The sequence below is a fragment of the Mesoplodon bidens genome (genome assembly GCF_964165515.1).
Source record: "Mesoplodon bidens genome assembly, contig: HAP1_SCAFFOLD_386, whole genome shotgun sequence".
NCBI lineage: Eukaryota > Metazoa > Chordata > Mammalia > Artiodactyla > Ziphiidae > Mesoplodon > Mesoplodon bidens.
This window is the reverse complement of record NW_027671521.1, coordinates 1-72,089: the sequence shown is the minus strand read 5'-3', so window position 1 is coordinate 72,089 and position 72,089 is coordinate 1. Positions and strand designations below refer to the sequence as shown.

Below are 72,089 nucleotides of genomic sequence, written 5' to 3'. Positions count from 1 at the left end.
AGAATATTTGGGGGACATTGAGGAGAAGAATTCACCCAAATCTATAGATGTCAAATGATTGGCTTGGCTTCTTAGCCTCAAGGGACTATTAAAAGTTTAATCTGGAGCTTCCTTATAAAAAGTTCCAGCAAAGCAGATTTAAAAGAGCCTATATGGGAGATTTCCCTCTAACCCTGGAGATATTCTGCAGAGATAGTGGTTGACCAGAGGTAAAGCCTGAAGTCCTTCATGAATTTCAATCAAAATTGAACTTTAAGAAGCCAGGACTCCTCACAGTAATATTCAGGAGAGAGGGTAGAGACAAAGATGGCAGAGTAGAAGGACGTGAGCTCACCTCCTCTCATGAAACCACCCAAATCACAAGGAACTGCTGAACAACCATCAACAAAAAAGACTTGAACATACAAAAAAGACACTCTACATCCAAAGACAAAGAAGAAAGTACAACTAGATAGTAGGAGGGATGCTTTCATGATATAGTCAAATCTCATACCTGCTGGGTGGGCGACCCAGAAAGTGGAAAATAATCATCATATCACAGAGGTTCTCCCACAGGAGTGAGAGCTCTGAGACCCACGTGAGCCTCCTCAGCCTGGGGACATGGCAATGAGAGGAGGAGATCCCAGAGCATTTGATCTTGAAGGCCAGTGGGACTTGAGGGCAGGAGCTCCACAGGATTGGGGGAAAGAGACTCCACTTTAGGAGGGTGCACACAAGGTTTCATGTGTACTGGGACCCAGGGCAAAGCAGTAACTCCATAAAAGCCTGGGTCAGACCTACCTGAGGGTCTTGGAGGGTCTCCTGGGAAGGAAGAAGTTGGCTGTGGCTCACTGTGGGGGCAAGGACACTGGTGGCAGAGAACCCAGGGAATATTTTTTGGTGTGAGCTCTCCTGGAGGTCACCATTTGGGCACTGAGACCTGGCCCCACCCAATAGCCTGCAGTCTCCATTCTGGGATGCCTCAGGGCAAACAACCAACAGGGTGGGAACACAGACCCTCCCATGAGCAGACAGGCTGCCTAAAGTTATTCTGATCCCACAGCCACCTCTAAACAACACTTGACACAACCCTGCCCACCATGGGGAGAAGACACAGCTCCACCCACCAGTGGGCAGGCACCAGTCCCTACCACCAGGAAGACTGCACAAGCTCCTGGACCAACCTCACCCATCAGGGGGCAGGCACCAGAAGTGAGAGGAGCCATGATCCTGCAGCCTGAGGAAAGGAGGCTACAAACACAGAAGGCAGAGAAATGTGTTCCAGATGAAGGAACATCATCAAACTCCAGAAGAACAACTAAGTGAAGTGGAGATAGACAATCTTCCTGAAAAAGAATTCAGAGTAATGATAGTAAAGATGATACAAGTAACTGGAAAAAGAATGGAGGCACAGACCAAGAACATAGATGAAATTTTTAACAAAGAGCTAGAAGTTTTAAAAAACAAAGAGAGATAAACAATAACTGAAATGAAAAATACTCTACAAGTAATCAATAGCAGAATAAATGAGGCAGAAGAATAAATAAGTGAGCTGGTAGACAGATTGGTGAGAATCACTGCTTTGGAACCGAATAAAGAAAAAACATGAAAACAAATGAGGACAGTCTAAGAGACCTCTGGGACAACATTAAATGTGCCAACATTCACATTATAGGGGTCCCAGAAGGAGAAGAGAGAGACAGAGGGGCTGAAAAAATATTTGAAGAGATAATAGCCAAAAACTTCCCTAACATGGAAAAGGAACAGTCACTCAAGTCCAGGAAGCACAGAGAGTCAACTACAGGACAAACCCAAAGAGGAACATGCCAACACACATGAATCAAATTGACAAAAATTAAAGACAAAGAAAACATTAAAAGCAACAAGAGAAAAACAACAAATAGCATACAAGGAAACCCCAGTAAGGTTATCAGCTGATTTTTTTCAGCAGAAACTCTGCAGGCCAGAAGGGAGTGGCCCAATATATTTACAGTGATGAAAGGCAAAAACCTATGACCAAAATTATTCTACCCAGCAAGGCTCTTATTCAGACCTGACAGAGAAATCAAAAGCTTTATAGACAAACAAAAGCTAAGAGAATTCAGCACCATCAAACCAGCTTTACAACAAATGCTAAAGGAACTTCTCTAGATGAAAAAGAAAATGCCACAACTAGAAAAAAAGACAATTATGAATGGGAAAGCTCACCATTAAAGGCAAACATACAGTAAAGGTAGGAAATCATCCACTCACAAATATGATATCAAAACAAGCAATGATGAGAAGAGGAGAGTACAAATGCAGGATATTGGAAATGCATTTGAAATTAAGAGGCCAGCAACTTAAAACAACTTTTCATATATATATATATACACTCTGCTATATCAAAACATCATGGGAAATGCAAACCAGAAATCGACAATAGATACACAAAGAAAAAGCAACCCAAATGCAACACTAAAGATGGTCATCAAACCACAAGGGAAGAGAACAAAAGAGGAAGGGAAGAAAAAAGAGCTACAAAAACAAACCCAAAACAATGAACAAAATGACAATAAGAACATACATATTGATAATTACATTAAAAGTAAATAGACTAAATGCTCCAACCAAAAGACATAGACTGGCTGAATAGATACAAAAGCAAGAACCATATATATGCTGCCTACTAGAAACTCACTTTAGATCTAGACACCCACACAGACTGAAAGTGAGAGGGTAAAAGAAAGGTATTCCATTCAAATGGAAATCAAAGGAAAGCCAGAGTAGCAATAGTCATATCAGACAAAATAGACTCTAAAATAAAGACTGTAACAAGGACCAAGAAGGACACTGCATAATGATCAAGGAATCAATCCAAGAAGAAGATACAACAATTGTAAATATATATTCACCCAACATAGGAACGCCTCAATATATAAGGCAAATGCTAATAGCCATAAAAGGAGAAATTGACAGTAACACAGTAGTATTGGGGGATGTTAACACCCCACTTTCATCAATGGACAGATCATCCAGACAGAAAATCAATATGAAAACACAGGCCTTGAATGACACATTAGGCCAGAAGGACTTAATTGATATTTAGAGAGCATTCCATCTGAAAGCAGCAGAATACACACTCTCCTCAAGTGCACACGAAACATTCTCCAGGATAGATCACACGCTGGGTCACAAAGTGAGCCTTGGTCAATTTAAGAAAATTGAAATCATATGAAACACCTATTCCAAACACAATGCTATGAGATTAGAAATCAACTACAAGAAAAAAACTGTAAAAAACACAAATACATGGAGGCTAAACAATATGCTATAAGCAACCAATGTATCACTGAAGAAATCAAAACAAAAATTAAAAAATACCTACAAATCAAAACAAAAACATGAAGATCCAAAACCTATGGGATGCAGCAGAAGCATTTCTAAGAGGGAAGTTTATAGTGATAAAATCTTACCTCAGAAAACAAGAAAAATCTCAAATAAACTACCTAACCTTATACGTAAAGCAACTAGACAAAGGAGAACAAACAAAACCCAAATTTAGTAGAAAGAGAAATCATACAGATCAGAGCAGAAATAAATGAGAGAAAAAACAGTACGAAAGATCAATGAAACTAGAAGCTGGTTCTTTGAAAAGATAAACAAAATTGATAAACCATTAGCCAGCATCATCAAGAAAAAAATGGGTGAGCTCAAAGCAATAAAATTGGAAATACAAAAGAGATTACAATGGACACCACAGATATACAAAAGCTCATAAGAGACTACTACAAGAAACTATATGCCTGTAAAATGCACAACCTAGAAGAAATGGACAATTTCTTAGAAAGGTACAACCTTCGAAGACTGAACCAGGAAGAAATAGAAAATATGAACAGACAAATCACAAGTCCTGAAATTGAAACTGTGATGAAGAAACTCCAACAGGGCATCCCTGGTGGCGCAGTTGTTAAGAAACCACCTGCCAAGGCAGGGGACACATGTTCGAACCCTGGTCCAGGAAGATCCCACATGTCACAGAGCAACTAAGCCCGTGGGGCACAACTACTAAGCCTGCTCTCTAGAGCCCACGAACCACAGCTGCTGAGCCTGCATGCCACAACTACTGAAGCTCACGTGCCTAGATCCCATGCTCTGCAACAAGAGAAGCCACCACAATGAGTAGCCCATGCACCACAATGAAGAGTAGCCCCCGCTTGCCACAACTAAAAAATGAAAGCCTACATACAGCAACAAACACCCAATGCAGCCAAAAATAAAATAAATAAATAAATTTATTTAAAAAAATTATTAAAATTTATTTTAAAAAAAAGAAACTCCCAACAAACAAAAGTCCAAGATCAGATGGCTTCACAGGTGAATTCTATCAAGCCTTTAGAGAACACTAAACACCTGTTCTTCTGAAACTATTCCATAAAATTTCAGAAGAAACATTCCCAAACTCATCCTATGAGGCCATAATCACCCTGATACCAAAACCAAACAAAGGTACTACAGAAAAAGAAAAAATAAGTCAATATCACTGATGAGCATAGACTCAAAACTCATTTACAAAATACTAGCAAAGTGCATCAAACAACACATTAAAAGGCTCAGACACCATGATCAAGTGGGATTTACCCGAAGGATGCAAGGATTTTTCAATCTCCACATATCAATCAGTGTGATACACCACATCAATGAATACAGTAAAGTCACAGAATACAAAATTAATACACAGAAATCTCTTTCATTCCTATACACTAAAAACAAAAGATCAGAAAGAGAAATTAGGGAAGGAGTCCCATTTACCATCACATCAAAAAGAATAAATACCTATGAATAAATCTACCTAAGGAGACAAAAGACCTGTACTCTGAAAACTCTAAGATGCTGATGAAAGAAATCGAAAGTGACACAAACAGATGGAGAGATATACAACGTGCTTGGATTGGAAGAATCAATACTGTCAAAATGAGTATACTACTTAAGGTAATCTACAGATTCAATGCAATCCCTATTAAATTACCAGTGGAATTTTTTTTTTTTTAGATTTTTTTCATGTGGACCATTTTTAAAGTCTTTATTGAATTTGTTACAATATTGCTTCTGTTTCATGTTTTTGTTTTTGTTTTTTTGTGTGTTTTTTTGGTTGCATGGCATGTGGGATCCCAACTCCCTGACCAGGGATCGAACCTGCATCCTCCTCATTGGAAGGTGAAGTCCCAACCACCGGACCGCCAGGGAAGCCCCCACCAATGGCATTTTTCACAGAACTAGAACAGAACATTTTAAAATGTGTATAGAAACACAAACCCCCAAATAGCCAAAGCATACTATGAAAGCAAAATGGAGCTGGAGGAATCAGGCTCACTGTCTTCAGACTATATTACAAAGCTACAGTAATCAGTATGGTACTTGCACAAAAACAGAAATATAGATCAACGGAACAGAATAGAAAGCCCAGAAATAAACCCACACAACTATGGTCAATTAATCTATGACAAAGGAGGCAGGAATATACAATGGAGAAAAGGCAGTCTCTTCCATAAGTGGTGCTGGGAAAACTGGACAGCTACATGTAAAAAAATGAAATTAGAACAATTTTCTAACATCACAGACAAAAATAAACTCAAAATGCATTAAAGACCTAAATGTAAGACTGGATATTATAAAACTCTTAGAGGAAAATCCAGGCAGAACACTCTTTCACAGCAGCAATATCTTTTTGGATCCACCTCCTAGAGGAAAGAAAACAAAAACTAAAATAAACCAATGGGACCTAATCAAACTTCAAAGCTTTTGCACAGCAAAGGAAACCATAAACAAAACAAAAAGACAACCTACAGAATGGGAGAAAATACTTGCAAATGATGAGACTGACAATGGAATAATCTCCAAAGTATACAAATAGCTCATGCAGCTCAATATCAAAAAAGCAAACAACCCAATCAAAAAAATGGACAGAAGATCTAAATAGACATTTCTCCAAAGAAGACATACTGATGGGCAAAAAGCACATGAAAATCTGCTCAACATCGCTAATTATTAGAGACATGCAAATCAAAACTACAATGAGGTATCACCTCACACCAGTCAGAGTAACCATCATCAAAAAGTCTACAAAGTGTAGACTACAAAAATGTTGGAGAGGGTGTGGAGAAAAGGAGTCCTCCTACACTGTTGGTGGGAATGTAAATTGGTGCAACCACTATGGAGAATATTATGGGATTCCTTAAAAAACTAAAAATAGAACTACCATATGATCCATCAATCCTACTCTTAGGCATGTATCTGGAGAAAATTGTACTTCCAAAAGATACATGCGCCCCAGTGTTCAGTGCAGCACTATTCACAATAACCAGGATATGAAAGCAATTTAAATGTCCATTGACAGATGGATGGATAAAGAAGATGTGGTACATATATACAATGGAATATTACTCAGCCATAAAAATGAGTGAAGTAATGCCATTTGCAGTAACATGAATTGACGTAGAGATTATCATACTAAGTGAAGTAACTCAGAGAAAGACAAATATCATATGATATCACTTATCTGTGGAATCTGAAAAAATGATACAAATGAACTTAATTACAAAAGAGAAACAAACTCACAGACTTAAAAAACAAACTTATGGTTACTAAAGGGAAAATGTATGGGGAGGGATAAATTAGGAGTTTGGATTCACATATACACACTACTATATATAAAATAGATAATCAACAAGACCCTACTGTATAGCAAAGGGAACTCTACTCAATATTCTGTAATAACCTATATGGCAAAAGAATCTGAAAATGAATGGATATATGTATATGTATAACTGAATCATTTTGCTGTACACCTGAAACTAATTCAACATTGTAAATCAACTATACTTCAATATAAAATAAAAATTAAATTAAAAAAAGAGATTAAAAAAAGAAGTGTCTTCCAATGCAAGGATCAGATCAAAGAACATGAATGGAATATTCCTACTGGGACGATTAGGAGGATAACACATCCTTGGTAGGTGCAGAGCCTGTTCACTTATCCTCTGACTTTCCTTGTTCCCTTTCTCCACTACATCCAATTAAGCAGATAAAAACTTTGAGAAAGCTGCCTCTTCCTTCACCAATGCCAAGAAGGACAAACTCAAAGAGCCATTTTCTGTCTGTCTTCCTCTGATATTGCTTCTTCATGTTTGAGCTATTGGGAGGAGAGACAGGCAATAAATTCTCTTAATAAAAGCACAAAATAAAAATAAAAAACAAGCCTATATGGTCAGTCATGACCCTTGCTATACTTATATAAATAAGACCAATTGTATTGAATCTAGACTTATTTTGCAAACAAATTTGTCTTAATTTGGCTATCTTTGATAGAAATGAGGGTGATTTTAGAGAGAAAAATTATCTTTCGATAGAAACCAAAATACGTATTGTGGATATTAGACTCTAGTGCTATTAATTTTCCTTGAAGTTTTGTTAATTACCTGAAAACTGGACTGTATCCTGAATTTTTCTAGTTTCCTCCACTACCTGACTACAACTCTCCAAACTAGTGTTTCTAAATTTTCTCTCACCCTTTTGACTTGGAACCATTGAAACTAAAACTGCCTTTTTTTCTGAAGTCCTGCATACTGAAGGTAGATATCTTAGTATAAACTTCAGAGAAATCTCCACAGCAGCTCATGTTTAGACAGTCTTCTTCGTTCCTGTTGCTATATGGACCACTCAGAAAGCTTACCTGAACATCTGATGGACATTCAAACTACAAAAGATGCTTTAACCCTGACATTTAGAGATCTTCTCAACTGTCTACCCTCAGAACTCAAAAACTGATATGAAATTTGCCTCAATTATTAACCATTGTTTTTTTGTCTCCATAGCAATGCCTCTTTTTAAATACCTGATTGCTTGTACAGTAAGCTTAACTTCTACTTGGAAATACTGCTTTGGAAGAGAAAATTAAGGTAAAATGATCATATGGATGGACTCTAATCCAATATGACTTGTATCTTTATAAGGAGGGAATATTAGAACACAGACATGCACAGACTGAGGGGCAACCATGTGAGCACACAGCGAGAAGGTAGCCATCAAAGGAGAGAGACCTCATAGAAACTAAACTTGATACTTTGATCTTGGACTTCTAGCCTCTAGAGCTATGAGAAAATATGTTTTTGTTGTTTAAGCCACCTAGTAGCCAGTGCGGTATTTTGTTATGGAAGCCCTAGCAAACAAATACAATCACTATTAGGAAAAAAAAAAATCATGTGCTTTGTTATTCCAGTAGAATGATTTTAACACTGATTACTTCTTACCTTGAGATTATAAAAGACAGTGATAAACATTACTGTAGAGTATATATGAGTTGTGCCCTATGAAACAAAGGAAGTTAACAAACACCTCTCAGCTGTAGATGATGCCATGTGTTCATCTGATCAGCAAGAGGACATGAGTGGAAGGGAGAACCTTTTCTGCTTCAGACAAGCAACTTCCTGGATTACCCTGAGTATGACAAAGAGGTTCATTGCTTGGGGACCAGGTCTCCAAGCAGTCACAACAGGCCTCAGGAACCCACAAGAAAATTGTGAAGGAAGAATATTACTAGCCAGGCCCATATGAATCTTTTCCTCCCATCACTGTTCTTTTGTGAAAAATTTTTCCAAATACACATTTTTGTCCCAAAATATCATGTTGGACACTCGCTACTAGGAGCAAATTTTTCTAGCATCTCTGTTGGATGAATTTTCACACTTGCAAAATCACTCAGAAAAGAGTTCATCCTCCCAACACCTCCCCTGCACCAGTGTCCCCCTAAACAGCATCTGACCACAATATGAAGGAACTTACCTCCCAGGTAAACAGGTGCTTGAATGTGATTTAATTATCTCTGCATCCTCTCCCTGGTCTCCCTGTGAAATCTAGTCACCTCTTTGCATTAAAGCATTTCTGTGAGAAGCCCTGTAAGGTGCTGGCTATTCTCAATTCTGTCCTGCTGGTTTCTCTGAAGTGCCCAGAAGCTGTCCTCTCCACACACAAACTGTTCTGACAAACTTCATTTGAATGATTTGGATTTTAATTCTCAATTTGCTTCTGCTCCTAAGCCTAAAGGCTTTTTTTTTTTTTTAACCAATTCAGAAAAAAGCATCATTAAAAAAAAGACAAGGTTGGGCTTCCCTGGTGGCGCAGTGGTTGAGAGTCTGCCTGCCGATGCAGGGGACACGGGTTCGTGCCCCAGTCCGGGAAGATCCCACATGCCGTGGAGCGGCTGGACCCGTGAGCCATGACCGCTGAGCTGGCGTGTCCGGAGCCTGTGCTCTGCAACGGGCGAGGCCACAACAGTGAGAGGCCTGTGTACCAAAAAAAAAAAAAAAAAAAAAAAAAAGACAAGGCTACTCGCAGATCTAACATACTAAGCTTTAACTTAGTATGTTCTTAGGACTGATGTTTTCCAAGGAACAAACTTTCTTGTTTCCTGTGCAATAATAAAGGTTTGTTATAAAAGTTAAGTACAAAAAGTGAGAAAAAATAAAAATAGTGGTATCTTCACAGTTGAGTTCTTAACATATTTTCTGATACATGTAAAAAGAGAAAAATTGGCAAAATGAGTACCAACATTTTTAAAAATAAGAATTAAGCCTAAATCCCTGGATTTACCAATTTTATAAAATAAGAAAGTAACATTTTATAAAATACAAGTTTATGAAATATGATTTTATAAAATTTGTTTAGCTAAGTAACAAATGATTTGCCCACAAAACAGATTTAGCTGGTGGAGTCCAGGGGGCACATTCTACAAAATAAATTTATTGACACTGTAAAGGGTTACTAGCATAAAATTGTGGTGGGAATAAAAAGGGCAGTGACCTTCGTCCTGAAGTTTAGGAGTGATCCCTGAATTGAGAGATATCTGAGTTGAAGTGGTCACTGGAAACAAATGGTAGAGACAAATCACAGAGAGCAGACTGTATCAATTCCAGCTTCTGGACTCAGAGAAGGAAGGAAGAGCTTCAGATTTCATTGCAGAGAATGAGGCTGAGAAACTTTAAAATCAGATGCTTTTTCCCAGATCCAGGGTGCCAGCTAATGCACAAAAATGCTTAAAGCCACATAGGTATGTCACCTTTATTTCCTAGAGAAGATGTTAGCATTTTCTAAATCCTCATCTACCGTGCCTGGCATGCATTATTTTATAGCTTTCTGGAAGTTTCATCAGCACCACTGGTATATCTGTAGTACGATGTGTCTGTGGAGAGTAGAGAATGCAGGTCCGGGCTGGGGGCAACGGACTTTTCTAGCTACCACAGTGAGTGGTGCCCCTGCAAACCTGAGTAAGGAAGACAACTTGCCTTTGGGTGGGTAGTGTTACAATCTGCATGTCTAGGGGCACAAATGTAAAGACTGACCCTGTTCTGGGAATGATTATGATTCTGACTGACCTCAAAGGGGTAATTATGAAACCCCTGGATCATCAGGATCTGGATGTTCCCTACTTTTTCCATGGTGTGATCATGACAGAAAGTGTGGCTGTAGATATCTGGGAACATTTCCAGAAATGTCCTCCTGTAGGAGTTAATTATAAAGTAAATGTGTATAAAACAGAAAATAATATTGAAACCTATCAAGGGGAGGAGATCTTAAGGGTTAATATTGTAGATGGACTACTTTGGAAACAATCTTTTTCCCTTGGAGTATTAAGAAGTCATCGCATAATTGCCATCTCTCCACATTTTGTTCTAGAGTGCCTGGTTTCTTGATATCAGTGTGAGACCTGTTTTAAATAAAAATCTATTTGTAAAAATCCAGATCTGTAATATGTTCTAAATATCATTGTAGTGTCTTTTAACTATAGATTAAAAATCACTTCATTTTCAACAAAATATTTTGATGTAAACATCAAATGTTTTGAAAACAAAGGGGATCTGTTTTTGTTGTTTTCTCTTTTATCTAATTTTTGTATCCATTTTGTCTGGGCATATTAAATGGTAAAAATATTTATAAGATTTGCACTAGGTGAATCTTCTTAAAAAGAAAATACGGAAGGCCACAGAGTCTGGGAATATTAATATCTTTTTAATAGATTGATCCCCCTTGATTTCTTATTCTGGAGTAAAGGTATAAGTTTTTCCATGAAAATTAGACACACAAATCATCTGACACAATGTATGACAGATGGAAAATGGTTGATGGGAATTTTGCTTTAATGCACATTGTTCATTGTAATTTTGCCCAGCTTAATGAACTGTGAATTAATAATGAGGAGCAACACATTCAACGTATTATAGTAATAAAGTGCTTTTATGGACATTTTTCATGTTTCCAGGCTTTCTTGGCCACCCTGAACAATTTTAACTCAAAGGATTAAAAAATAATCGCTTATTTAACTGTGTTAAAATAGTCAACTTTGAAAAGGATATTTTCCTGTATGAACTTTTTCCTAATTGATCCCATTTGGTTCTGATCAGTAAACTTACCTGAGTAAGCTGCACTATTGAAAAAAAAGTGATCTGATAGAGTCTTAGGTGACATACGGGACCAGAGTCCATTGCTTTCTGATTCAACGACATAAAGGAGTAAAGGGGAAAATTAATAATTATACATTGTTTAATTAGGAGAATAGAAAAACTAAATTTCTTGTAGAAATAAGCCCAAAGAGTCCTCGTGTCAGCCCTGCTCCTCTTAAAAGACCGTGACGCTGTAATACCAATGGATAATCTGGGAGACAACCAGCTGTCATTAAGATAGATTTTACCAAGGCAAGGGCAATAGGTTGCTTATTAGCAGTGAGAAATCAGTAGTCTTTTAGAAGTGTACCCTTTGGAAAGTGTGAGATATATAATAAATGAAAGCCTTTCATTATTCATTGTTATAAGCCAGATGTAGATTAAATGTACACTACCTTCAATTCAGATATTAAGATATCCTTCCCTCAGTAATTTTATGAGGTAACATGTAGAATGTCAAGCATAGGCTAAGTCATATATTTTATAATCTTTCAAAACTTTTTTAAGCAATGTGTTAACCCTATAATGAATATAAAATGGATCCTAACTGCATGTCTTAGAAAATGTGCATTTCATAGAATTATTTAAGAATGAATCCTTAATAGCCCATCTTTTTAAGTATGTTAGCTGAACGTTATGATTGTGTAATATCATTTTAGGGCATTACCACATTTTAAGAAATAAACTAATATTCAGAAGCATAATTTTGCCAGAATGTAAAATTTAAAAGCAGAAATTTGACTTGTGAAAAATCCTCACATGATTATTGGCCTGTTAAAAAATAAAGCAAACCTCACAAACCTAATGCAAGCTATTATGTGCAAAATAATGTGCTAGTTACACAGCCCTCTGGGAAGTGAATGTGAGTCCGGATGCTTCTTTCTTGGTTTATTTCATTCCTAGAGTACCTTTGTTGCAGTTTTTTCTTATGTTCCCAAAGGAAACGAGTAAGCCATCTCAAGTTTAAGCTTTGTCCTCAATAAAGTAAAAAGTGTGCCAGATACCATTTGACTGGATGATAACTAAAACTGGACAAATATTTTCTCTCACTGGAGACTGACAGTGTTTTAGTTGTGCTTAACATTTGTGATTCTCCTAAAAAAAGGGTACAAATGAAAACTTATGGTTACCAGGAGATAAGGGGGGAAGGATAAATTGGGAGATTGGGATTGACATATACACACGACTATATACAAAATAGATAATAATAACCTACTGTATAGCACGGGGAGCTCTACTCAATACTCTGTAATGGCCTCTATGGGAAAAGAATCTTTTAAAAAAGTGGACATATGTATATGTATAACTGGCTCTCTTTGCTGTACACCTGAAACTAACACAAATTTGTAACTCAACTATACTCCACTAAAAATCTTTTAAAATAAAAAAATAGAGCACTACATGCATTTCTAAGAAATAAACATTATTTTCTTCATTCTTCTAAAATAAATAAAAATAAAATAATGTAATATGTGATTTTCAAGCTAATGAACACCTAAGAATGAAATTTGAAAATCTACATTTGGAATGTATAATTCCTTTGTTCAGAGGCAGTGACACTACAAAAGAACAAAACTTCTCAAACATTTCCCCATTTAGAGTAATGCTGACAGTGAGTGTCTGGTGGATCTCAGAGGGGCACAACTGATAATATATTTATCATGCTGCCAGTTTGCTAAGTGGTTTCATATTCACTAAGAAAGACTTGTCAATGGATACTGAAGAATAGATGTGAGGTCTCTGTGAGGTCTTTGTGCCAAGTCTCTGTGTTGTCTCTGGGTGAGATCTCTGTGTGAAGTCTCTGTATGCGGTCCCTTTGGAAGGTATCTCTGGGAAATCTGTTAAATCTGGGCTAGGTTTCTGTCTGAGGGTCTGTGAAGCAACATGAGGTCCCTGTGTGAGGTGTCAGTATGTGATCTCTGAGAAAGGTGTTTGCGTGAGAAGTCTCTCTTGGGAGGTGTGTCTGTGAAGTCTTTGTGTATTGTCTCTGGGTCTCTCCATTTCTTTTTTTCTTTTGGTCTCTCAATTTCTTGTCTTACTGTACCTTATGGAAGACGGAGCAGCAAGAGAAGGGCAAAGGGACTTGCTTCTTTCTGTTTTCTTGCTGTTCCATCAGCATCACCTGTCTGTGGCACCCTCCCAGCAGGAGCCAGGGGGATCCAAGTCCAGCTTCCCCATATTCCCAGAACTCACTTCTGGGTGCCCCTGAGAGCACCCAGCAGCAGCCAGGCTCAGGTCCCAGCCCTGTCATCTCTTTCCTCTGGGTACCGACCCCTCCCACAAGTCCTGGCTCCACTCTCACTGCTCTGCCTATTCTGGAGGCTGCCTTGGGAATTGGGGCCCAGAGGTAGGGCCTGGCTCCAGGGAGAAACCAGGGGTGTGAGCAGTCCTGTGCTCAATCTGCCCCCTCCACCCCAGGTCACAGCAATTCCACGTGTTGAGGGGCCTGACAGGGATGGGGGATGGGGTCCATTTCTGTTGTCATCTGGATCAGGGGCATCAGCTAGAACAGAAATCTCCACAATGAGAAAGACACCACCTGGAGCTGTGTCCACCATGAGCCTTGCACATGGCAGGAAGCACCAAATCACTCTAGAGAAATTCTTCCTCGTCTCCCTGCTTTTCCATATGGATGGGGGTCAGGAGACAAGAAAAGCTGTGCCAGAAGCAGATCAGTGGAACACCCCTGGATTGCACCTTGCCCCATCCACTTTGCCAGGTCACCTCCACACCACCACAAATCCTGTCTGATTGCTTCTTCACCTGCCAGGCTCTGGGGTGATCAAGGACTGGGAGACAGGCAAGGCTTACTACACAATCACAGGCCAGTCCCCACCTCTCCCCTGGAGCAGTCCTTGGGCCATGTGTTTATGTGAAGGTCACCAGACTAGGAGTCACATCCCAAGTTCCCTAGTCCTGGCTTTTACACCTATTGTGAACTTATCCTTCCTAAAAGTCAAGAGGTGAGGATGTGTAAGCTTATTAAATATAGTATTAAGAGATTAACCTTCCCTGATTTGCTTTACTTCTATAAGTTTGACCTTCTGTTTTGACCTAAAGGTGGTTTCTCTAGGTCTGTGATCTTAGAGTTGGAATAGGGTAGAGACCCTGGGGTGGGGCCATGATGAGCTACTGGACCCTTAACTTTTCCTCCCCTTTAGGCCTTTAGATGGTGCTTGTATGTCAGGGGGCTGCTCTTTCACAACTGCACATTTATGGGAATCTGGTACCACTTTGCCTCCTTCCTTCGATCCAGGGATTTTTCTACACCTACATCCCACCCTAAATTCACAGTGTTTGACCATCAGATAGTTACTACCCACAGTCACACCCCTATTCCATTCATCCAAAACTCCTTCTCTGGGGTTAACATAGAGTGGAAGGTAGGTGACCCATGAACATAGCCATTCATTTATATGGGACTGGACTCAACACAGCCCTCAGCAGCCTCCCTGATACTCCCCCCACCTACACACACAGAGCTGGAAATGCCATCCTTGTTGCTGCTCTAAAGTCTAGGAAAAACAGAGGTGGGGGAGGGTGATGCTGTACATTTTATTATGCCTAAGCTAAAAGGGGTTCATAGGGCATATCTCAATCCCAGCCTTCAGCAGAGAGAGAAGGAACTCTTAAGAGCAGATGTTGGATATTCCCTACCAAGAGATCCAGGGGCAAGATTTCTCCCGTTTCTGAACTCAGAGCCCATACTCTATTCCCCCCAAACTTCCATCCACTTGGCTCTGACACTTCCTGGAGCCTGAATTGCAATGTCCGGCCCTATCGTGTAAACCTATCCACTACAGTTGCATAAAGTTCAAAGTAGCATAGAAGAAGGAGAAAGACTGGTTGAACAGGTCCTTGGGTGTGGGTTTCATAGGTTTTTCCCATCTCATTGTTAGAGTAATTTTGGTTTGTGTAATGACAGTATCATAAGGTGCAATGAAGGGACACGAGACAAGGAGCAAGCTTGTGATGCTACTGTCCACCTCCCTCCATGCCCCTCCCTTCTAGAAGACAAAGTGCACAGCACAGACAGCAGCCATTACACTATGCTTTTATTAGAAAAAATATATGTATATATATATATGTATTGGGGAACATTAAATATCTTGGATGTGCTAATGAGAAAATCATTTTCTCTACATGGACTGAATTTTTACTTGGAGATATGTTTTCCTACTAAAGGGAAGACTAAAGAAGGATTTTACTGTCGACCAGGCAAGACACCTCCCCAAAGATGACAATGCCTTGGACAGTGTTGATGGCGGGCTGGGGCACCTGGAATCTTTGGCCCATACTGGCAGGTACTAACTGGAAACAAACTCTTCTTGGGGGGCAAGGATGGGAGGCACCTTAGGCCCAGCTGCTCATCGTCGAACCTTACACTTTTCAAACTATGTTGGTGTCTGACTTCCCTTTCCCTGATAGAACAACTCTGGCCCTTGGAGGTGGCTTTATGCCCACAGGCTGTATAACCCATCATTCTCCCTTGCTCTGGGTAGGAGGTAAGCCTATGGTAGCAGAAGCACCCACATACTGGGACTTGGAATTCCAGTTTGTGTTCATTTAACTTTGTGGCATGAAGTCCATGGTGAATTGCTCTTTTTTCTTCTGGGATCTGTCCAACAGCTCTCATGCGTGCCCGACCCTCAGCAGTCTCACTCTTCAAGATTGATCTGCTTTTGACTATTCCGTGACTCTGGGCAGTGGCTGATATGGGCTTTTTTTTTTTTTGCAGAGCATCTCGACCATTGACTTTTTTCTTGGGGAAAATCCACTTTAAAAATAGCCTCATCCTTTTTCTGAAGAGGCTTTCTGTAGGGTTATGTTTCTTCTCTGGCATGAGCTGGAGACATCTGCTCCCAATAGAGTCTGTTATTCCCCTGACCTGGGCAGGGCGGCTCATACTTCCAGCTTGAGAGGTCCCTAATTCTTTAAACCTTTCTTCATGCTCTCCTGGTTTATGCCTCCTACAGTCCTCTCTTTTGTAAGTAGGGGCAATCATCTTGCTCTGGCTCTTCCATGAGTCTTGGAGTTTTGAAGTTTTGGGCTCCTGCTGCCCTAGGTGGCTCCTTTGGGCTTCCATAAGGCCACTTGGCTCCTGGGAAGCTAACCTGTCTCTGGTGGGGACTCTCTGGGGATGGCACTGAGGCACCTGAGAAGCCAAGTTGTCTGCAGCAAGGAACCTGTGTTCGGGAAAGTCCTGAAGCTGGTTGTCTGACTGTACCTTTACTTTGGAGTTAAACTCACTAGCAACCTCCATGTTAAGGCATGGCTCACCTGGATGTTGGAAAACAGACAGTCTAGGTAGTAGGAAACTTCTACTGGCCCCTGGCACCTCTAAACTCCTCATATGTACATTTGTGGTTTGGGATTTTGTCAACACTTTGGTTTCCAAGATAACACTAGACTGTGGTTGAAGAGCAGGAGACTCCTTGGCCTCCACAGCCTCCCTGGCCTCTTCACCTCTCAAAGATGGGGATCCTAAGTTCACCTCCATCACTGTTACCCTATGGCAGGGGTCTCGTGAGGCCTGACCACCACTCTCCTCTCTTGGCTCATTCCTGACCATTGCTGAAATTGGACCTGGCTCTAGGCTGTCCCTCTTGACCCCTTCCACACTCTCACTCTTCCAGGTTCTGCCCACAAGGCTGAGTGTGAGGGACTGAGAAGGTGGCCTGTCCTCCTGTCCAGTCAGAGAAGCCTTTGAGGGCCCATGGTAGTCAGCAGATGGAATCGCTCCCAGGGCACTCTGGATTTCCTTACACACAGCTGAGGGGCAAGGAGAGGCCTCTTCACGGTAGGAACTGACTCTTCTGTTATCACCTTCTCTCCTGAATGAGCCTGAGGAGGTTTCTCCAGGAACTCAGCACACTTGACTTTTGAGTGGGACCCAGATACACAGGTGGCTGAAGGGGAAGTGGCAAACTGTAGAATGGTGGAGGGTTGGAACTTTTTCGACTTAAAGAGATTTATGGGCTTGAGGACCTTGAGGGGTCGGGTCCACCTGTGCTTTACCCAAAACCTTTTAATATGTGCTTCCAGTACCTCTCGAGTGTCTGGATCAGGGAAGGAAACCCTACAGGAGGTGTTCATGCAGGGTTCCCAACCCTTCAAGCAGTATCTTCCACAGGCTCCAGCAGGCACTGCTTTGCACGTCTCACCAGGAGGGTCTGGACATGAGAGCTGATGAAAGTTGCCCTTGCCAGGAAGCCTCCCCAGGCAGCTGTAGGAGAGCAGATGGGGCCAGGATGGCCGGACAGGACAGGCAGGGGTGGGCACCTGCAGCCCAAGAACCCTCCTCTGCCCCCACACTGACTTCATAATGCCCCTGCTCTCCTTCACCCTAGGGCTTTAGCCACGCCCTCCCATGGCTCCCCCTTCCAGGGCTGGGGTCACATTAGAGGCTCTGGGAGGAAGGACGACCCAGGAGAGAAGGGGAAAGATTCTTTACCTTTGCAGAAGTGAAACCAGGTCGTGAGTCCCCTCCAGTTCTTCCAGGCAATCTCTGAAAGCTGGAAATCAGGAGACTGGGTCATGGTGGTGAAGGCAGAGGCCTAAGAGCCTTTCAGGAGGCTGAGTGCAATGGCCCTTTAAGGGAAATCTTTGGAGGATTAGACTCTGGAGCCCAAGTATCAGTGTCCAAGGCCACATGTCCCTGACAGTGATGGTAAGTCTCACTTGAAAAGGGTTTGTCCTTTGCAAAGTGCTTCCACGTTCATTAGGCTCTGTTAATTAGGCTCAGGCTCTGTTTCCTGAGGAATAAGCTCTGCCACTGGCATCCTCAGAGACCGTGAAGCTGGGGCCTCAGGACTAGGAGAGATGGAAGCTAACTCTCGGGTCACGCAGGGCTGAATGGCAAAGGCTTACCTTTCAAAGATCCACTTTTCTTCCTACTCCTGCTCCTCCCCTTCAGCTTTACTTGAAGCTGAGAGATAAGAAAAAGTGAGGGGCTAACACCCAACTCTCACTGTCCTCTATCTAGGCAAGCTGTGTTCATGAACAACATGACTTTCTACATTTAACTAAAACTCTGTGGGTTTTTTTCCCCTTTTACTTATTTTTAAAGTGGATAACAATCTTTTCAGTTTTTCTTCTTTGAAGAGTGCAAAGAAGGTTTTTTTTTTTTTTTTTTTTTTTTTTGGGCAGGGGGGTATTCGGGCCTCTCACTGTTGTGGCCTCTCCCATTGTGGAGCACAGGCTCCGGACGCACAGGCCCAGCGGCCATGGCTCACAGGCCCAGCCACTCCGTGGCACGTGGGATCATCGCGGACCGGGACACGAACCTGCGTCCCCTGCATTGGCAGGGGGACTCTCAACCACTGCACCACCAGGGAAGCCCAAGAAGGATTTTTTAAGTTTTAATCACCATAGATTTCTTCTGTCACTGTTCCTCTGATCAAGAAACACACACATTCTCAGACCTAAATGCCCACGTGAGCTTTGTCAGATAGGATTCTGCTTCCCAAGGCCAGACCTCTAGTCCAGCCTCTTCTCTCAGGCTCTCAGGGGCTCAGCCCCAACACAGAGGAAGGTCTCACTTGAGACACCCGCTGTGGGAAGGTGGCTGGTGAACCAGGGCTCAGGGGTCAGCCTTCCTGCAGAGATTGAACTCTTCGTAATCCAGTCCTTAACCATTAGTCACTGCATTTGGGACTTGCCCTGGAGCCCTCTACCATACCTGAACTCCTGGTCTAAGATCTTAGGCTAGAAATCCTCATGCCCACTCTAACCCCTCTCTGGCCTGGCTTTTCCCTAGAAGGATGATGTTCTATACTTTTCTGAGAGTTCCCATCTCAGGAGTCTCTCTACGTGGTTTAGAAAAGTGGAAATAAGAATAAGAAAAAAAGAGAGAATCTCTGCTGGGATTAAGCCAAAGGTTTCTTACCTTCCTGATGTTTCTATGTTTCCTAGGTGGTGCTAAGAATAGATTACTCTGGAAGCAGTGGAGTAACATTAGGAAGAGCCCCAGTCCACACAGGAATCCAAGGATGATATCAATCACCCAGGAAGTTGGGCTGGATCTCAGCCAGATGGCAACAGTGTTTTTCAAAGAAAAGAGATTCTCCATCTTCTGAACTGCATTGCTGCCCTCAGGCAACAGAGCACTGGGAGTTTGCTTGATGGCAGAACCCCAGGCCTGCATCACAGAGCTGTGGCCTTGTCACAAAGGGCTCCTGAGTGTGGGGGAGGGGCAATAAGAGAAATAGGCTGAATCACTGCCCCTCCTTCCCATCCAGACCCACAGACACCTGCACCCTCCTGGGGCTTCCAGATCCCTCCTTCCAACTACTCTCATCCTGTCAGAGAGACCTTAGCCAATTTTCTCTTCATTCCATCTGGAACCTGGCTCCTTCATCCATTAGAGACCTTTACTTGAGGCCCACCAACTTGATAACTCTTGAACATCTTAAGCTGACCCTGGAAGACTAGCTGTTTCACAGACATTTTTACTCAGGATTTCCTTTGTCCTCAGCTCCAACTTTCCCGCATCATGTTTGTGTCTTGTGTAAACCCAGGGATAGAACTTGAATTTCTTTTACACTTATTTAGTTTTGTGAATTTTGAATAGTGTATGTTTTGCCTCATTTTCTATCAGAGGGAACTACACACAAAAATTAAAATAATTTATTTTTCAAAATTCATAAGTATGAAAGAATTATAAATAGCTATGTAATAGGGAAGAACAAATCTGCCTCCACATGAGATCTTTTTTACTTTAATCTTTATGCTTTGTTGCCTGAGCTAACTCTGTCCATCCCTGTGATCCAGGCTGGCTCTGCACTTTTTGTAAAACAATGTTGCCTAGAGCCTGAAATATACAGGATAGACTATTTCTAAGGCTCTGACTTTTAAGAGCCCATTCATGGAGATAAAAAGTTGCAGAACAGAGAATAATAATTGTTTTCTTGGAGGTTTACAGGAACACATGACCTGACCAGGATCTGACACATCTGGCCAGCCTCTAGAACAAAGGATCCAACACCAAGATATTTGCAACAATTAGTCATGCCCCTCCCTCACCTTGCCTTTAAGAAGGCTTTGCTGAAAGCCTTCAGGGAGTTTGGGGTTTTTCCTGGGCATGAGCCACATGTCTTCTTGCATGGCACTGTGTAAACCTTTCTCTGCTTCAAACTCTGATGTTTCAGTATTTAGCCTCACTGTGCATCAGGCACACAGACTTGCATCTGGTAACAGTTAAACCTTCAAATGATGTTTTTGTAAGTTTGTAGTGTTTATAATTCTGGAGTTAGTAAATCTTTAAACTGCACAAAAACTTTTGGGACACACTGCAAACACGCACACACACACGTACTCATTTTCCTTAGCCAATCTAGTACTTTCAAATCCAATAATCCATACTTTTCTACTTAAAAAAAAATTTTTCATATGTTGTCTCAACCCAACTTCTTAGTTTGCAATGATAAGACAGTCCCCACTCTCCAGATAAATTTTGAAATATGTGGTCTTAATCCATTAGGGCTGCTATAACAATATACCATAGACTGGGTAGATTACAAACAACAGACATTTATTACCACAGTTCTGGAGGCTGGGAAGCCCAAGATCAAGTCACCAGTATGGCCACCTCGTAGTGAGAGCTCTCTTCCTGGTTCACAGCTGGAGCCTTCTCTCTGTATCCTCATATGATGGGAGGAGGCTAGAGATATCTCTGGAGTCTCTTTTATAAGGCACTAATCCCATTCATGAAAGCTCATAAGCACTTTTGCACGGCCCCGCCTCCTATCTTTAAGAGGTAGGATTTCAACATGTAAATTTTGAGAGAACATTAACATTCAGACATGTGCACTCATTCTATACCCGGAAGCTAGGAATGGGTTAGGGTGAGCCAAGGTCCTGACCCTAAAGGGCTGTAGGGTGAAGAGTAGGACTAGGGGTCAACCCTTGGGGCTGAGCCAGGTCTTGAGCAGCCTCTTCAGATATTCCTAGTGTGTTATGGATGTATTCTCTTTTCTGAGTGTGCCTTGCCTTTCCTGCCCCATCCTCCCAGGCCCCTGAAGCTTCAAGTCCAGCCTGAACCATATAGAAAGGGAGCTTTGAGTCTTACACAAAATCCCCTTATGACATCCCTTAGCAGTAACACAAGATTCACTGAAGGATTCACATGGTAAATATGTCTTAATGCCCCATGAGGGCTTTAAAATAATGTGTATTCTCTGCTTGTTGGTCATAATTTTATACAGTTTTAGTGGGAACGTGGGCATGTGAGGTTATTTGGCTATATTGCCATGAATGTGCACTTTCACAAACAGATCTCCTACATCTACTATTTTTCCTACAGTCTTTTCCTCCCATATGATATTCTCACCTTAATTCAACCTTTTATCAAAATTTAGACTTAGGTCTGTCACCATGTGGACATGCTTTGTAACAAAATAGCTTCAACCGAGGAGGTCAGTGGAAGGCCTGGACCAGCTATCTTGGTTCCATGATAGTAAGCAAAGGATCGCAAACTACCATGTTAAGCTTAAGCACAAAGCAAAGTTGATTTAAGCATAGGTACACTCTCAGAGAGGGAGAGAGAGAAGGAGAGAGAAAGAGCAGGCTGTTTCTGAGAACAGGCTATTTCAGCGAAGTGAAGCAAGCCCAAAGCAAAGTATATCGAAGCAAAGGTACACTCTCGGGATGGCGGGGGGGATGGGTGTACTGTTTCTGCAAATTGAAAGCAGAATTCCTATAAAGGCTTACGAGCACTTTTCTTTTTTTTAAAGAAGATGTTGGAGGTAGGAGTTTTTATTAATTAATTTATTTATTTTTGCTGTGTTGCGTCTTCATTTCTGTGCGAGGGCTTTCTCTAGTTGTGGCAAGCGGGGGCCACTCTTCATCGCGGTGCGCGGGCCTCTCACTATCGCGGCCTCTTGTTGCGGAGCACAGGCTCCAGACGCGCAGGCTCAGTAGTCGTGGCTCACGGGCCTAGTTGCTCCGCGGCATGTGGGATCCTCCCAGACCAGGGCTCGAACCCGTGTCCCCTGCATTAGCAGGCAGATTCTCAACCACTGCGCCACCAGGGAAGCCCCTTACGAGCGCTTTTAAGGAGGATTTTGCAGAGAGGCGGGGGTGAGTGACAAGGATCATTATTTGACTGACAGTCCTGAGCTATGTAACAAGTTTCCTGCTGCGCATGCTCTCATCCTTGAATCCCCAAGAAATGCCTACTGGGTGGGGGGAGGGGCAAAACCACATGTAATTTATGGTAATTATGGTATAATGAGTTTGGATTTACTATAGGGTATACGCCTGTCTGGTCTGGGCATGCACAGCCTGGAGAAGTCCCCTTGTGTTACTGTGCCTCTCTTTATCAGGATAAGCTGCCCACCACCAGACCACAGTCTCTCCCGTTCTGGGTGGAGTCAAGGGAGAGTCCCCAGACGGCTGCGTGTGACTCAATTTCTTCTTCTTGTCTTTCTCACCACCGTCACCTCCTTGCTGCTAATGTCTGACTAACTACCTAACAGGTCTTCTTTGCATTCATATTTGCTCCCTAAATTTTCTCTATTACTTTATTTTCAATATGTTTTGTTTGATGGGGTTTTTTTTGGAAATTTAAAAATCTTATGATAACATTTACCTTGATTTCTTTAATTATTGTTCTACTGTTATTGATTTCTGCCATCTTATTTTATGCTTTATTTTCTACATTTTCTTTATTGTTTCTTTTTTTCCCTTCTTTGGCATCTTCCGTTTTACAGGTCAAGGGTACTTATGTTTGTTTGACATTTGGGAATTTTTAATATTGTAATGGTTTTATACCTTGAATTATGTTAATTTTCTCAATTTCTTACCCGTGGATGAAAAATGTTCCCTGCCATATCAGTAGACAAAGGATGTTGCAGCCATCAAGTCAGATGTCAAAGCAGGAACCCTCAACTGTGCACCTTGAGGGGATTCGGGATGGAGAAAAACAGGGTACTGATTCTAGAGTTAAGGTGCATATCAAAGGAATGATTTCACGGAGCCCAGATTCTTTCATCTTCTCATACATAGAAAAGCGCTAAAGTCCTTAACTTGAGATGTCTAGTTTTCTTTAATTAATAGTAATCTTTTGATGTTCTGACTACCTGGTTTTGGTTGACTCCTCCCTTAGGTCTTCTGAGCAGTTCCTCAGAGTGATCTGACAGGCTGTGTTCTGGGCTTAAGTCCTCAGAAAATCTGCCAAATAAAACATAATTCTCCTTTTGGGTTGTGCATAGTTTTCAGTCAGCAGTCTTGGCAACCAATGAAGGGGCCCAGAGCAGACTTTTCTTCTTTGCCTGAACTCTATGAGGATCCAGAGTCCTGGCACCAGCAGAGGCTTCTTGGGCCTGTCCGCTTTCTCAGAGAGTCCAGGCGAATTTGGGTGAGTATCTCCTGGTTCTTGGATCTCCAGTTTTGGTTGATGATCCTAAGTTTTATTCAGTGGTGTTCAACTCTTCTCTTGAGTAGTAAGTTATCCTTGAAACTTGGTTTCAAGAAGAAGTACTTGGGTCATCCTCAGTGAAAGACACTGGGAAGATTTTTACTCAGTTTAAACACTGAGAACTTATCCTCAGTAGAAAAACACTGGGAAGACTTCTGCTCAAGTGGGTTAGCCTCACTTAAAAGACACTGGGAAGATCTTGCTCAGTGTAGACACTGTGGTTTATCCTCAGCTGAAAGACTGGGGAGACTTTGCTCAGGTGAAAGACACTGAGTAAAAGTTGGACTGGGTAATTAGGTGGAAGACTAACCTGTCTTCCTTGAACTGGCTACTTTAATAGAGTTTGTCAAAATAAAAGTGATCTTCACAAATTGAACTCAGAATGGGGAACTTAGCTTTCAATACAAAAGAAAAGGGAACAACAGATTTCCAGCCTCCAACGGATATCCTGGCCAGCTTTATGTCCATACAAATTTTACATTTACAAGTGCTTACTTACTTGGGACTTAAAGAAAATCTTGCCCTAAAAATGACTAAGATAGGACTCTTTTATTGCATATGCAGTTAAGTTAGAAAAAGCTGGCTCGATAAAAACATCTTTTCAGAATTCTGACTTCAAAAAAACAAAAGGCTTTCTAGGGGAAACTTGCATTTCTCTTCCTGTGTCTTTGAAATGTAAGTGTTCTGGTATTCTTCTCTGTGTGTGTGTGTGTGTGTGTGTGTGTGTGTGTTTTGAGAACTTGGTCACTACCATCCAAAAGTACTTATATGGTGTACATTTGGCAGCCAGTCAAATAGACTGGGATTCTGAGCAGTCTTTTGTCTGACTGTACAACTCTCAGGGGCTTTTTGCCATCTTAACTTTCATTGTGTCAGCCTGTACAACAAAGACCATTACTTTCTTAAACTACTTTTGGGAGTAAACTTTCTGCATCTTATTTAGACAGCATCCTTTACACTCTTTTGTGGGGAAGCCTCTTGCGTCTTATTGGTTTGAGTCACTATTAAGGTATACCTCATTTATGGCCAGATGATGGATCCTTCAAATTGGAGAAACTTCTAAATTGGTAAATTTTTAGAGAGCTCTCATTATAAACAGCTGTTTCATTGTCTCCTATGGGGGGGCAGAAATGCTGGAAATTAGTCATATAATGGTTAACCTAAAAACTCCTTTAGTTTCAAACAAACCCAAAAAATTGGTTTGGGAAACCTTATTTGTGGTCTCTGCTTCCCCTAAATGGGTCTTACAGATGCTAATAAAAACATTAGAATAATTATTGTTAATTAGGTTAAGTAACAGGGAAAAAAACTGAAGGAAAAGTCTAAAAACTTTTTCCCAACAAGGTGGAAATTTTAAAGGGACTTCTCCTAAATGAATAAGAAATCTTTAGATGGTTATTTTAAAGTGGGATAAATAAAACAGACATTAATGAGATAAATCAAAGATTGGATACAATACTACCTAAGATTGGATGGGCCAAAGGGATCTCCTACTTGTCATCAACATTAAAGGGCCAGACCCAAACAAGTCTGCCCTATTTACCCCAGTTTAAAGTACGTATATTTTATTACATGTAAATTTTATACACGTAAAATTACACTGAGATACCTGACCAACAATTACTTGGGGCAAAAGTTAGACCAATTAATCAAGTTAAAAGACTGACAAAAGTGCCTGAGTCCCTTGGTTCAACCACTCTCTGGGGACCCCAGAGTCTTTATAAAAATTGGTATGTTTAAATGGGCATTGTGTAAGATAATTATCTCTCTTTTGCCTAATTATATTGTGTGGGATAGACATGTTTCACTGGGGAATTCTTCCCCTGCCTGATATTATAAGACGGCATATGAAGGAAATATTAATTAAACATACTAAAGGAAACCAGTGGGATTACCTGAGCCTATACAATATAAAGTAAGAACTGACAGCTAATATTTAAGGGATAATAAAAATAAATAATGGAGACTTTACTCTGGGTCTAACCTGTGCACTCAGAAAGAGGGTCTTTGTTGAATGCCTTATGCAAGTTTAGAAGGTATGATCAATTAAACCATAAAGTTCTAGACTATAGAATTCTGAAATTTCAGTCTAGTTGGAAATCTTCTCACTGATACAGAAAAGCAAGTTAAAGAAAACGTAGTTGGGCAAATCAATCTTTTAATATTATTTAGGTGACAGGCCAGTTCTTTGGGGAATTAAAAGCAACTGTCTTTGTCTCGCAAATCGGTACAAATCAGAAATGTAAATACAGACCACAATGACCTGAGACTGAGCCTAATTAGCTAAATTAGGTAGAACCTGAAACCAAGGTTAACAAAGGGGAAAAAGTGGCCTTTTAAAACTCAAACTGCTGATTAGTCAGTCAAGAAGATGGAGGAGTAGGAAGATGTGGAGTTCATATCTCCCCACAAATGCATCAAGAATACATCTACAAATGGAACAATTCTCCCAGAGCACCTGATAAACACTAGCAGAGGACCTCAGGCACCTAAAAGGACAAGAAAGATCCCCACGTAAGCAGGTAGGATGAAAGAAAGAAGAAGGGAAAAGGAAGAGCAGATGAAGTGGGAGGTGACCTGTGACCCTGGGCGGGGGAGCGGAGCTGAAGGTGAGAAGAGGTTCCCCGCATCTGGGGAAGCAGCGGGGAGAGAAGCTGGGGCAGAAGGAGAAATTTGGTGGCTCAGAGAACAGTGCAGCAACCAGTCTGTGGCAGGCAGGAGAGAGTGAGGCCTACACAAGTGGTCTGGCCACAGCTCTGCATGCCCCGGCCACTGGGGACAACTGGTGCACACGGGGGCTGAGTATTGGAATGTGGGGTTTGAAGAGCAGACCCAGGAAGGGGAATGATGTTGGCTGTGAGGAGACAGCTCAAGGGGATAGGAGTGAGGAGCTCCACAACAAGGAATGCTCCTGGAGGAAGCCCAGACCAGCAGAGAAGCAAAGTGCCACTGCTGCGTGATGCACAAAGGGCGGGGCCCCCATTGCAGCCTCTCTCCTCACGCACTGGCCCCTGCCTCCACAGGCACTAGGAAGGGCTCCTGCCAGAGTGGCTCACAGGCCCCCAGCCATCATCACCTCAGCACTCTCCTGCTTGGGTGGCCCATTTGCCCAGCTTGCCACCTTGACTCCCTCCTGCCTGACAGGCTCGTACATCCCATAGCCACCCAGCACCCTCTCACCTGGGCAGCCTGCCTGCCCTGATTGCCGCTTCTACATCCTCCTGCCTGACAAGCTCGTGTGCTCCAGCAGCCTTGGGAGCAGACGCCAGTGGGTGGCCCACATGCAGAGATGGGGCTGAAGCCACAGCTGAGTTCCAGGGAACATGCAACTAAGGAAGAAGAGCTGAAATCTCTCCTCATGGCTGTGCAAATCATGGCATTACACTTCCTCTGATGGCTTCCTAAATTCAGCACCTGGGAACATCCCAATGGACAAGTGCTCCTGCAGCTGAGACAGGTCTGGCTTTAGCAGCTGTGGGTTTTGTGGGCACATACATGCTGGGGTTTGGCCAGGCCAGAGTCTGAGCTGCCTCCGTATCTCACATAGTGGGTCCAGGTACATAATTACTGCAGTCCTGGGACCTGACCTCAGTGGATCTGAGCCAGTGGCCTGGTGAAAATGATGCCTGAGTCACCAGGGCCAGTTGCCGCCATAACCACGGTTAAGGTGGGACTGAGAGCAGTACCAACAGCAGTGTACTTTGTAAGCCTACACAATGGACGGAAAGGAGACAAAACAGTGTATACCCACAGGTGAACACCTCCAGAGGAGGAATACTCAATGGCTTCTATCCCAGTGGGGGTGCTCCAGTCCTCCCTACCTCACACCGCAGATCAGAAACACAGCTAAGAAACAGACCTGAGGGCCTCTGCTCCAACGACTAGGGATCAGAACCCAACCCTGACAAGGCAGTGACAGCCACAGAGGAAAGGGAAACTTCTGCTGAATAAAAATCAAAATTAAGAAAATCAACAGGAAAGATCAAACTTGGAAAAGGTTTGCAATATCAATATCTGGCAAAGAACTCATATACAGATTAAAGAATTTTTACACTTCAAAAATAAAAAGACAATCCAATGGGAGAAAATGGCAAAAATATATTTATGGATATGTTTTATATATATAAATGTAAAATATATGTATCCATGAATATATGCCTATTGGCTATTTGCATGTCTTCCTTTTATTTTTAAGTGCCTAATTACATTTTATATATATATACACACACTATTACATATAAAATAGGTAACTAATAAGAACCTACTGTATAGCACAGGGAACTCTATTCAGTACTCTGTAATGACCTATATGGGAATAGAAACTAAAAAAGAGTGGATATATGTATAACAGACTCACTTTGCTGTACAGCAGAAACTAACACAACATTGTAAATCAACTATACTCCAAAAAAATTAATTAAAATATTTACATATATTGTATACAACATATATATTAACTATATATTATTTATATATATTAGAGATTGCTCCATCAAAGACGTACAAATTATAATTATGATGAGATACCACTACATACCACTATAATGTCTAAAATTTAAAAAACTGTTAATATCAAGTTTTGGTGTGGACCTAGAGAAACATGAATACATTGTTAATGGGCTTGTAGCATGAAAGCTTTAAAGTTAAATATACATTTACATATGACCAAGCAATTACCTAATAGTTCATACTTATCCAAGAGATATGAAGTCTTAGGTCACACAAATTTGTTCACAAAAATGTGTAACACCATTATTCATAATAGGTAAAACTGGATATGACCAAAATATCCAAGATTTTTTTTTAAACATCTTTATTGGAGTATAATTGCTTTACAGTGGTGTGTTAGTTTCTGCTTTATAACAAAGTGAATCAATTATACATATACATATGTTCCCAAATCTCATCCCTCTTGCGTCTCCCTCCCTCCCACCCTCCCTATCCCACCCCTCTTGGTGGTCACAAAGCACCGAGCTGATTTTCCTGTGCTATGCGGCTGCTTCCCACTAGCTATCTATTTAACGTTTGGTAGTGTATATATGTCCATGTCACTCTCTCACTTTGTCACAGCTTACCCTTCCCCCTCCCCATATCCTCAAGTCCATTCTCTAGTAGGTCTGTGTCTTTATTCCCGTCTTACCTCTAGGTTCTTCATGACCTTTTTTTTTTTTTTTCTTAGATTCCATATATATGTGTTAGCATACGGTATTTGTTTTTCTCTTTCTGACTTACTTCACTCTGTATGACAGACTCTAGGTCCATCCACCTCACTACAAATACATCAATTTTGTTTCTTTTTATGGCTGAGTAATATTCCATTGTATATATGTGCCACATCTTCTTTATCCATTCATCTGATGATGTACACTTACGTTGCTTCCATGTCCTGGCCATTGTAAATAGAGCTGCAGTGAACATTTTGGTACATGACTCTTTTTGAATTATGGTTTTCTCAGGGTATAGGCCCAGTACTGGGATTGCGGGGTCGTATGGTAGTTCTATTTTTAGTTTTTCAAGGAACCTCCATACAGTTCTCCATGGTGGCTGTATCAATTTACATCCCCACCAACAGTGCAATAGGGTTCCCTTTTCTCCACACCCTCTCCAGCATTTATATGGTACTGGCACAAAAACAGAAATATAGATCAATGGAACAGGATAGAAAGCCCAGAGATAACCCCACACACATATGGTCACTTTATCTTTGATAAAGGAGGCAAGAATATACAGTGGAGAAAAGACAGCCTCTTCAATAAGTGGTGCTGGGAAAACTGGACAGGTACATGTAAAAGTATGAAATTAGAACACTCCCTGACACCATACACAAAAATAAACTCAAAATGGATTAAAGTCCTAAATGTAAAGCCAGACACTATCAAACTCCTAGAGGAAAACATATGCAGAACACTCTATGACATAAATCACAGCAAGATCCTTTTGGACCCACCTCCTAGAGAAATAAAAACAAAAATAAACAAATGCGACCTAATGAAACTTAAAAGCTTTTGCACAGCAAAGGAAACCATAAACAAGACGAAAAGACAACCCTCAGAATGGGAGAAAATATTTGCAAATGAAGCAACTGACAAAGGATTTATCTCCCAAATTTAGAAGCAGCTCATGCAGCTCAATATCAAAGAAACAAACAACCCAATGTAAAAATGGGCAAAAGACCTAAATGGACATTTCTCCAAAGAAGATATACAGATTGCCAGCAAACACATGAAAGGATGCTCAACATCACTAATCATTAGAGAAATGCAAATCAAAACTACATTGAGGTATCACCTCACACCGGTCAGAATGGCCATCATCAGAAAATCTCCAACAAGATTTATATGGGTGAACCAGTTGTGGTCTATCCATACAATGTCATATCATACAGCAGTAGAAGGATAGAATTATGAGGAATGCAACAAGGATGAATCTCAGAAACACTATGCTGAGAAAAAAGCTAGACACACAAGAGTATGTACTTTATGTTTCTGTTTATATGACTTTCTAGAAAAGGAAAAATGAATCTATGGCGACAGAAAACATATCAGCAGTTGCCTGTATCAAATATGGAGTAGAGAGTGACTGCAAAGAGGAAAGGGAAAACTGCAAAGGGGGGTAATAGGAAAATTGTCTACCTTGATGGAAACAGAGTTACAAAATATTTACATTTGTCAAAATTCATTAAAGTGGACATTCAAGTTAGTATGTTTTTTATATTATACCACAATATATTTCTTTTAATAAAATCATTATGAAGAGTAGGTAAGTGGGCAAAGGACCTGAACGCCAGCTTTAGCTATGGTTAGAGCTGTCAAATCAAAAAAAGATCAAGTTGCCCCTAATTTAAAAACCAAGAAAATGCATAGAAGTTGAGGAAGAGAGATTTTAACTTATTTTAAGAGTGAGTTTTCTAACAATTCGAGCTTCCTAAAAATGAAACAAACTGATTCTGAGTTGGCAATTTCTTTCTCAGTGAGGACATTCAAGTACAAGATGACGATCATTTTTCAGGTATGCTGTAGAAGTGCCTTAGAGATTGAAATTTGCATTAACCAATATTTAAGATGATTCAATAACATCAGAAAATATGCTATATTTATATATGCTCTTTTATGGTAGAGTTCTGTCTATAATGTTTTCTAAAATATCCTTTGAATTAATATTTCAATAGTAGTCTCCAGTGCTGCAAATGTAGGCCAGAAGGTTAGATCTGTGCACAGTCTATTTTTTAAGAAGCTTGTAATCTGGAAGAGAAGATAGACAAAAATGTTGTAGCAAAATGCAGTAAGTTTCATAATAGAGATATCCTCATGCTCTTATATGACATGGAAGCAGTGTCACATTCTTAATATGTCATCTTTTTCTGAAATACTTCAGTATTAATTTCTAACAATCATAATAATTAATTAAGGCATGAATTATTTACGGAGAGATACTAGTTATTCCTAAAATATTTGGAGATTGTTTTAACATGAAGGTATTTCTTAGAATACCTCCAGTAAAGTTCCAAAACGTGTCTTTCAAAGCCTAAATGTGTTTGTACGATCCTGAAAACCTCAAGGAAAAATGTGAATGTTGCCGATTATCCACCATTTAAAGTTTTCTAGGCTTTGGCATTTTTCTGTAAGTATAAATAATTGACTATGAACTATGCAGAGAGTTGTTTTACCTGAATTTCTTTGAGATCCATCAGATGTGGCCATTAAAATCAGCCAATCTCCTCCATTACAACTACTCACTGTGCAGGCTTCTAGTCAAGCATTGGTGGAGATAGCGCAGCTCAATTTAAATGTAAAATTCAAGGTAATGTAACTAAACAAGTTAGTCCTATCCTTTTCCCCTTACTTTCCCTTAGAGAGTTTCTGAAGTTAGGGATTTGTAAAATGAAAGTATTAAACCAAATTTAATAGCAAAATGTCATTGATATCATGAGTGAAACCAAGCCCAGTTTCCATTTACCCCAAAGTATAAATTGCCTATCTGAGAAGCAGTTCAAATTTAAGTCATGTCAGATTGGTGGTCTTTCTGAGTTTCAGTTTGGAACTCTTATTTGAAGTCATTGTTTCATTCAAGAGCATCTCAATATCAATAGCAGGTTTTCTACTTCAGCAAAAGCCTTGATGTACATCAGTGCCATTGGGTCCAGAGGATAGCCTCTTTGTACGTTTTTTTCTCCCAGTCTCACTGCAATGTTAAAGTCACTGATATCACAGAGCACATTTCTAATCCTAACTGTATGCCCTAATTTGGGCAGAAATCCACTCCTCCACTTTTATGCAATGTATTAACAACCAGAAATTTAATTGTATTTGTTGAGACTGTAATATCAACGTGAAGCATTCCCTTTTTGAAGCTCAAATTCTTAACACTTGCTTTCCCCTTTGCAAGAAATACTTACTCCTTTACTCCCTTGTCCCCTTAGGCTACCTACGTCATACTTCAGTTAAGAAGACATTTCACAAGGGATGCCTTTCCTCATCCTTCCAGGTGAGAAAGGCTCCCTGTTCCATGGCTCACAGTACCCTGTCTATATTTACTATAATTAGTAATTCTTCTTTAGACTGCAGGCTCTAAGAAATATGGACAATGCTTGCTTTTCCACACCTTGTATTACCAGCACCTAATGCAGTGCCTGGGACCTAGTAGAAGTTCTATAAATATGTAATGATTGCTGAATGAATGAATGAATGAATGTGTTAGTAACAAGATAAATGCATAAATCGTATTTGTAAAGCACAATACAAAGTAATTTCATGAATATTCACCCACTTATTTGTACCTTTATACGCTTCTCTTCATTTATATATCTTAGAATTACTTTTATCAGCAGGGATACAGGATTTAATGATGAAATTTTGAGGAAATGTATTAGAAATATTTGTGAGTGAGTAAGCACTATGCCATGGTGAGAGAGAGAAAAAAAATAAAAGCTATTGCTATATTCTTGACTCAAGTCATACTCAATATTATTTGTTACATATTATATTACACACACAAATGCATTCTCACTGGCATGGTATCACCTACATTATTATAATTTCCATTTCCTTCCCAGTCCCTCTAAAGCCCATACCTGACCCTTAGACTTATTAAATTGCATTGTTTTAAACCACTTCTCCAATTTGTCAAGGTCATATTACGGTCATGTTGAATTTTGATCTTGACAAAGTATTAATCAGTCTTATCAACTAAAGAGAACTGTAAATGACTAAATCCACATGCTTTTCTATCATCCTAGACTTGATGAAAATATTAAATAGCCTCTGGCCCAGGATTGACCTCTACATATAAAACTTCTGTCCACTTTGGTTGAGGAGGAACTATAAATGAGTTTCATTGTTCTACCTACTTTGTTTCCAATAAGTAGGTCTCTGGTGCTGATCTATTTTTATAAATTTGTGAATGAATTCCATTTGTAATATTTTTATAATATTAATATTTAATGTCTGATTTCAAGTCGTGGATGAAAAAATGCTAACATCAATGAAAACTACCACTTGCCCAAATAGATTAATAATAGTCAGAACAGGTAAAGTAGATTTAAAACCTACTGTCATGTTTATTTACTTTCCTGAACTGTTCCCACTGTGCCACTTCCTTACTTTCTGAATATGACAGGTTCATGCATGACGTCCTCCTCTAGATGCTGTGCCATTAAGAAATCTCCCTGATTATAATAGGTGATCATCTATGATGGATAATAAATATGCTTGTGCATTTTCAATCACAAATCCACGTCTTGCACACTGAAATGATTTTACTTGTTGCTTGATCACGGGGACTTCTTCCTCTGAATAAATAAGACTTGACTTTGCCTCTTTATGCAGTCATCTGTTCACAGTTCTGCCTCTCTCCAGTAGACTGTGTCTCCTTAAAGACAAATGAATATTCATTCATCTTTGATCCCCTTTGCTTAGCATGCATAGTAATTGTTCAACAAATATTTGTTTAATAAGTTAAACACCAATATGCCGTGAAGTAGGAAAATCTGGAGATGTGAGTGGTCAAGATGGGGGGTGTGATTAAAGGACCCCTCTGAATTCTAAGAACAACATACTTAGGAGGGAATGCATGAATAATCAACGGGGCTGACTACTTGACAACTAGTATGTATTCAACTTTCAAATTCTATATTATAAGCATCCCTGAGTGTAATTTGAAATGGATAGACAGGAATTTTTATTTGATTTTTTCTAATGAGGAAGCAGTGTAGGTCTCTATTCTCATGGCCTCTGTTGCTTCCTATGAATATTTCTCCAATATCTTGACATAATCATTTTCAGGAAGCCAAGAGAGTCCAAAAGAAAATGACAAACAACAGAAATTGCTTTCATTTTCTAGTGTTTGGAAAAACATAAAAATAGGTTTAAGTTTTTCAAACATACTTAGATTTCATGAGATTTTACTTGGTTTATAATCAATATGATAAGATGCATATATATGTGTATAGAATCATCATTCATTTTAAATTGGAAATAATGTGTATCCCCATGGCTGATCTGCAAACTGTCCATAATAAGAACCAAGCTTATGTCCTCCTAAGTCTTTTGTAGCCCCATTTTAACACATTTTCTGAAAGTTATTTCACTTCAACCACTCTAGATACTTTCTAAAAAAACAATAGATGACTTTTTAAAATTTTCCTTTCAAAATGAAAATATTAAAATATGCTACAAATTGGTGCAATAATGGAAGCTACAACTTACCATGTAAGTTTGTTTGTAATTGAGCAAAATATGTTCCAATAATTTTTGCATTGTATTTGCCTTTCTCTCTGTAATTACTAACCCTTTTTCTTTCACTATGGAATGTGAATTTTGATTTCTCATCTTCAAATTTGCCTTTAAATACATTTCTACCCTTATTTTTCTTCCATCTGGAAGCTAAGTTTTCAAGAGAAAATTTGTTGCCACAAATATTGAATGTCTTCATATTAGGAATAATTCTAATGCAACTACTTTGTACTTGGAAATGTGCCACTGTGTTTAGGAAGGCTAAACACATACTTTTGGGTAAGTTCAAAAAAGATTACTCCAATGATTCAACCAAGTATATTTCAAGCATATTGATAAGAAATTTCAAACTAATTGTGTGTGATAGCCATCAATTAAAGACGTAAAATGAATGCCTGCTATTTTAAAACATAGTTAAGCCAAGGAAAAGCTGTGCATAACTAGCATGTTCTATAAAGATAATTGGCTCACTAACTAAATTCTACCAGCCCATTCACATTTCTAGATTTTAATTGAAGAATGGATGGAAATAGTAAGGTGAGCTCATTGCCCAATACACATAAGCATGGGACAATTTTAATTTCTGCAGAGATGCCCATATTGTGTGAAATCTTCTTAATATTGTGATGGAATACAGTGAATCATGCTGTGAAAGAAGCACACATTTGTTGTACGTGTGTTCACACACACACACACAAACACACAGATACACACACATTTCTTTTCTCTCCTCTCTATTCTCATTTCAGTCCCATTTTTCCTCTTCTTAGATAACTGGTATCATGAATTGAATATAAATACTTTGAATCCATGCTTGAACTTTTTACTATATGCAAATGAATCCATGAAAAACACATGATTGCTTTGAGTTTTAAAAATTTGTAGACATGTCATCATGCCAAATATGTAATCTTAAAAATCATTTATCATGTATATAATTAATTATTTCGAGTGAAGTATTGCATTGCATCTTAAAAATAGTTTATATATGTCTTTTGTAAGCAGCATAAACTGGAATTTTTTTTTGTTTGTTTGTTTTTGTTTTTTGTGTGTTTTTGCAGTACACGGGCCTCTCACCGTTGTGGCCTCTCCCGTTGTGGAGCACAGGCTCCGGACGCGCAGGCTCAGCGGCCATGGCTCACGGGCCCAGCCGCTCCGCAGCATGTGGGATCCTCCCGGACCGGGGCACGAACCCGTGTCCCCTGCATTGGCAGGGAGACTCTCAACCACTGCGCCACCAGGGAAGCCCAAACTGGAATTTTTAAATTTATTTTTATTGTCTCTGTGATCAAATGTATTGTGATTATTGATCTATTTCTCCTTTATTTTTCCATGTTTCATCCCTCCCGGTACTAACTTCGTTTAAACACATTTTTCATTCTCTTTTTATGGTCTACCTTTTTATGAATCATATATGAAGTCTTCATTTTTAGTGTTTTCTGAAAAATTTGACATATATTTCTAACTTGAAAAAGTCTAAAACTAATTATCTCATCTTCCTCCTAAGCGGTTCATGGACCCCTCAAATTTTAAATCTGATCTCCAGTATTTCAGTATATTATCTAGTGTTTTAGTTTTACTTTGTACATACCCCCATTGGCTATTATTTTTTACACTCAACCGTTATTCAGATTCATTCCAACATTACAAATTTCTTTGCTGGTCACTGTTCAGTGCACCTTCCTACTTCTTTTTATGCTTATTTTCTTTCTTACTGAAGAACATTCTTTGTACAATGGTCTCCAATCTTGCCTAAAACACATGAGAATTATGTGAGAACTTTTTAAAGCTCCCATTATTGAAACACCGCCTAGATCACTGGTTAAAAAAAAAAAATCTCCAAGTATTGGCTTCAGGCATCAGAATATTTTTTAATGCCTTCAGACAATTCCAATAGCTGCTGCTACTGCTTTAGTCATTTTGTTGTTGTTGTTGTTCCAGTTTGTGGGTGGTAATTCCTCTTTGTCTATGAATGAAAATTTCTTTACTTCTTGTTCTTGAGTAGTTTTTTAAAATGAGGTGTAGAATTTTAATTTGGACAGCTATATGTGCTCAGTACTTTGAAGATATTATTCTATTGTTTTCCAGCATCTACCTGTTTTCTGATAAGACAACAGCATCTACCTGTTTTCTGATAAGACGACAGATATTTAAAGCCAGCCCTCAAAAACAAGGCTTATTATTTCCAGGGCCCCCTTGAATTTCTTGGTTTCAACTCCTCCTCACTATTCTAATGTTGAATTTGTTTTTTCTCCTTAAATCCTGAGACTGGGGATCCCCCCCCCATTTTTTGTAAGCTTGTTCATTTTCTTTTTATGTGTTGCTACATGTAAAAGCAACATATAAAAGAAAACACAAGTATAACAAACTGTGTGTTCAGATTGCAAGAAAGGATTCTCAATATCAGTTCAGCCTATCCTATTGACTGAAAGCATTTACCTTGTTTCTTTTACAACTAACTTGAATATTATGAGTCTTACATCTAATATACAGTACTCTTCACCCTTCTTGGAACGTCTATGCTCAATAAGGACATTAGTTGATTTGTCACTAATATTGCTTTCCCTACATGTGAGTGCATTCAGAGTTCTATCCTGTCCCATATACATAGCATAATCTTATATTTTGTATCTAACTGGCATCAGTTTTCCTTTTTTTTTTTCGATTTACTTTTAAGGTTTACTTTTAGCAGGACTGTACTGAAACACTCTTACACCTTAATAGATCTAATTGTCTGGACTTAAAATCATAGATTTCTCTATCACAGGGGCATTTGTCTGTACAGATACTGATTTCTGTTCTCTGCACATGTTTTCATGTTATATGCCCAGTGTAATATGAAGCGAGTTAATTTATTGTGTTGCATATAGTAAAGAATCCAGCAGAATAATGTTATTTAGGGGTTTTTTTCATTATTTCTATGAATAACAACAACATCAACAATAATAGTAATAGAAAAATAATTTCTACCTATAGCAAGTCTCAGTTTTTTCTTAAATGCAGTAGAAGGCCCTTCACACTCTATTTGTCAGCTTGGCTTCAGGTTTTCATATTGTTGGCTAGAAGACAGATAAAGGGGATTATGGACAGAACTGAGCCTGGTTTCTGCTAATCTCCAACTTGAATTCTTTCAAGGGTTGCAAAATATGATTCAAGTATTTCACAGGCCTTTATAACCTTTGTCATCTGTCTGGTATATGTGCCATCATGGGTGGATTTGGAACTGACATTTTATATCTCTGATCTCAACTGTATAAATATTTGTTTAGACTGACTATCAACATAGAACACAGACATTCTCTTCTGATGTATGGATGATAGAATAGTCCTTAACTGGGCCCCTAAGGATGGGGCAGGCACAAACTAACAGAGGGCAATGAGGCAAATTTTCAATGAACTCAGATTTTATATTTTCCTTTAGGTAAAAGAGTGGTTGCTTCTATACCAAAAAACTATTTCTTATAATTTGGGTTACATTAAAAATATCTCATATATACAACCATTTATCTGAATCTATAATAGTGACTTGGTTTTCTCAAATACATTATATATGGAGTCCTTTAGACTGGAATTAAATTAATCATGGTTGTCATTTTTTTTTTCTATAGACTTCCCAGCTATTTTCCCCTAGGAAAACTCTCTTAAATAATCAAGAGAAATATTTTAGGCAACATTATGTAAATCATCACCCTTATTAGATGAATTAATATTCTTGAAGTTATAGCTCATTTCATGGAAATCAGATTAACCTGATGTTATGGGCATTGTCATTTATCAGTAAGTTATTTGTTCATATGCTCAGTATGTGACATAAAATATGTAACTTTAATAAGAGAATGGATCACCTCAAATAATTTAGCAAATCTTGAAAATGATAAGGATTAAAATTGTGGATGTATAAAGGACACAGAAGCTTGGAGAACTTTAAAACCATCTATTTCTCTCCTGTTTCCCTCACACAAGGAAATGAAGGCTGACACTTTAGCATGGTTTGGAAATCCTTCTAAAAATTATCTGACTTTCTCTTAGAATTAACAAGTAATTTAAAGTTTTAAGAACTGCAGAACTGATCACATGAATTACCATAATTTAGTCAAGAATGTTTTTGAATATCCACCTTTTGACAAACATTGTACATATATATATACCAGGTTGTAGAGATGAATAAAATCATCCTTAGTCTCAAATAACTGAAAGAAAAATCCCCCAGTATTAGTGAATACTGAGGAATTAAGGATGATGCTATGAGAAAATTTTTATAATGTGAAATTTATTAAGTTAAATAAAATATTGTGCTTTTGAGATTAGAATGACTTGGTTTTGTTCTAATGATACTGATGATAGACAGTGGTTGTATTTTGCAGAAGTTTTATGGGAGCAAAATAAAAACTTGATAATGTGATATAAATTTGGTCCCCCAAGGCGATTTTTATTGTTATTTCTATTGGTGTTGTTAATGAGAGAAATTTCTGTGAGCTATTAGAAAAAAAATGTGGATATCAATATCTAATCAAAAAGAAGGACAAAATAATGGATAATTAGAGAATATATATAACCAGTAAGTTAAAAATATACTCACATGCTAAGGAAGCACAGTGGTGGAAGTTTTGCTCATCATAAACTTTAACAGTGAGTAGAAGGTATCTTGGTGTCTTGGGTGTGGGAAGATATGCTAACAACCAGTGATAGATCCGTTGTAAAATTTGGAACTGTTCCTTTGGTATTAAATTTCACTTAAGACCTGTGCTTCTGGACAGGATGGAGTAACAGGAACTGGATTTACTCTCCTGGCTTAAACTGCTAAAAGTAAAAAAAATATATATATATTAAACAATACTTTTAGACATTGAACAACAAACAGCACAAGACAACGGTTGTATAAAGCTGTTAATTATAATGATAACCCATAAAAACCAGTGGCATAATGTTTTGTGTAATACAGTTAAATGTTGGTGTTTGAACAAGTCCCTGGTCACCTGTGAAAAATAAAGGTGGATTCTCTTTTCATATTTATTAACAAAATGAATTTCATAGGGATGCAGTATTTAAATATGTTAAAATACTACAATTACTAGAAGAAAACATTTTTGTTTTATTTAATGAAAGTTAATTTTTAAAATTTTTTATATTTTTATGTGTTGCATTTATTGCTTTAAGATTATACAAATATGTTTTGATATAATTTAATACATGCAGCATCAACTAGAGTATTCAGTACACAGAGTATTCAATGGGTATAGGCTTAGTAGTGGGACCAAATTAGCCCTAGACTAAATTGTTTCACTTGCAGCCTAATAAGGCTTACAAGGAAGCCTCAAAATGATCAAACTATTTCTTAACTGCCTCTTTGAGCAAAGTTACAAATATTTAAAAAAATACAAATACGCCCTGCAACCAGTAAAGTAAAATTCACAATATCTGACATGCAATCTAGAATTACTAGGGATGCAAAGACGAAGGAAAATATAACCCATAACAAGGAGAAAAATTAATTAATGAAAACAGACTGAAAAATGGTACAATCAGTAAACAAAGACATTCAAACAGTTATTATAACTAATTTTCATAGGTTCAAAAAGTTTAAAGGAAAGCGTCAACATCTTAAATAGACATACAGAGGATATAAAAATAACCCAAATTGAGTTCCTAGAGATGAAAAATATAGTTTCTGAGATGAAAAATAAACTGCATGGGATTAAAAGAGATGAGGCAATGCAGAAGCAAAGACTGACCTCCCTGCAAAAGCAAAAGTTTGTTATTATAATCTGTCCCACTGAGTAGTCCAAATATAAAGTCTGAAATGCAAAATGCCAGCTTGGTCATCTTTTTCCATTTCAAGGTTGCTTTACCCTTTCTGGTTTGTGCTTCCAAAAATAATTAAAGTATAAAATTATGAAAATTGTATTCAATGGTATTAAAATTAAGCATCTATCCATTTTATGGATTGCCCTGCATAATGCAAATATCTAAAATCTAAATATTATGTGTATATATACATATATGTATACATACATATATGGATATATATCTCACTAGCAGAATGAAAAGAAAATATGAAAGTACAACACAAGTTGTGGAGGAATATAGTAAAGGAAAGTAAAATGATAGTATTTTTGTTTTTAGATATAGTTGCCCTACGCAGTGGAAAAAGGATATACGGATTAGCATATTTTATTTTCTGAGAAGCATGAATCAATTTAAAAGATGAATTTAAAGAATCATTAATTTAAATACATAATCAGTCTTCAATTTTTTTGTTACTGACAACATCCCCTTTAAGATTTTCAAAATGCTGAAAGGTGGGATTCCAAGATTTTTAGTTGCTATAGAAGCAATTATTAGCAAATCCTTTCTTCTAATCTCATTACAGAAAATAGTGCCCTTTGTGCCCAGAGAACTCCCATTAGAACAGATAGCTAGTGGGAAGCAGCCACATAGCACAGGGAGATCAGCTGGGTGCTTTGTGACCGCCTAGAGGGGTGGGATAGGGAGGGTGGGAGGGAGGGAGACGCAAGAGGGAAGTGATATGGGAACATGTGTATATGTATAACTGATTCACTTTGTTATAAAGCAGAAACTAACACACCACTGTAAAGCAAGTATACTCCAATAAAGATGTTAAAAAAAAAAAAAAGGAACTGCATTTCGGAGCAGCTCAGAACATAGGGTGTACCACTCTGGAGCTATCCGACATTTCCTGTGTCTGATTAAATATTGTGTATATATGCTATGTATTTATATCTCCATCTAAATATACGTCTGTATCTCCTAAAATACTCTCTCACATATAATGAAGTCACAGTTTCCAGATAGTTGTTCTGGTAGTCATTAGACAAAATATAGTCTCATTTATTTAAAAAATGTGAAATGAGAGAAATGTATGAAAAACTTGATCCATCTTCTGACTGAATTTGTGGTATTGGTACCTTCAGAAGAGGAAATAATTAATTTATTGTAAATTATTTTATTCCTCATTTATTAGAGAGGAAATTTATAAACTGAAACTGTTAGGGCTTAAAGGGTTTTTTTCCAGAAGATAATATCTGTGGTTCTCACCTTACACTGAGCAGTATATCACTAGTAAACAATCAGACAAATAGGTACATTATTAAGTTATTTTATTTTCACCTGGCTTTTTAATACTATCATCTGATATACATCATATTAATTGACACTGCAATTTCTTCCTTGATTTGTATATTTTTTTCTACAAACACTTTGCATTCCAACTTCCACGTATCTGATTTACTCATCCCTGTGATGGTCTTCATCTTCAGACATCTTGCTGTCTGGGCTGTTCAACCCTGTGACAGTAAAAGCACACTCACTAGGGACTAGGAGTTTGAGAAGGACTTAGAAAATTGTTTGGAACCTGAAAAAAAGGGCTCCAGAATATGAAAACAAATCTGCAAAATGGAGATCAAAACTTGTGTAATTAATATTTTCAACTAATATTACTACAACAGCAATGTTACTCAGCTTTCATATAGTTATCTCTAAATTATATTGGATATGTGACTTGGGCACATTTTAATGCATTTGATAACATTTAGGGTAAAGCTTCTAAAAGGGCAATTGCCTAGGACTGAGGAAGGTTTAAAAATGGCCCTGCACAGAATGAACTAGAAGTGACTTCAATGGGAGGCTGAGGCAGAGATGCTGGACCCGGAGAGTGACAGAGCAGGCGTACATTGGAGAGAGCTTTCCTATATAGGAGAGCTAAGAATGTGTTACTTATTGAGGGGGGAGCATGAGGGGAGTGGACCCTATAATGAGAATCCTAGGATTGCTCCTAGATTTCTAACTTGGATAAATGACAGGACGGTACTCTTTGGTGAATACTAAAGGAACAGCAACAGCAGCAAAAGTCTAAGAATGGAACTTTAACATATCACAATGCCACCTTTAAAGTAAATTTGGCATTCTTCCCGTTTTGAATGAATGAAAATACATTAATTAAAGACATACACGGGCTTCCCTGGTGGCGCAGTGGTTGAGAGTCCGCCTGCCGATGCAAGGGACACGGGTTCGTGCCCCGGTTTGGGAAGATGCCACATGCCGCGGAGCGGCTGGGTCCGTGCGCCATGGCCGCTGAGCCTGTGCATCCGGAGCCTGTGCTCCGCAACGGGAGAGGCCACAGCAGTGAGAAGCCCGCGTACCACACACACACACAAAAAAGACATACACATTCACACACCTGCTAATATCTGCTCTTCTGCAATCGTGTTTTCTGTATAGTGTCTAAATATCTCTTCCAGTTGAAGTAGTGCTTAAACACTTCAATAGGCCTCTTTTCAGCCAAAAAGAAAAACTGTCTATGACTGTTTCAACATATTTTAAATATATGTATAATCATTGCCAACTTGTCTGCTTTGCAGATTCTAGTTTCCTATACAATATTTAATATCTCCCTTTATTGAAAATGTCATTGCTCAGTATTATGATTGTTTTTCATTTTGATTATATGTCTGAATATTAGAATTATTGATTAATCTCTTTATTAATGGAATAATCTCAGCACAATGTTCAATACACTTCTTCTCTACCATTATTATATGTTATTTTAAAGATTTTCCATACAGTTACTTTAAATGGGATTTTCAGATTTTTCAGGCTTTTTGAAGTCAGTAGGATAGGCTCCAGTGAGTAAAAGAAATGCTGAAGAACAACAATATGAATTAAACAAATTTAAGTAGTTAAGAAAGCACTAATCTAGTCATTGAGAAATGTATACTAATATTTACATAGTATGTAAATATAAATCAATAGTTTCTAAATGAGATAATCTACTGAACAAAATATCTTAAAATATGAATGAAAAGATGTTGTAAAATCTCTATATGATTAAAGTACAAAAATTTTTATAAGCTTGGAAGATAAATAATAAGTGCATTTTTGTCTGGGAGACAAGTTGTTATCTGGGAAACCTCAAGACATTTTGTAGATTATTGAAATCACTTTACTATCAATCTTGAGCATTTCTCCTATCAACTCTATAATTAGTATTGGAAATTACCATGATGACTCTATTTCACTATCAGGAACATTGAAGAAACTATTTCAAGTGCTAAACATTGGTTTTAACAAATAAAAAACAATTCATCTGAAGAAGATGTTACAATGAGCTGAGGAATTAAAAGATCTCAAAGTAGAGAAATTTCACTGACTGCAGTATAAACAACTTGAGGGTAGAGAGTGTCTGTTTTTCCTGTTTGCCCTCCAAATTTGGGAACAGTTTTATATGCACGGTGCAGGGTAATAAGCAAATGTTTAACAAATGAAAAGTACTGAATTCATTACCTTGTGGTACAAATTAGGATTTCTTTTGTACTGTAACTAGAAGATTTTAACTTCAGCATTATGAATTATTAATGTCTTTATCTGATTCCCAGTTCTGTGTCAACCAAACTTATTTGAGTGATAATTAGAGGACTTCATGTTTATCCTATCTTCTAGGATTTCACTTTTGCATATCTGTTAATTCATAATTTTGACATTTTTATAGCACAACCAAAGACTATAAAAACACACAGAGCAAGCACTTGCCAAAGAACTCTAAATAAAACACATCTCAGATATGAAATTAGATCCATGCTTGGTTCTACTTCTAAGTGCTTCATCTAAAGAGAGACGTGCAACACTGCTGCATGAATTAATCACCTAGGGTGACTTTTAAACCTACCAACAGCTGGCCCCTCTATCATATCTGATTTTATTCAATAGTCTAAGTGATAATAATTTTTGGATCAAGAACTTTATTTTACTGGTTGTAAAGGTGGGCACATGCACACGCACACAATCCCCAGTGCTTTTAAAAATTGTGGGACAGAATTAATCATAACTATTGAGTTTAAATGCCATTTATCAACTTATTAAAGTGCAAGCATGCAGGGAAAATAAGCTAAAGACAAGACTTTTGTTTTGCAATTTATTTTTTAAAAGTCTTGTAGAAATCTTTATGAAATTAACACAAAATGGTGGTACCAAAAATCTTTTTGCTTTGTTTATTCCCTAGTCTGTGGCAATGTAAAGAGTGGAAGTTAACCCGGAATTTAAGTTAAGGAAAGCTATATTGTATTAAGTTTAGCCAAAATTCTCTAACTTGCCATATTTTTTCAAATAAATAAACTTTCTATTCTCTTCCCTCTCTCCTCATCTCCCTTAAGGTACGTCAACTCTAACCCCGCCCCCCCATACACACACCTTGTTGCCTCTGATATTATCTCCTCTACTAGAGGCGCTTTTGTACTTATTGCTACACGATAGTTCAACAATAAAATGTGATAAATGCAGGCAAAGGTGTTTCAAGAAAGAAGGTAAATGTCCTTACACATTTTCAACATAGAAACAAAAAGTTTACAAAACAGCAAAATTAAAAAAAAAATAGTTATAGATAAAGTTTGCAGATAATGTTGTCATCCCTCTTAAAAGAAGAGGTATAAGGCACAGAAGGAATGTAGTGTTGAGGACAATGAAAATCAGCAGTTATTGAAATCTATTTATGCTGCATTCAATGGATTTAGAAGACAGAGGCTTGAGTGTTGTCGTTATTACTTGTTTGCCATTTGATGGTGGGCAAAATATTTAATTTCATTGGGTTTCTCTTTCTATGCCTCTAAAATATGGATTCCCAGGCTAAGAAAATATTTCAAATCTTTTCTAGGTCTATAAGTCACAGACCTTAGTGTACCCTTTCTAAAGGCCACATTTTCACAAAAGATAGCATTCTTGTAAAACACCTTTATAGAAAGAAAAAGCTATAGTTAGAAAGCCCACTCAGTGTCCAGGGTTTTCTGAAGTCGTACTGCTGTTTGTAACCAGGTGTAGGCCAGTAGGACAACACATTTGCTTTAATAACTGTCCAGATTTCTTGGAGTTAAAGATAAGTGTTTCATTATTCTAAGGGTTGACCTAAGAAATTATTGAAAATAAGAATTGTTCTAATTTACTTCTTGAATTGCCCAGTACTTACATGGCCTGACACGAAAGGCGATTTAAAAGATTGCATTTAAGTTTGGACATATAGCCTTCATCCTGCTGTTTCATCACAGACCTCTTACAAGATAAACACGTGCAACCATTTTGAGTTTCTGAATGGGAGTGCTCCTTATAGTATTTTCCCCTTATAAATTTCTTGCCAACTTACTCCAATTTGAATGCAGGTAGAAATTTATAAATTTCTCCAAGAACTTATTTTTATTTTTATGAATCTTACTGATTTTGTGTTAATACCGAGGACTTTATCAAATTCATAGACATTTGATAGAATAAAAAGCAAAAGCATAATTCGGAAAAATCCAAAAACCTCAAATAGAAAATAAGATGCTATGTTGTTAGTAACAGAAATTAGCACAAATAGACTGAAAAACTGACCACCATTGTAAACTGAGCTTTTAACTATGGCAGTCGCCAGGAAAAGGAGGGTTACTCCTCTTTTTTTTGCCTTCTTTTAACAATCTCGAAAATTAAAGAAAGATTGAAATGACAATAAAAATAATTTATTTCCCAAACCATTTGAGAGTAGTTGCTAACACAATGCAATGTCTCCCCCAAATCCTCTAGTATTTCCTACAAACACATATCCAAATATAATCATGAAAATAAGGAAATTAACACTGACACATGACCACAGAGCTACTAATCCTCAGACCCCTTTCAAGTTTTGTCAATTATCCCCATCATGTCCTTCATAATAAAAGGATCAGCCCAGTGTCACATGTTGCATCTAGTTGTCCTGTCTCTTTAGTTTTTTAATCTGGAAAATTTTCTCAGGCTTCCCTTGAATCTCTAGAAAGTTTTAAAGAATATGGATCAGTTATTTTGTAGGATTTAGCTGTTTGTATTTGTCTCATGATTATTCAGGATATGTGTAGTTGGCAGGAATAACACAGTGGTGAAGCTCTGTTCTTCTCACTGCTTCCTATCAAACAATTTTGGCAAACTTTTAACCTGTAACCTTACTGGAATATCATGTGACTCATTTGATTAAGGTGTATCACCCAGTCTTCTCCATTGTAAAGTTATTTTTTTCTCCTTCATTATTAATAATTTTTGTGGTAAGGCACTTTGTAATTATGTAAATATCCTGTTCCTCATCAAACATAATTTACTCAATTTAATTATTTAAATCAGTATGAACTCATAGACTCCTATTTTATTCAATTGAGTATAATACATTTCTGCCATTATTTATTTTGAGGCTGAGATTGTTCAAGATTTGTCCAGTGGAAACCCCTTCAGTTTGGCTTCTATATCCTTTGATGTTTCCCAATTATTCTGTGATATCTCCCTTCTTTTTTTTTTTAACATCTTTATTGGAGTATACTTGTTTTACAATGGTGTGTTAGTTTCTGCTTTATAACAAAGTGAATCAGTTACACATGTATCCTCATATCTCTTCCATCTTGCATCGCTCTCCTTCCCACCATCCCAATCCCACCCCTCTAGGTCACAAAGCACCAAACTGATCTCCCTGTGCTATGCGGCTGCTTCCCACTAGCTATCTATTTTACGTTTGCTAGTGTATATATGTCCATGCCACTCTCTCACTTTGTCACAGCTTATCCTTCCCCCTCCCCATATCCTTAAGTCCATTCTCTAGTAGGTCTGTGTCTTTATTCCCGTCTTACCCCTAGGTTCTTCATGACATTTTATTTTTTTTTAGATTCCATATATATGTGTTAGCATACGGTATTTGTCTTTCTCTTTCTGACTTACTTCACTCTGTATGACAGACTCTAGGTCCATCCACCTCACTACAAATAACTCAATTTCGCTTCTTTTTATGGCTGATCCCTTACTTCTTGAAACAATAATATGTTCTAGGGTCATCTTATATTTTCCCTGTAGCGGTTCTAGAATCAGCCATTTCTCCAAAGACCTTTAGTTCCTTCAGTTGGAGAGCTGTATTTAGAAACCAAGATCTGGACACTAGGTGTATTCATTGCTCTTGGGAAGCAGTGGTCCCAGGTACTCTCAATAGGCAGAGCTAGGGGATTTATGTACATATATACATACACACATATGAAAACACATATTCATAACCATTTACACATATTCACAAACACATTCATAAACATATGCATACATATAGTCTATGTTTTTCTATAATGTCTCTATATTGAAAATCATGTGTTCACATTAACATCCTCCATTCCCTTTCAACACTCTTTCATTCTAGTTTTTGCCCTTTTCATATTTTAACTCCCTCCACAGATATTAAAATAACACTGATTACCATATTCTTAATATCCTTAATTATTTGATCAATCTTCCTGTATTTAAGTAAATTCTTGTAGCTGCCACTTTCCCATCCACACATTTTCTCCACCTGGCACGGGTTAGGACAATCTGTACACAGTGGTTGCCAAGGCCACTTCCTCATGTGGATGCCCTTTCACACGAATCAGACTTCAGCAGTCAACTCCAGGCTCCCTTATGCAGACATCCTCTCCCCTTTCTCAGACTCTGAGACCCAATGCCAAGTCACTTGGTCCCTTGAATGCCCACCTCCCCCATGCTGACAAAGGGTTATTTTACCTCACTTAATGGACTAATTTGTTCAAGAAGGGAAGGGATCACAACACTATAAAGCAGTTATACTCCAATAAAGATATAAAAAAAAAGGGAAGGGACAAGGAAGGGGATGAAGAAAGGGAGGTGGACAGGGATGAACAGGTATCTTTCCTTTCTAAACAATATTTGAAGAGGCCCTTCATTTAGAAGTTGCAAAGACATTATGAAGTAGCAGCTGAAGAACTGAAACAATGACATATATTTACACATCTGTATCCCTACATCTATGACACACAATGTACACCTAATTTTATAGCAACCAAAATATAATTTAACAAAACTTATGATGCTTAGCCATACACTTTAATACTCAGCAACTTAAAAAAATGTGCAGTGCCATTTGGCTGTTAACTATCATCCATTTATATGAATGGATGTGTAAAACTCCTAGCCAAGAGTGCTTGGGATAGCGTCTCTACTGATCCTTACTGGATCCTCTTCTTCTTTTGTCACTCTTTTCAGTCATTTGTTGATTCTCGATTGTATCTCATTGGTGACTTGCATGACCATTGGTAATCATATCTGGGCAAATACCCCAGCTTGGTGTCTCTCAAAGGGCTGACTGAAAACCACCTGCAACAGAATCAACTGTGGTACTAGATAAAATTCAGGTCCACAGGCCCTGTTCTGATTTCCTGCCCAGAAGCTCTTTAGAGAGTAATGAGTATTTGGAAAATACCTTAGCTAATTCTCACACATTAACACTGAAACCATGGTGGAGTTTGCATGTCTACAATTCCTCAAAGTTCACGGTTTAAAACACATAGGTCTCACCAACTACAGTTCTTTTATTTTAGCTTCATCAATTCACATTTGTTATTTAACCAACTTGGAAATTGCCAGATGTGTGAATAGCCGCCGAAGTAAAATGTATCTATCTTTTGCAAAAATGTCTTCTACCAAATGTCTCTACAAAATGAAATGTAAATACCTTCTAAGATCTTGCTTGGAGGAATCTTACAGATTTTTTAAATCTTCCAGGTTTTAGGGAATAGCAAGTGCAAAGGCCCTGATGTTGGGAAAGCCACTGCAGAAAGAAAATCTGGATGTGTGTGTGAGAGAAGAGTAGTAGTAAACGAGCTTGGAGAGTAGGGCAGAAGAAATACTGAATAAAGCATGTGGGACAGGTAAAAAGTTTAATTTTTATTCTAAAGTGATGGGAACAGGTTTTGGGAAATAATGTGATATGATTCATGGTTTTTTTGTGATTATTCTGGCTATTGTAATGGTTATAGACTATAAGGATTGGGGCAAGAGGGGAGGAAGCAAGGAGGTTGTGGAAGAGGCTGCCTATTGCATTAGATGAGGCAAGCAATGATGGCTTGGAGTAAGTAAAGACGGCAAGAGTAAGGTGAGAGGTAGGTGGATTCAGGATGTATTTTCAAGTTAGACTGGCAAGAATTTCTGATGGACTGGACACAGGAATTGTGCGAAAGTGAGAGTTTAAGGATGAATCTAACATTTTTGGCCTGAGCAACTGGATGTGTTATGGAGCCAGGAAAAACGGGAGTGCAATGGATGGATCAAAGCAAAATATTTAGTTTTATTTGCTAAGTTTGAAATGTCTATTATGCATAGATTGGAGATATTTAGTGGGAAATTGGAATTAGGAGTCTGGAGGTTAGGTGAGTGCTTAGGGCTAGAAGTACGAATTGGGGAATCATAAGTCATCTTCCCATTCAAGTAATGGGACTAGATTAAAACTCATGAGTAGTTAAGGTAGATGGAGAGTGAAGGGGGCCAGGAATGAGCCTTAGGGCATTCTAAAAGACATTGAGGGATGGGAGGCATCACCAAGGGAGACTGCCAAGGAATGGTGAGTGAGGAGGGGAGAAATCTAGGAGAGGATGGTGTCCTGGTAGCCAGTGAAACAAAATATTCATTCTGGAAATGATGAGGTTCATTTCCCAAAGTTTCTTGAATTGATGATCATTTGAAACTTGGTATTTTAAAAAGAGCTTTAGCAAACAGAAAAGAGAATAATTTTCTATCATGAGTGATTGATTGCAGTAGCATGGGGAATGGAAAAGTTGTGAAAAGGGAATCAAGAATCTATGTAAAAGACAATTTTAAACAAAAGTATTCATTTAAAAAACAAGTACACAATATTTAGACATTATATTTTGTCTTTGTGTCAACAGCAGCTACAGCATGCTGTAAGTGAAAGATGAAGGATTACAGTTTAATATCAAATCAGGGAAAAAGGTGAAATAGTTGAATTCTTTGTAGATTTTTAATAGATTTCAAACCTCTATTGGTTTTGAATAATGCCATATTTCAAACATAATTTTCTAAATAATCATAACAATTTTAGAATCAGAATAAACCTTATATAACCTTATATAAAACTTATTTAAATGCACATATAGTTCATTTTTATGGGTAAAACTAGGACTCTGGTCTTCTGATTACCAGTACTATTTCTTATTGCAACACACTGTTTAAATGTATAGATGATTGAAAAAAAGAGCATACCAGTGATCTCTTAAATGTTTTACAAAATATTAAGTAATTACAATTAGGGGAAATAAAGCTCATGAGGATTAAATTACAGGAAGAGTTTATAAGAGGGCAAACAAGTAGGAGATGTTTTTCCACACAGATAAATATGAGGTTTTAGTAGAAAATGACCAAAACTGCATTTATAAGGTCATGATACTAGCTAAATGAAATAAAGACAACCATCATGTAAATAACATATAATTTTGAAGGTGAATTTTGAATATGGAGACTGGTACAGATTAACATCTGATTATAATAAAAATCAGACAGGCAGGGTAACAAGGTCTTCTTCATCCAATCACAGCTTATCAGGAATAAGGGAACCTCTTGATACTTTGGTATGTGCCATTTTAGGACAATGAACTTGGTACAAAGTGAACACCTGATACAAGAAATAGTTTAGAAACATAAATATGATTCAAGAAATTCATGGATGGTGAAAGCTATGTTGGATTATTTCAAAAAGTTAGGGATGACTTGGTTAAGTAACTTCTCTTTTTAATAACAGAATAACTGTCACATAAAAGATCTCACTATGCCATTGACAAAGATAAAATCCCGGGACGCCATGGCTTCACAGTCTAATAGTCTAGAGATACAATGTCCAGTATAGTGTCCATTAGTCACAAGTGGCTATTAAATACTTGAAATGTGGGCAAGTTTGACTTAGGAACTGAAATTTTAATTTTATTGAACTTACATTTAAAAATTTAAAAACACATGTGACTAATGGCTGTAGTTTTTCACAGCACTAAGAACATTTCCATTATCATGGAAAGTTCTATTGACCAGAGCTGACCCATAACCTTTTTACTTAATTTTACATTTATTCCTCTTTGCTAAGAAAATCCTCTCTCTTACTAAAAAACAATATTAGCAAGATGGTAGATATAAGCTCAAGATGCAAAAATCTATTGGATTTCTATAAACCAGGAACAAAGAGAGAGCTTAAAAATTATTTAAAGTGGAAAAAAAAACTACCTAGGAATAAATCTAAATAAAAATGTGCAAGACATTTATGGAGAAAATGAAACCTTATTGAAAGATGTTAAAGAAGTCTTAAATAAATGGAGAGGAACATCTTGTTTATGGATTGAAAAGACTCATCATAATGGTATAATTTTTCCCCAACTTAATTTATATAGTCAATACAATTACAATAAAAATACTTAATAGAGGTTTTACAGGATTGCCAATTCTGAAATTTATGTGAATGGTCAAGAACAGCTCAGACACACCTAAAAAATCCATTCATCCCAAAATGGTCCTGGAAAACTTAATTATTCATAAGAAAACAAAGAAATTGGATAATACAGACAAGTCGATTGTAAGTGCATTAATGGCTTGAATATAAAACAAAGATACACTAGAACTTTCAGAAGAAAATATACTATATCTGGGTAGCATTAAACTAGGGAAGGACATTTTAAGTAGAACAAAAAGACACTAAGCTAAAAGATAAATTTGATTTCATTAAAATTGAGAGCCGCTATTTATCACAAGACAACATTAAAAATGTTAGAAGGTATGAAATAACTTATTTGTGTCATATATAGCTGACCAGAGATTATTTGCTTGTATTTAAAAAACAATACAAATAAGTAAGAAAAAGATAAACAGTAGAAAAATGGACAAAAGATATTCTCTGGACTTCACAGAATAGGAAACATAGGCAACTGTTAAACAAATGAAAGGATTCTCAGCCTATCAGTAATTAGAGAAATACAAATTAAAATTGTTATGGACTGAATTGTGTTCCCTAAAATTCGTATGTGGATGCCCCATCTCCCAATGTGGCTGTTTGGAGACAGGGACTTTAAAAACATAATTATGGTTGAATGAGGTCATAATGGTGGGGCCCTAACTGATATGACTGGTGTCCTTGTAAGAAGAGAAAGAGATAAGAGGGATGTATACACACAGAGAAAAGGCCATGTGAGGACATAGCAAGGAAGCAGTGGTCATCTGCAAGTCAAGGACAGAGGCCTCAGGAGGACCCAAAACTGCCAACATCTTGAGCCTGGACTTCCAGCCTCCAGAACTGTGAGAAGATAAATCTCTTGTTTTTTAAGCCACTGAATCTGAGGTATTTTGCTAGGACAACCTGAGCAGACTAATACAAGGAACAAAAGACTAGAATGGCCATTCTAACTGGTGAAGCTATAGAGCAAAAGGGCTGAAAATTGATTCCATAACTTTGGAAAATATTTTGACATGAATTTTTAAAGTTGAATATTTGAATTCCCTACAACTCAGCAATTCTACTCTTAGTATGTCTACTCTTTTACTTATGTTAAATCTTGCACATGTGTACCAGGAAACATTAAAATAAATGTTCATGGAAGTACTGTCCGTAATAGGCCCCAAAAAACCCAAATATCATTAATAGAATAATAAACACATTTTCTTGTATTTATACAATAAAATATTATACAGTAGTACAAATGAATGAACACTAGTTAAAGTAAAGTGGATGAACCTTAGAAACATAATGTTGAGTAAAAAAAGCAAGCACAGAAGACTAAAGTATGATATCAATTTTATAAATCTCAATAATAAGCAAAATCAGATAAAAATTATGTGGATGTTCAACATAAAGCCAAGATCAGAGTGATTTCTTTGGTGAAAGCAGGAAGGTGGGATCAGGGTAGAGAACAGAGAGAAGACTCAGCAGTTTTGATTCTAGTTCTTAGTTTTGGTGGTGTGTTTGCAGGAGTTTTTATTATTTCTCATAACTTACATACAATTAAATATATTCTTTTGTAGATTATCTAATAATATTTAAAAAATCAAAATCCATTATATACCAAAGATAACCCCTAGACATTAATTATAGAGAGTCCACTTTGAAACAACATACATAGTTACTCATACATCTTCTGTAGTTGAAAGCTTTTAGCTATGAAATTCTTCCCCCTTCATAGGAGGACTTTATGTTCCATAATGAAGGAAAATTGTTCCTACTTTAGGACAATTTGCCTTCTTTATTTAAGTGATACTAGCCCTTTGGCTGCCTAGAAATTTTAAAAACAACTGATAACTACATCTACTGCCTGCAAGAGAATAAAGGAAAAGGAGCATAGGAGGCAATCTCATACATTACTGATAAACACACACAAAGACAATATTGGTACAAAGCTATTTCTCCATATAGCAACTCTGAATTTTATTAATAAATACCTATATATATATATATATATATATATCTCAAACATTAATAAAAGAATAAAATCCAATATGAGTACATTTGCTCTTTTTTTGCAATTAGTTCCAGGATTCTATTTTAGATTATTACTTCATATCTGCGAGAGTTGGGTGTGTGTTTGTGTGTTTGGTTTTATGGAAGTTGCATTGTGCTAAATTTTACATTTCTTTCTAGAATTAAATGGCTTTTGTTATCCCTTGGGAATACTGAAGATAGCAACAACAGATTACTACCTACCGGTGGAAAAGTATAAATAGCAATTTTAGCTGCTAGTGATTCTGAAATTGCCCTTAACTTTGTCCTTCTAAAAATGCTCCAAGAATTACGTTTTGCAAATCCACAGATTTACTATCCATATTCAAGTCATTTACGTGGACAAAGAATGTAGCCTGCGGTATCAGTACAAAGGATGTTATAGCCATCAAGCCATCAGCCACTGAAGCCACCCCCAATGCTGCACCCTGAGGGGATTCAGGATGGAGAACACAGGATACTGGCCCTAGATAATTAAAGTGCATATCAAGGGAATGATTTCCATGAGACCAGATTCTTGCATCTCACCATATATAGAAAAGTGCTAAATTTATTTAATTAAGATGTCTAGTTTCTTTAATTAACAGTAATCTTTTGATGTTCCAACTACCTGGGTTTTTTTTTTTTTTTTGCAAGAACCCCTAAATATCCTGTGCCCTCCCTTACCTCTTCGGAACAGTCCCTCAGAGCTATCTGAGAGGTTGTCTCCTGATTTAAGTCCTCAGTATGTCCTCCAAATAAAACATAATTCTCAACTTTTAGGTTGTGCATTTTTTTTCAGTCCACATTTAATTGTATGGCTCACGTAGGTACTATGCCTAGATGTAATGGGATGAGCTGTAAATTATTAAAACTAGATAAATTCTGTCAGCTCTACCACTAGCTGAGATCAGGCTTTCATCTCTGGATACTTCTGTCATAGACCATGGTAGATATGGGGTCTGTGTTGGTCTTAAAATTATTCTTAGAATTGTGGGGACTCATTCATTCTTTCAGCAAATTTTATTGCTTATATTCTATGTGTCAGTTACAGTGCTGGGTCTTGAAATACAGAAGTCAACACACGAAAATACAAGGATAAAACACATTTTCTACCATATTAACTTTTTTCATTCATTAATTCATCCCTAAATCATTCAACACGCATCTTCTTATTGAATACTGATGAGGGGTCAAATGCTAGGCTAAACACTGAGTATATAACTGCAAATGAGATGGATAGGCCCTGACTTTGATGTCACTACTATCTTTTGTCCTGCCATATAATGGCACAGCTTCATTATTCCCTTTACCCTAAGTTTTTATCACAAATTGCTAATGAAAATAAAACTGTTAGTGGAGTTTCAACATGCATAGGTAAATGAGAACACAGAACTCCCCTTTCGCATGCCCCATTCTTCTCCTTCTAACTCCCTATGTGAACCCACTTTGTGCCAAGACCAAGAATTTGTGCCCCAATAAGAACCAAGCTGATTTCCTCACACTGACTGGGGCTATTACTCACTTAGAAGACATGATGCTTAATTTTGATAAGCAACTAGAAGACCATGGAGACAACCTATAAAAATGATTTGTCTTGTGAGAAAATACTAAAAAGGGTTAATGTGCTGTTCCACATGTCTAACCTGCTGGGATTAAACCACAGGCACCAAGATAACCAAGTGTACTTGGCAACAATGAGCTAAAAATGAAAAAAAAAAAGCATCATACTGTTATTGTATTCATTTTCCCCCAAGGCACTCTCTGATAAACATCACAACCTCTAAGGGAATTGAGAACAACTTCCTTGTGGGGTAGGTTAGATATGCATCTTTTTCCAAGCAGTTATATCATATCCAGCTATCAGCACACCTTATTTAAGGTGATTGTAATGTATGAGATTAAATGTTCCTACCTGATTGGAAACCTTCTTGTCTTCAATTCATTGGCTATACTGGATTATTTTTCTTGGGTCAGACTTCCAGAATTCTACCAGAAATCGTTCCTTTGGGGAAACAAGGCCTTCCCAGAAACTCAGGAAACTGAAATGGAGACAGCAAGAGAGAAGGAAATTATTTGGACATATAGACCTCAATTGTTTGGTTTTAAGTAAATGTCCCAGCAAACATCTTCTACATGGTTTAATAACTTTAGGGAAATTCACAGTTTATAAGTTTGTGTACTCATAAACTGAACATATTATGATAAGAGTACAGGTTGCATTTTGTGTCTTCAACTCAAGCAAAGACTTCAAAAAGGCCCAGTTATCCTTTGTTCATTAAGACACAAAGAGAGGGCAAAAAGGGCAAGTTTCTAAGTCTTTTTCTTTAAAATTTACTTCCTTTCTTCAGTCTTCATCAAGATCTCCAGGAAATTAACTTTACTAAAGTTAATTATTCATAAAATAAACATACGAACCTGCAGAAGACTATCTCACAGGGACCTGTAATGTACAATATCCATCGCATACATGCACCATGAGCTTGTCTTTTCTAGCACTGGCATACACAAAACTGTGTGTGTGTGTGTGTGTGTGTTTGCACATGTGTGTCTTTTTTGTGTGATGGAGCCATAGGGAGAAAATAAATCTATTGGCTGCAATTCAGTGATGTAGAAAGATTTAAGGGTAAAGGAAAAGGCTACATCAAGTGAAGCAATAAAGTCATGAGGTTGTGCTTCCATAATAATAACAATAGCAGTCTTCTGTAACCAAGGGAGCAGGCCCCTCAAATTATAGTCACACCTGTTAGACCATCTGCCCATAAATTTCACACTCTCATTAATGGAAAACAAATGGCACTGTCTCTCCTTCCCTTTGTCCATTGGCTATTCTCATAGAAACGATTTTTCTCTTCAAGGTCGTGCTCTTTCCTATCTGTTTCAAAATATTAGGATTTAGGAGGGGTGATACATAATGTGCCATGCCTTGGTACTTGTACCAGTGATGGCTCTGTAAGGAGCACTGGATTGTTAGGAGGCTATAAATTGAATTCCCCTAGAAGCAGAACCTGAGGCAATAATTTGAATGCCAACTGTGCATCTGGGAGGTGCTTCCAGAAAACTCAGAAGTGGAGTGGGAATTGAGAATGGAGGCATGGAAGGAAGCCAACAGAGGTGCATTACTGAATCAATTACTCCTGCAGGAAACTGCTGCCAGTACTTCAGGGGAGTTCTGTGAAACTCTATAGAACATGTCTCAGAGTTATCCCAAGAATTGGTGAGAAACTTGAAGTACTTATCTTCCAGTCCCCTCTGTCCTTGGTTGAAAGCTACACCCAGATACATTAACTCCTGTACATTTCTGGTTGCCCTAAGGTGGATAATTGCAGGTGGTAGCATGAGTCTATCAGCATATACTGGAATGATGAGTGCTGGGGAGATATGAGTGGAGCATTGAAACCATCTAATACAGTGGGGGCAGGAGATATTAATTATTGGCTTGCAAGTCCAAATGGTAACCTTAAATTCCTGGGTTAATGGTTTTACTTTGAGGTATTTAAGCATGATGTATGAGTAAAAATTTCCTCTATTAAATCAAGTTGAAGATCCTAAGTCCCTAATCTTCTGGAAAACTGTGGGTATCTTTTTAACAGATTTTTGAAAAGTAACATGATTAAGATTTCAAACTGACCATTCATTCATTCATTCACTCATTCAACAAACATTTATTGAACACCTAAAGTAGGCCATGGGTTAAACTAGGCACCAGTGTTACTGTTACTAAAATCATTATCGTGCCACCTAGAAGTCAATGTATTGTGACACTCAAATAAGAAAATCCATAGTTACCGTAAAAATTATTACAGAGTGCTATAGGAAGACACGGTAAGACCTTAATTCATGCTGTGGACAGTAGTATATGGGGGATATCAGTAGGGCTTCCTGTAGAAGGCAATGGAAATGGATATGTAACATGAAGGAAGGGTGAATTTTTGAGGAAAAGAGAAGATAAATTCATGTTTGCCAGAAAATGAATGGTTAAGGATCAGTCCAGAAAGGAGTTCCATTCATAATCAGTATAAGAAATGTCACTGGGGCTTCCCTGGTGGCGCAGTGGTTGAGAGTCCGCCTGCCGATGCTGGGGACACGGGTTCGTGCCCTGGTCTGGGAAGATCCCACATGCCACGGAGCGGCTGGGCCCGTGAGCCATGGCTGCTGAGCCTGCACGTCCGGAGCCTGTGCTCTGCAACGGGAGAGGCCACAACAGGGAGAGGCCCGCGTACCGCAAAAAAAAAAAAAAAAAAAAGAAATGCTCACTGGAGTGTAAGAAAAGAAGACAATGGAGAGGGTGGTAGAAGCCAGACCATGAATGGTCCATGTATGTATAGGAAGTGCTGTGGTGTAGTCTTTGTGTTCCCCTCCAAATTTATACGTTGAAATCTTAATTTCCAGAGGTTATAGTATTAGTAGGTGGGGCCTTTGGGAAATGATTATGGTATTAGTGCTCTTATACAAGAGACGCCCCAGAGCTCCCGAAGCTCTTCTGCCATGTGAGGTTACCATGAGAAGTCTGTGACTCAGAAGAGGGCCCTCATCTGACCATACTGCCACCCTATTCTTGCACTTGCAGCCTCCAGAACTGTGAGAAAAAAATGCCTGTTGTTTATGAGCCACCCAACCTGCACCATAATCTTACAGCAGCCCAAAAGGACAAAGAGAGTTTGGATGTGAGATTTTACTCCAAGAAAGATGGGAATCCATTGAAGGATTTTAACTGGTAACTTAGAAGAGAGAAAAGTTTCATAACACAATCAGGTATTTTTATAAGAAAAAGTTGTTTCATTTTCAGAAAGATCACTCTGGAAATGCTGTGACTAGATTTTTGGAGAAGGGTGATGGCAGTCCCGGATATAGAAAGATGAGTTAGTAGTCCATTAACGTAAGTCAAACAAGAAAGTGGATATAGAAAGTGTGAATTTGTGGCTGAGTGTTCTTTTTTTTAGCACTTGAAAAATGTTATGTCAATGCTTCTGACTCCAGAGTTTTAGACAAGAAATATGCTGTCATTGGAATTGGTGTTTCTCAATAAGTAATGCATCATTTCTTCCTGTCCACTTTCAAGATTTTTTTTGTCTCTACTTATCAGAAGTTTAGTTATGACGCGTCATGGCAAGGATATCTTTGCGTTTTTCCTCTTTGGGTTTGTTCAGATTCTTGAATTTGTGTTTATGTTTTCTAAAAAATTGGGAACTTTTTAGTCATGATTTCTTTGAATACTTTGTCAGTCCTACTTGCTCTCTTTTTTCATTCTGGAACTTTGATGATACGAATGTTAGTGCTTTTGTTACTGTTTACAGGTTCTTGAGATCCTGTTCTTTCTCCCATCTTTACCCCTCAGTCTATTTTTCTCTGTACATGTGGTACACTGTATTGATCTCTTCTAAGTTCATGATTCTATGCTTTATAATCTCCACTCTACTCTTGAGCAAAGTTTTTTGATTGTTGTAGTTTTCAGTTCTACTGTTCTCATTTGTTTTTATTGTTATAGCTTCTAGTTCTTTGTTTACATTTTCTATTTTTCCCATTTCTGCCAAGGAAAACATAATTGCTAATTGAAGCACTTATGTGACAGCTTATTTAAAATCCTTGTCTGATCATTTCAACAGAAGTTTTATCTCAGTGTTGGTGTATGTTTATTGTCCTTTCTCATTTATTCTGTGATTTCCTGGTTCTTGGTGTCATAAGTATTTTTCCATTGTATTCTCAACATTGTGAGTTATTATGTGACTGTGTATCCATTTTAATTTTATTATTACTTTTTAGAAGGAAGTCATCCTATTTGAGGCGTAGTATGAGGACTGGGAGGTTACGTACAGATTTCCATTGGGCCCTACTGACGATACCCCAGCAAAAGTGGGCACTTACATTGTCTCACTGAAGACAGATCAAGTAGAAGTTCAGCTCCTATTGGCCTTTCTGACACCTTCCCCTCAAAAGTGGGAACATTAATATCATTGTGTTGCCTTTTAGTAGGAGTGGAAGTTCATCTCCCCAGTAGATTTCTTGACACCAGGGCAGGGGAGAAGTGAAGTGTTTGCTGTCCTTCCTCCCACTTCATTGCTTCTTGTTGATGCCGGGTGTGGGTAGAGGGTCAGCTACGTGCTTGCCCCACTGACACCAAGGTAAGAGGAAGAGAACTACCAACTAGCCCTGCTTGTGCCATCTCATTCTGTCTTACTGCCTCAGGATGGTTATGGGGATTCAGCACCCCACTGGGTCTCACTGACACCATGTGTTGGCGGTTAGTGGGGTGCCTACTCCCTCCAACCTGTAACATCCTATTCTTATTGATGTCAGGGAGAGACGGAGGCTAAGTCCCACCATTGGACCCCACGACTGTGTGAGGGCAGCCCAGTGTTAACTAGCCTGTCAGGCACCACCTTTTAAAGTCTGTTTGCTAATGGAAAGGGGTGGAGGCTCAGCTCACCACTGGACCACACTGAAACAACCCTGGTGGGGAATCAGAGCGCTGGCTCTTCTGGAGGGCAGGAGTGGGGTGGTGTGGAAGATCAAATCCTACCTTGGCCCAACTGAAACGACAGGACATAGGGGATGGGTGCAATATTCCACTGGCACTTGGCTCGAGTACTGTGTATATTCCACTGGCACTTGGCTCGAGTAGTGTGTATATTATTGCCCAAATGGTCTTCTGTCTTTAGCAACCCCTTTCCTCATACTTTGGCTAGGGGGAACAGGGTTTTGTGTTTTTTTCGGAAGCTTTTTTGTCTGTTGTTCTGTTGGTGGTTATTGATTGGGGGTTCCTGTAATAGCCTCTCCAGGATGTATGGGAAGCAACAGGAAACACAGGGGACTCATCACCATGTTATTCCTCAAGTCCCAAAGTCCCTAGTTAAGTCTGCCTTCTCATTTCCACCTTTCAGCGTCTTCCTATGTTTGTTGTTATGTTCAAGGTTTTAGTTTTAAGTGGGAGAACCTGGGAGAAATGGGCTACTTCATCTTCTTGGAAGCAGAGGTCTGGAGGCCTACTGATGTTAAAAAGTACTGCTGACTGTAAGTTAAAATTTGATGATATACACCTTGCCCTTTAAGAATTATTCTGCTAGATGATGTGGCTTCCCAAAGTTGCTACAATTTGATTTTCATACTTCTAAAAGCCAAGTGTTTTGCTGGAGTTGAAATTTAAAGATAAGCAAGAGATGAGGCTAAGATGATCTATGTGGTAACAGATTAAAGTTGGAAACATCAATATACGTTCATGTTTAGCTTAATATTGCTTCATATTACCTTAATACACATGGTTATGTAGAGAGATACTTATAGATATGTGCCTATACATGGGTCATGTACACACATATTATCTCTTTGCTCTGTCACCTGACAAGATCTAGAAGCAATGACATCCAAGCAGCAATTAGTACACCCCACACCCAGATCCTCCTGTCTAATACCGTTCTCCACTAAAAAGACCTAGTTATCCTTGAAGAAATAGCTGATTCTAGGACTGGGGCAGTAAATATACAAGATTTATAGACAAGACCATCTTATAGTGTCAGAAAGTTCCAAAAAAATATATAGGATGGGGATACCTCAGAGTGGCACAAGAGCCAACTGAAAAGAGTTCACAAGGGTCAGGACTAGAGCAATTTGAGGAACAAAGTAACTGAAGTAGAATTAGATTATAACCCAAAGTATAAAATAAAAATCCATGAGTTCTTCTGATATAAATAAATAATTGGATACATAAATAAATGCAGGAGAATAGATAAATCTCCAGTGCAAAGGAATTCCAAATAGTTTATGTAGTACTCCATCTGAAGCATAACTCCCTATTCCTTAGTTGTGGGCTGAGCATATTGACTTCCTTCCAAAAAGTACAGCATGAAAATGGGAAAACAGTAATCGTACGATGGAGAAACCTGAAAAACACTACCTCAGCCTGGTGATCAAGGTCGACCTCAGCATTCATAATGCATATTGATACTTCGTACACTTGATGTGATCTTACAGAATGACCCTTCTACTCTGTGGTCTTCCTCCCCAAAACACATAATCCCAATATTATCATGAAAAATGCATCAAACAAATTCTAGTAGTGGGTATCCTACAAAAAACTAACTACTCAAAATTGTCAAGGTCATCCAAGGAAAATATGAGAAGTTATCAAACCCAAGAGGAGCCTAAGGAAACATGGCAACTAAAGGTAATGTGATGTTTTGGATGAAATCCTGGAATAGAAAAAGGACATTATTGTATGCATAATAGTCCACTGCCAAATCCATTAATCCATTAGCATTTGCATTGATCTTTGTATTCCCTTTTACTACAGGAGTTAAAGTTAAAAGTCCATGTGCACTACAGATAGCATTTCATTTCTTCTCATCTTCTCAAGTACTTCACAGCACTGCATTTTCTACAACCCATCTACTCCTTATGAATGATTCTTGCCAAAATTCAACCTCATTCTAGACTAGTAACTCCAACTTAAAATGTTAAAAACTATACGTGCAACATGAAAGCCTCCCTCCTCCCCTAATCCCTGCATATCTTCTTTAGCCAATTCATGTCTGAACTTTTCAAAATTGTTATCTTCATATATTGTTTCCATTTCCTCATGTCCCATTTACTCTATAAGTTACATCCATCTGACTTCTCTCACCGTAATCTCTTTGCCCACTGTCCTGAAATTTTACTTATGGAGGTCACCAGCGATCTCCATGTCAGTATAGCCAACGAATAGTTTTTGTCCTATTTCTAGGCTTTTTCCTTCTTTAAAAAAGAAAAAGAAAAACAAAAACCGTTTTTTTTTTTCTTCTATGCTTTTACACTCTCATCATCTTCTGTCTTGGTATATTTTACTGGCTTTCTGTGTTTAATCTGATTTCTAATATTCTATTAGTTTCCTTTATCTTGAGTGGAATAAACCAGTATATGAAGGATTATTCTCAACAGCTAGTTCTCATAATAACAGTACTAGGAGCAGCAGTCAATACTCTGTAATGCTTATCATGTGCCAGACACTATTCTAAGACACTGTTTAAATACATATATATAGACACACACAAATATATATGAGGTTTTCCTCCTCATAGGCCTATGAATTAAGCCTATTATTATACCCATGTTACAAATGAGAAAACTGAGGCAATGAGAGGCCAAGGTCCCATGATCAGTACATGGTGAAGCCCCGCCTGCGTTGATGCTGGAACTTTAGAGTAGACAGGATAAATAATGTCTCACAGATTGGCCTTAAAAGTGAGCAACATTCAATTAATGACTTGTTAAGTATCAGAAAAAAATGGAACATTTTAAATTGAATGGGAACTACTGAGTCATGTATCAGTAACTAAGAATGACTCTTATTGAATGAAATTATTTTTCATTATTCTTTTGAAAGAAGAATATTCTTGTGTAAGTGTTTCACAGTTGTTTTTTCATTCACATATTTATTCAGTTATTGGACCCACATTTCCTACACACCTTCTATGTGCCAGTGTCTGCTGCCAGCTGTTTTGCAAAATCAGAAGAAAAGGAAAGGTAATTCCTTTTCACCATTGCCTCAGCCAGTATTTCTTCTGTAATTAAAATTGAAAGCTTTCCCCAACAGGTTCTCAGAGGCTCTCCCAGAGAAACAGATTTCTCTTTTCCTGTATAATTAAGCACAAATTGTAAGGTGCAGGGCTTGGCCATAGAGGGATGGATGGTCAGAGGTGTTCCGTGCAAGGCTGGGGGACGCTTTTGTGTTTGGTTAGCTGTTAGGAAATGCTAATTTCCTTTTCTCTTGCCATTAGGCACTAATTCCCTGCTGTGCCAGAATTTTTTTGCAGGCTGGGGCCAGAAAGGTGAAGGGAGCTGTACAGCACAAATGCCACAGAATCACCTGCACCAGGAAACTGCTGCTGGGCCAGGAAGGTGATTGTTCACCCAGCGTTTGTGCCAACAATGTACCTCACAACTCCTTTTCTTCTCGTCCTTGGGAGCAGGCCTAAGAGTAGGTACTAAATTCGGTCTCTGACTGTCTCAGGTCGCTAAGCGTGTACCCTACACACGAGGTTCCAATAGCAATTAAGCATCTAATCAAAATCTCCTAGCTCAGGAACAAAAGCCAAGGCTTAACTCTTTCCTGGGCTGCTGACTGCAAGGAGATCCGTGTTGCCTGCCTGTCAGAGCCACGTGTCTGCGTCCCCACATCTACTGCTCTGAAGGGGAGACAGCCCACAGCAAGCTCCCAAGCCCTACAGCACAGATACCCTGAAAGCTCGGGGAGGCCAATGTGTGTTCCTTCTGCTTCTCACAAACACAAGGCAAAACGGGCTGCACCCACATCACCCTAACACCTCTGCCTCTGCAGGTCTCATCCCAGAAACGCCCTGTCCTTTTAAAGAACCAGGTGGCCAGAACTGTGACCACAGATGACAATTTTTCTGCCATTTTATTTTAGCCCTATGCAAAGAGCCTCTAGCGTGGCCCTATGACTCTGTCCGCCTGGTGTTGACACCTTGTATGATCACCACCTCCCTCTGAGCATAGACAGGACCTGTGACTTTTTTCTAAACAATTGAGTATGGCAAAGGTGAAGGGGTTTGGCAGATGTTATAAAGGTCCCAAGTCAAAAGGGTAAATCAAAAAGGAGATTATCCTGTGTGGCCTTAATCAGGTGAAAGCTCATAAAAGAGGCACCGGGCCTTCTACAGGCCAGAGACCCTCCTTGCTGGCTGAAGCAAGCAGCCACACCGAAGAAGCCCACAGGGAGGAACTGCATTGCCTCTAGGATCTGGGGTGGCCTCCAGTGACAATCAGCAAAAAGCTGGGGACCCCAGTCTTGGAGCAACCAGGATATGAATTCTGCCAATGACCTGAATGAGCATGGAAGTGCATTCCCCCCAAGGCTGATGTCCACATGAAAATGTGGTCCACCCAACACGTTTATCAGAGCCTGGTGAGACCCCAAGCAGAGGACCCAGTGCCTGGACTCCGGACCCATAAAACCTGGGTTGTTTTAAGCCACTCATTTGTTACTCAGCAAACAGATAACTAATACAATTCCTAAGCATTCAGATCCTACATTTTTAAATGACTGGTGGCTCAGCTGTATTGCAGCCATGGTCTTCATCATTAATATCTTCAAATCACCAGCCAATTAATATATTCCTTCTATGCATTGCCCCTTGGGTCCATGGTGCATATTTTTTGAGACCATTGAGCTCTTGAGGTCTTCTGTCAATCATTTCTCATTTCTTCTCAACCTTGCCTTTTTAGTCACTGAGAGCCCATATTGCAAAGAAAGATCTTAAAGTGAGTAGAAAACTACATTAAACAAAAAGATATGGATCCTATGCTTGACACACAAATATTACAAAAATATATTCTTTTTCTTTTAATCAAGCCTTCACATGCACAAAGAGAAAATCATATTTTATTCCTGCTTGTCTTAAGCCTCATGAAGCCTTCAGTTCATAAACTTCTAGAAAACTTTCAAAGTTCTCAACAAATATGTTTTGTAGTTCAGATCATTTTAGAAATCAACTGCCATATACCAATAGGATTTTTTCCCCATGGAGTTTGACAAGCTGAACCTATTTATATGGAAGAGCGGGCCAAGAAAGGCTAGGATACGTCCAAAGACTCCAAACGCCAGATATGAAGAATTATTATAAAGTGATACTTTATAGTATATTATAAAGTATGATGTTGCCACAATGATTTAAAAAATAATAAACCAACAGAATAAAAAGAGGTGCCCAACACAGGCCCATGCATGTATTGAAATCTGATATATGGAAGATGGGACATTACAAATCAGAGGGGAACAATGTTCTATATACTGAATGGTACCCCATGATAGGTTCCCAATATAGGGGTGGGGGATAAATAAAACGGAAGAAATCGTCATTTAGGAATTTAGTTAACTACCAAACAATGAAAAGAAAAAGAGGTAAAAAAAGGTATAAGCCAGTATTTTTAAACTATAACACAGTAAACAGTTATATAAATCATGTTATTCATTGTGTTTTGCAATCATTTATCATTTTAAAACAATCTAGGGTTAAGAGAGGCTGACTGACCTTTTAAAATATATTAATTACTGCCTATGATTCAGCTCTTAAAAATATATGCTTAATTTGTGATTGAGAAAGGGGATTCATTTTAAAAAATAGCTTTAACATGCCTTTGGCCTAACAAAAGCCAAACATGGGATGTATTTCAAAATCATAGGATTATGAAGATTGGACGCGAGCATGATGAAACAAGATTGGTCATGAATTGATAAGTACTAAAGCAAAATAATGGGCATCTAGGGATTTATTATGTATGTGTGTGTTTGACATTTTCCATAACTAAGAAAGTATTTTAAAAAAGGAAAGAAAAAGAGTGTTTGGTAAAGCACCTCAAGTAAGAAAGTTAAACAATAAGTCCCCTACATACAAATGAGTTCCATTCCGAGAACGCGTTCCTTAAGTCCAAATTGTTTGCAAATCCAACAAAGTTAGCCTAGGTACCCAACTAACAACTCGGCTATATAGTACGGGACTGAAATAGGTTTATAATACTTTTCACACAAATAATACATACAAAACAAACAGAAAAAATAAAGAAAACATTTTTAATCTTACAGTACAGTACTCTGAAAAGTACAGTAGTACCAGCTACTTTACCTACGCTTTTACGCTTGCTTCTGGACAGCCTGGGCTTGAAATAAAGATACTGTACTACTGTCCTCTATACAGTTCTGTAAACTACACAAAAGCACAACCACTCGTAGAAGATGCATGCACGTGACAATTTACCCCAGACACTTGAACTTACGTGATTGGACATGCGAATGCATGTTTGCATCTTTGAAAGTTCACAACTTGAAGGTTTGTATGTAGGGGACTTACTGTACAGAACTTGTGTGCTATTATTTTAAGAAAACACACATGTATATATGTGCATATATATGTGTATATATAGGCATAATAAAATGTGCATAAAAAGTTATGTTATATATATATACACACACACACACATATATATACGCATATATACATAATTAACATAACTTTTGGGGGAAGGCAAGTCTACATTCTTACACAGTCATGTTACAGGTGAGGATCCTGATCTCTCCTGGGTGGTTATCTTCTGTTTGCCCTCCCAGGTCCCCTCTCCACCCTTCTCTGGTGAACTGGAAGGGTGAGGTTGACAGGATCCCAGCCCCTGAGACTTCTAGCTGGGTCTGGGCCATGGAGAGCATCAGAGAGATGTGAGGGAGGGAGGAGGAAAGTGAAGGCAGGGGATTTGTTTCCCTGGCTTTCTCCCTGCTAGATAGCCTCCAAGTGGGCTAACTATGACCTTTTACTGAAGGTTACTGTACCTCTCAAGAAGACCAATTCTCCAGGGGTCCTTTTTCTGCTGCGGTCCTGAAACTGATCCCTCTCTTCTTCCCTTTGGACATAGAGATTGTCTCAGCTCAGCTGCTCCTAGCCCCAGATTCCTGCACAATCCCTCCTATGGGGCTGTACTCACACCCTTGTAACAGTTTTGTGTGCCATCTGTTATCTATTAGGACCCTAATTACCACCCTCTTCATTAAACAATAGATGGTACACAGTTATTATAAATAGAGATGGGGAGATTATTATTCTCTACATTTGCAAATCTTTCCAGTATTGCAGTTATGTCCTAGGTGATTCCCAAACTGGACACAGCAGACATAGGAATAAAGGAAAAGAGAGATGTGCAATTGGGGGTTATCAACTAGATACTTACTGGTCCACAAACCAGTTCCTTTTGCTAATAGACATGGAGGCAACTGAGAAGACAGTCCTTTCTCTGAAAAGCCCCAATTGTGAGAGCAATTCAGCTCTTCTAACTTTCCCTATATCTGAACCTAGACTCAGTGCTATAGGACTATTAGAGCACATCAAATATTGCACTATAGTTACCTGGATACATGTATTTATCTCCTCCAGTAGGCTGTGAGCAATTCAAGGAAAAGAGTCCGTCTCATTCAACTTTATATCCTTGCCATCTAGCACAGTGTCTGGCATATAACAGACACAGTAAATGTTAATTGAATGAATAAACGCCTGCTTGAATAAATGAATGCCAGTGGGGCCAGTGTGTTCCATAGCAGGGCTCTAAACAGAGGCTCTTCTCACCTTCCAGTCGCCATCTGGCTTCCAAAAGCAGCACCAAATCCAAATGTGACCTTGGTACCATGGAATAAAGAATCTTTCTCATCTGAATCACGCTGGCTACATCTGCCTGGCTACAGTCAACATAAGGTCTTGAGGCTGAGACACACCTTCATTTGTCAAAAGGGGGAGGGGAGCAGATGGCAAATGAAGGTACTAAAGCTCATTAATTCCTAATGGAGTTGTCCTCCTGGATGTAATTAGAACAACAAGAAGAGCCAAAGGAGGAGGGTTTGGGAAATAAAGTAGGCAGCTGGAAGAGGTTTATGAACGGTATAAACCCTCAGGGAGCTTTCCATTAGAGAGAATAATAATGTCCACACTTCACAATGGCATAGTTCTCCTCAACCAGCAAAACACATCTGCATACATTATTTCAATAGCGTCTCAGGAAATGATTGTAAGACACAGAGGAGAGTTTTATTTTTCCAATTGTGTAAATTTAAAAAGTTAAACTTCTCCTCAGAGAAGTTAAGCCACCTGCCCTGAGTAACATGGCTAGAAAGTTATAGAATAAGGATGGATTTCAAACATTCTGACACTGAATTTGGTCTCCATCCATTCCATGGCTATAAACGGAGAGAGTGACCTTCAGACCAATTCTAAAAAGCATGTGACACTCCACCCAGCCCAGATATTCCACAGCATGCTCTTTTCTTCCATGCCCACTACCAATCACTTAAAGACAACCAGTTGCCTTCTATTTTTGATTGGCAAGTGGGACACAGAAGTTCTTATGAGCCTAGAGTTTTTATTTCTTTATGTCCCCATGGAAGACCTCAAGCCAAGAGAGAAGGGAACTCTTCCTATTAGACCTGGTTAACTGACTCCATTTCTTCCCACTGTTCCCAACACAAAATAAATTTATTCAAATATGTAGTTGCATTGAAATTGAGAATTACATATTGTACTTTGATCTTATAGGAAGTGTGCAGCATAAAGCTGAGATATCAGCATTAAATGCAGAGACTTTATAACTAAGGGCTTGCTAGTAAGCCTGGGTTTTCATACTCAGGTCAGTCTACCCAAAAAGAAGTACGTTACTTGAAAATTGACTCTTTGCATTAAAGTAAACTTGCCCCTTAAAGTCTTCTTCTTCCTCTCTCAAAGACACACAGCTGACTTAGTTCAGAAGCAAGCTGAAAAGAGTAAGGAAGATGTTCTATTTAACCAGCATCAATTGCTTATCACTCTCCTGTTCTCAGCATCTTTTCCCCCCAAGAAAGCATTCAGCCAACATTTTTATTGGACTGATGCCCAGATTGCTCCATTAATTCATGCAACTACCTTTGTTGGAGTGCTCCAGGCATTATTACTCATGAATCCTACAGAGCACAAATATATCTCTAAAAATACTGTCATTTGTATTACATATGACCTTAAAGCATCTTCATAAATTATACCTTCAAAGCAAACTAGAGAGCACTGAAGTCTTTTGCTATGTTAGTCATCTTAGTTTCACTAGACCCATTGTCTTTTCTTTACATATGCAATGTGACTAAATTGGTTTTACTGATCTGGGTCCTTCAGATTCATCAACTTTATCTTAAAGTGTATAAGATATATGATCTTTAAATCTGTAATGGTATCTTTCTGCTCTGTGGGTTTCATTGGTTCAAACTTATCTTCCAATTATGTCTTCCTGAGATGTATTCTAGCTATGATGGGGGCTTCTAGGCTGTGGTTTGTTTCTGGTACTGTATCTATTAAGTAATCAAACCAGAAAAACAACAAAAATTGTGCTTTGGCTTCATATACATTAGACCATTTAACATGAAACCCGTCCATTTTCAGAGATTTGGGCAACAAATATAGTCACTTAATTATTAAATTAGTTAGCTTATCCTAAACAATTGTCAGTAGCCCACCATGGTAATAAGAAAGTTCTTTCTCAAAATAATTACCATTTGATTTCCAATTGCTTATAAAACGAGCACTGTTTTCTACCCCAAATTTCCATGAAATCTTTTAATAAATATTCTTGTTTCATATTAGGAGTTTAAATGAATAAGGCATTATTCACATAAAAGAAATAAGTACTTTGATCTACTACATTATTTTCAAAAGGAAAGTAGAACCACAATGTATGATGATATCCTGAACATGATCTGGGACACAAAAAAATCAGTATTATCTGTGAAACCCTGAGCAAAATTTCTCTCCTTTGCGGACAGAAAGCAACAATGTCATTCAGCTATTTACATATGGCCCAGATACTAATGAGGAACTGTTTCCTGCTTTCTGTGAAGGAAAAGTGAACTATGAATAAATATCACTGGGGTCATTATCACCTGCACACACAGGTAACTGGTGGCTTGCAACAAATGAGTGTCAGAAACAAAATGGATCTGTAGCAGGAAAATCTGTCTTAAGGCATGATTGGGGGTAAAAGACTAACTGTGGATAAATATTTGTGGTGCCTGGCAAAGCTCTCCAAGTTCCAAGATGATGAAAGACCTTTCACACATATATGGAACTTCCCATGAGAGTTCTAGAGCCTTTCAACCTCAGAATATATCTGGCCTATCCTCTTTTCAAAAGGTAAACTGACAGGATCTTGGAGAAATGGGAGTTGAACCTACTCTTAGAGATCTTCAGAGAAGAGGAATTTCAGCTTCCTGGCTTAACTATGTTGCTTCTATCTAGTTTATTTTACATGGCACACTTATCATGCTTAAAAATCAGCCCAAGTCCACCTGTTAATTTTTTTTAGCAGCATTCACTCATTTATTCAATAATTATATACTGAGCACCTCTTATAGTCCAGGCACAACTTTACTAGCTGGGATTCAAGAGAGAACAAAAGAGACCATAATTCTTCCTCTTGTCGTCTTTATTATTCTAGCAATAAACTGTTCAATTCCCAGTAACATCCTTATTTCTTGTATGAAATTGGGTCAACTTCTTTGACCAAAGCTAGTTTTGTTAGAATTTAATTCCTTTAACAAAAAATTCAGCGACATGAAAACCAACATTAGTTTTGTACTCACAATTTGACAGCATTTGGGGCTGGTTCTTTTTTTATTATTTGTCATTCTCATGTTTCCTAGAGGGGTACCCTGAACTGAAGAACAGTTTCCCTCCATCCTGGAAGGATACCAGTTCAACCGCATACACATCCCTGAGGGACACAGGTGGAATGTGAAGAAAGAGGGGGCCTAGCCAGCCATATGGCCCATTCAACATTGGGGAAAAATGGAATTGCCTTTACATCAAGTTTCCTAGGGAGGATATAGGGAAAGCTTGTACAGAATTACTACTCCAGCTAATCTGTAGCTCTTGCTACTACTACCATTGTCCTTTGACCTCACGTACATTAGAATACTTGGTCCTCACAGCAACTCCATGAGGAACAGATGAGAAAACAGGCTGGCAAAGGTAAGTGACTTGTCTACAATTAACAGCTCTGACAAATGGCGGTGCTGAAATTCAAACTTATTTCAGGGGTCCGTCTCATGAAAAACCTATGATGTTAGTTATCTAATAAAACCATAGAAAGGGAGGAAAACCTAGGCAGAACACTCTATGACATAAATCACAGCAAGAACCTTTCTGACCCACCTCCTAGACAAACGGAAATAAAAACAAAAATAAACAAATGAGACCTAATGAAACTTAAAAGCTTTTGCACAGCAAAGGAAACCATAAACAAGATGAAAAGACAACCCTCAGAATGGGAGAAAATATTTGCAAATATTTGAAGCAACTGACAAAGGATTAATCTCCAAAGTTTACAAGCAGCTCATGCAGCTCAATATCAAAAAAACAACCCCATCCAAAAATGAGAAGACCTAAATAGACATTTCTCCAAAGAAGATATACAGATTGCCAGCAAACACATGAAAGGATGCTCAACATCACTAATCATTAGAGAAATGCAAATCCAAACTACAATGACGTATCACCTCACACCAGTCAGAGGGGCCATCATCAAAAAATCTAGAAACAAGAAATGCTGGAGAGGGTGTGGAGAAAAGGGAATCTTCTTGCACTGTTGGTGGGAATGTAAATTGATACAGCCACTATGGAGAACAGTATGGAGATTCCTTAAAAAACTAA

General features: G+C 38.4%; 1 protein-coding gene and 1 long non-coding RNA gene across 4 annotated transcripts; both read right to left on the bottom strand.

The window, feature by feature from the left end:
• Nucleotides 1-15,325: 15,325 nt before the first annotated feature.
• LOC308611270 (spermatogenesis-associated protein 31A6-like) lies at nucleotides 15,326-27,525 on the bottom strand (the record flags this gene model as incomplete). Its single annotated transcript, XM_081260116.1, is given in 5 exon segments — nucleotides 15,326-17,231; nucleotides 17,234-17,679; nucleotides 17,908-17,968; nucleotides 18,324-18,381; nucleotides 27,520-27,525. Coding segments are annotated over 5 exon segments (2,145 nt in total). The 3' UTR covers nucleotides 15,326-15,657.
• Nucleotides 27,526-30,891: 3,366 nt separating this feature from the next.
• Nucleotides 30,892-55,928, bottom strand: LOC308611268. Of its 3 annotated transcripts, XR_014014815.1 has the most exons (4): nucleotides 55,811-55,928; nucleotides 39,181-39,401; nucleotides 33,471-33,738; nucleotides 30,892-31,112 (listed from the first exon to the last, which is right to left on the bottom strand). It is a non-coding gene; the product is annotated as an uncharacterized lncRNA (long non-coding RNA). The 3 variants fall into 3 exon arrangements; XR_014014816.1 differs by lacking the exon at nucleotides 30,892-31,112 and having other exon boundaries at nucleotides 32,806-33,738; XR_014014817.1 differs by lacking the exons at nucleotides 30,892-31,112; nucleotides 33,471-33,738 and adding an exon at nucleotides 37,047-37,660.
• Nucleotides 55,929-72,089: the final 16,161 nt, after the last annotated feature.